Source organism: Nicotiana tabacum, chromosome 16, assembly GCF_000715075.1.
Source record: "Nicotiana tabacum cultivar K326 chromosome 16, ASM71507v2, whole genome shotgun sequence".
Classification (NCBI taxonomy): Eukaryota; Viridiplantae; Streptophyta; class Magnoliopsida; order Solanales; family Solanaceae; genus Nicotiana; species Nicotiana tabacum.
In genome coordinates this window covers 76,391,933-76,461,717 of record NC_134095.1, presented here as the reverse complement: position 1 = coordinate 76,461,717, position 69,785 = coordinate 76,391,933, and the positions used below count along the sequence as shown (strand labels likewise).

At 40.3% G+C, this 69,785-nt stretch overlaps 1 protein-coding gene across 1 annotated transcript; it reads right to left on the bottom strand.

Annotated features, from left to right (window-relative positions):
- Window positions 1–20,334: 20,334 nt before the first annotated feature.
- Window positions 20,335–34,936, bottom strand: LOC107770227 (putative inactive ATP-dependent zinc metalloprotease FTSHI 4, chloroplastic). The gene is made up of 17 exons (XM_075232962.1): window positions 34,550–34,936; window positions 34,188–34,443; window positions 33,289–33,664; window positions 31,786–32,044; window positions 28,307–28,438; window positions 26,746–26,820; window positions 26,538–26,663; window positions 26,325–26,434; window positions 26,173–26,251; window positions 25,949–26,086; window positions 25,739–25,850; window positions 23,218–23,381; window positions 23,034–23,139; window positions 22,827–22,903; window positions 22,233–22,376; window positions 21,989–22,152; window positions 20,335–20,916 (listed from the first exon to the last, which is right to left on the bottom strand). Exons 1-16 carry the CDS (start codon window positions 34,781–34,783, stop codon window positions 22,009–22,011), a joined length of 2,532 nt encoding a protein of 843 aa, XP_075089063.1. The 5' UTR covers window positions 34,784–34,936; the 3' UTR covers window positions 20,335–20,916; window positions 21,989–22,008.
- Between the last annotated feature and the right edge of the window lie 34,849 nt (window positions 34,937–69,785).

Sequence of the window (69,785 nt, the reverse complement as noted above, 5' to 3'; positions counted from 1 at the left end):
ATTATTTCATTGTGGTTGGAGATTCTTTTGATGAGTGTTTGAAAAATTTGGATAGAGTATTGGCCCGGTGTGAAGACACAAACCCCGTACTCAATTGGGAAAAATATCATTTCATGGTTGAAGAGGGTATAGTGTTGGGTCACATAATCTCAAAGCGAGGAATTGAGGTTGACAAAGAAAAGATAGAGGTGATTTCAAGGTTTCCTCCCCCTATTTCTGTAAAAGGGGTGAGGAGTTTTCTAGGGCACGCGGGTTTTTACCGGAGGTTCATAAAGGATTTTTCTAAAGTGGTACACCCTTTGTGCAAGTTGCTAGAGAAAGATGCAAAGTTCTTGTTCGACGAGAGTTGTAAGCAAGCATTTGAGCTTCTCAAGCTGACTTCTACCCCCATCATTACCGCACCAAATTTGAGCTTGCCTTTCGAGCTAATGTATGATGCTAGTGGCGTTGCGGTTGGGGCTGTTTTGGACCAAAGAATCAACAAGATATTTCATCCGGTGTACTAAACAAGCAAGACCATGAATGAGGCTCAAAGGAACTATACAGTCACCGAGAAAGAGTTGTTGGCTATTGTGTTTGCTATGAAAAATTTCGACCTTATCTTATGGGGGCCGAAGTTATAGTGCACACCGACCATGCCACCCTTAGGTATTTGATGACCAAGAAAGACTCCAAGGCCAAATTGATGATATGGGTGTTACTTCTTCAAGAGCTTGATCTAGAAATTATTGGCCGGAAGGGTAGTGAGAATCAAGTGGCGGACCACTTGTCCCATTTGGAGGAGGAGGAGAGGCCTTGTGATGGCCTTGAGATCAATGATTCATTTCCCTACGAACAACTCATTGCGGTGTCAATGAAGGATATGCCATAGTTTTCCGATGTTGTCAATTACCTTGTGACTAGAATAATCCCGTGTGAGCTCTCTTCTAACCAAAGGAAGAAGCTCAAGCGGGATAGTTTGAATTTATATTGGGATGAGCCATACTTGTTCAAGATTTGCACGTATGGTGTGATTCGTAGATGTGTCCCGGAGGAAGAACAATTGAGTATCTTAGAGGCTTGCCATTCTTCATCCTATGGTGGCCATCATGGGGGGTGAGGACCGCCTCAAAAGTTCTTAGTTGTGGATTCTATTGGCCCACCTTGTTCAATGATGCAGGCGATTTGGTGAAGAGATGTGATGATTGCCAAAGAGCGGGCGGAATTTCAAAAAGGGATGAGATGCCTCTCAATACGATTCTTGAAGTGGATTTCTTTGATGTTTGGGGCATCGATTTCATGGGTCCATTTGTTAGCTCTTGTGGGAATACTTACATTCTCGTGGTGGTTGATTATGTCTCAAAATGGGTTGAAGCCATGGCTTTGCCTTATAATGAAGCCCGGAGTGTTGTTGTGTTTCTTAGAAAGAGCATCTTCACAAGGTTTGGCACTCCTCGTGCGACTATTAGTGATAAGGGGTCTCACTTTTGCAACAAGGCTTTCGACACGTTGCTTTACAAGTACGGTGTCAATCATAAGGTTTCTAACCCCGATCATCCTCAAGCTAGTGGTCAAGTGGAGGTATCCAACAGAGAAATTAAGAGCATCTTGTCAAAAATTGTCAATGCTAATAGGACCGATTGGTCGAAAAAGTTGGATGACGCTCTATGGGCTTATTGGACGGCTTACAAAACTCCGATTGGTATGTCTCCATATCGGTTGGTATTTGGAAAAGCTTGTCATCTTCCAGTTGAGTTAGAGCACAAGGCCATGTGGGCTTTGAGGAAGTTGAATTTGGAATGGGATGTTGCAGCAAATCTTCGTGTTAAACAACTCAATAAGCTCGATGAGTTTAGATTCCATGCCTACTCAAGTTCATCCTTGTATAAGGACAAAATGAAGTACCTTCACGACAAATATGCTCGGGGTAATGAGTTCAATATTGGAGATATGGTTCTCCTGTTCAATTCCCGGTTACGTCTGTTTCCGGGTAAGCTCAAGTCAAAGTGGAGTGGGCCATTTGAAGTTGTGTTTGTGACCCCATTTGGTGCTCTTGATCTAAGGAACAAAAATGGTGAAGTTTTCAGAGTTAATAGGCACCGGGTCAAGCATTATCTTGGAAAATTTGATGACAGCCACGTGGTGGCACTTCTTCATCTAAAGTGATGTGATGGTAACATGTGTCGTGCGACGACGTTAAATCAGGCGCTTCTTGGGGGCAACCCATGTCTTTTTCTTCTTGTTTTCTCTAATTTTCTTTGTAGTTTAGGATTGATTTTTGAGCTAATTGTTTGTGAGATGTTTCAGGGATTGTGTTGATATAGTGCAAAACATTTTGGAAAAATTGAACAGTCTCTGAAGTTTGCCAGTGCAGCCGCATTGCACTTTGTGTGGTCCGCACTGATGAAGGCCAAGTGAGGTACTCTCTGAAGTTTGCCACCGCGGCCGCATTCCATTTAGTGCGGTCCGCGGTGCATCTCCGCGGCCGCGGTCTGGTTTTGTGCGAACCGCGGAGGTTGCCTTCGCAAGCTTCTTCTGAATAAACCCAGCGTAGTCCGCAGTCTATTTTGTGTGGCCGCGCTGGTAGGTAAGACTGGGTCCCACATCTTTTTCTATAAATAGAGCTCAGGGGTCACCATTTACACTTTTCGAAATTTTAACACTCGGAGACCTAAAAGCTATTGTTCATACTCTCTTGTGACCGTAATTCTTGCTTAGACTGACTAATTGCATTTCATCTTCACATCTGGTAATATTTCACTCATTCCTTGTTCGTTTAATTGATTAATTTTGTTTTTATTTTATTACTATTAGCCTGTAACTTCTTTTTCGTCCTGTTTTCTCTATTTTTGTTAGCTTAGGTTGGTTTAAGTGTTAGTTCTGGGGTGCTTAATGTGCATAATGACTGCGTAAATTGAGTAGGGACAAAGTAGGTGAAAACTTGAACAAAATGCAAAAATTGGAAACCCTAACTCAGTGCCTGAACTAAGCACCCTCCGCGGACCGCGGTAGCTTTTGTGCGGTCCGCGGTGCCCTGAGTACGGCCGCACTCCTTTTTGTAAGGGCCGCAGTACTCATGTGTCTGAAAGTTGACTTGTGCCCAGGGCGGCCGCATCTTAGTGCAGTCCGCGCAGGCCTACCGCGGCCACGATACCACTTTGTGCGGGCCGCGATGGTAGGATTCAAAGAGGTGGTGTTATAGACCTTGCCTCAGTGTGGACTGCGGTCGCATTTATGCGGTCCGCGGTGCCCCCAGTACGGTTGCACTCCTTTTTGTGCGGGCCACGGTGCACTGTTTCTGCAACATGTTCTGTAGCTTGTGGCTTCTATTAGGCAATTCATTTTCCACATCTCTTCCACTGTCTGTGTTGATACTAACAAAGCTAGATGTTTATGCTTACAGGCAATGGTCAAACAAAGAGGCAAAGGCTTGAAACAACCCGGCCGAGGTAATTTCTCTCGGGGAGGGAAGCAAAGGATGGTAAAACTCACTCCCCAGGCTAGACAAAACATAAAGGACATGAAGAAAGCAATCAAAGCGGCCAACAGAGCCATTGACAACTCGGGGAGTGAGTACGAGCCCTCCCGGGAGATCTCTTCAGATTCAGTCCCACTATACATCCCGTATCCAGAGAACGCCATACATAGAGACACTCCTCCCTCTTCCCCCGATGCTCAAGCTTCAATCAACATATCTTCTAGGTCATCTGAGGGCTCAGCGGCAGGTAGTAGGGATGAATACTCTACCTCTCCCACAGCGTCAATATCTGGAGAGGGTGCTAGAGGTGATGAGGGAGATGGGGAGTTACCTGGGGGTGGTGTGCCTCAAATTGGGGGTGTTGACCGGACTAGAAATCCCGCTATCTGGGAAGATAGATTCGTCAGCCAGGTGGCGTTCCACAAGTTTAGGGAATGGTGGCCGGCACGAAAGTTGATTCTTGAGAGGAGCTTCATTGATAGAGACCTTCTACCCCTACACCCCAATGTACAAAGACAGTTTCAAGCTCGAGTAGGTTGGGAGCACTTCAAAGATAATTGTGTGAAAGCGAATGAGCACATGGTCAAGGAGTTTTATAGCAATGTGGCCCACATCTTTAAGGGCACTAAAGTGACCAAAGTGAGAAACAAAAATGTGGTATTTACCGGAAGGCACTAAATGAATACCTGGGGTTCAACGAAGAAGATGAGTACCTTTACAATGAAAAGTTGGCAATGGCGAGGAGGTTTGTCCGTGGTTAGCCTCATACCTGGCAGTCTCGGGTACGGTTCCAGAGCGGTTGCAAGCAGGGGTCAAAATATTTCGGAGGACTTTTAACTTTGAGTCTAGGGGGTGGTTGACTTTTGTGTGCAGTCGGCTCGACCCCACTACCTATGATTAGACTATTCCGCTTGCCTAGGATATTCTTGTTGCATCTATTATGGCGGGATACCCTATCAACATGGGCAATGTGATGTCCCGCGTCATTTCTGTAGTGAGGGTTGAGCATGACTGAAACTACCCTTTTCCCAGCACCCTCACTATGTATTTCAGGGACCTGGAGGTGGAGAAGAGACCTTTTGACATCAAGGTCAAACTTGTGGCTCCGTTTTCATGGTATAGTCTGAACGGGTCAGACAACCCCAAGGACAAAAATTACAAGCCGCCTGCTTCTACCCCAACCGGCCAGTCTAAAGAGCCGGTTGCGGTAGAGCCCTCCACTGATCCTGCTTCCATAGTTGCTGACATGCCTCTCGGACCTTCCACTACTGTTGGTCCCTCTACTTCAGCTGGCCCGGGGATTCCATCTTCTCGGGCCCATCCTATCACTGCCCACCAGTTAAGCCAGACACTTCATAGCTTGAACAACTGGATATCAGCTGCGTCATCCAAGTTGTCCACCTTGACTTCTACCATTGCGGCTCAGTCGGCACCGCAGCCAGCATAGCTTCCATAGGCCATTGAGGATACATTGAAGAAGATCTTGGAGAACCAGGAAATGATCATCAGTACTCAGGGTGCCTTGGCCAAGGCAGTAGATTCACATGGTAAGGCCCTGAAGGAGCTTGCCAAGGAGCACAAGAAGCTGCACAAAACACGGGCTTCCAAGGAGTCTATGAAGGAGCTTAGAGCGGATGTGGACAAACTGAAGGCAGACCAGCTGCCTTTAGACTTGCTATTTGAGAATCCAGCTCCAGCAGCAGTATCAGCAGTAGAGCCACAGCAGGAGCAGACACAGAGGCTTCCAAAGAAGAAGAGGAAGCTTCCTAGTGCAGATGAGGCGATCATCCAGTTGGCGGACCCACCGGAGGATCCCTCCAGTCAGCCATAGGATGTTCCTGATATTCAGCCCGTCCAGGTCCAGGCCCCAGTCCTAGCAGTTGAACAGTACGAGACTGGGAACCAGTCTGAGGTTTCCACGCATACAGAGGACCTAGGGACCACTGATGATCCCATGCAGACAGACGCAGCTTAGGGAGTTCCCACATCCTTTCCTTATACGTTTTGGTGCTTATTTGTTTAGTTGGCATTGGGGACAATGCCAGCTTTTATTTGAGGGGGTGCGCCCTACATTTTTGGACAACTGTATATATTGTTACATTTTATATCTTTTTGATTTTCATCTTTGGTCTGTATATAATTTTACGTTTAGTTACCTTTATCGCACTTTTTATCTTTTATTTGGTCTGTATATAAAGTTACATTATTGTATATATTCATCCCCGTTGTATATTCAAATCCCCTATTGTACACATTCATGCTATTTTCTATTTTTGTAAAAAAAATTCATTTTTAGTTCCTTAGATAGGCTCGTAGCTTTTTGTTTTGTTTTTGGCGCTTTCAATAAGCCTTTGGTTTTCTTAATGCCACGGTTCTTTCCAAAGGTGGAGTATTGTGTAAACCGGGTGGCTCTTCCCGATGATGGATGGCGTGACAACGTTCTTAAGGGTTTGAGTCCATTTTTGTTTCTATTTTTGGTAGCTTGTTGTTAAGGTTTCCTCAAGCAAAGCTTCACTTGGGCCTAACACAGTTGCCTTTGATCCCATGGTCAAAGATAAGTCATTGTGTTTAGGATGGTGAAATTCGTGACCTTGAGACTTTTGTGTTGACCAAACAATCATCATGTGGTATTTCGGGACCATTGTGTGCTCAAATCGTGTCTAAGGTTGTTGTGGGTCCCCGACTCTATGTCTTTAACAATCCTTGAGCTTGTGTGGTGAGAAATTGAATTGTGAGTTCAAGTTCCGAGCCAATAGTCTAGAACTTGCCCTGAATGTCTGTTGGGGCGAAATCTTAAGTGAAATTTGGCTTGAGAAGTGATTATAGGCTCTCTTTGATCCAAATGATAGTTGAACAATTCCATAGCCCACCAATGATATACTCCCTAGTTAACCCTTTTGAGCCTGAAACCTTTTTCTTTCAAGAACCAATACTATCAGCCTATATCCATTCTAAAATATACCCTCTTTCGGCACCCGATTTTCCCTTGAGCAATGACAAAAGTTTAAGTTTGGGGGGAGAGACGAGAGAAGGAACAAGTGGTAAAAGGTACTAAAGCAAAGAAAAGGAAGGCAATGAAAAATAAAAGAAAAAGACAAATAGAAAGCCCAATGTGAAAAAGAATAAAAAGGGATTCAAGAAAAAAAAAGAGAAAAAGGTGTGGAAAAAAAGGAGAAATGCTTTGAAGTGCAATAAAAAGAGTGACATTACGTCTCTCTAACCCCTTAAAAAGAAGTGAGATACTCAAAGAGTCAAGAGAATTGTTCCAAATGAATCAAAAGAAGTGCTTAAGGGAAGATGGAACCCATTTAGACCAAACCTTTCCTACCCTGAACCAAAAGCTTTCACATTGATTCCTCAAAATCCCTATATGATCTTGAGTTGAAGGATGCTTACATTAGTGGATACTTACATGAGGGGCAAGCATATGGTACTTAGAGCCGGACTTGTGACCTTTCCTTGAGAAGAGATGAGTGAATTCCCATTAACCTCGGTTTGTGTGTTAATACTCTAAAAGGTGAGGTTTGCTTAAGGAGAGTTGAGGATGTGTGAGTTTGGGTTCCACAATGGCAAAAGTAAATTGAGAGAGTTCTTTGATGTAATAAGTCAACTCTTGATGCTCTTGTGTCACACTTGATCCATAGTTTTTCAAAGTTTAAATGTTGTTAATGATTCATTCGTATTGAGGGCAGTTGTTAGTCCCAATTGATGCTTATTGAGGTTATTTTAGGATAGTTGGAAATACTTGGATTTTCCCCTTAGGGGTGGGTCTTATTTTGTTTGCTTGAGGACAAGCAAAGGCTTAAGTTTGGGAGAGTTGATAAGTAGATATTTTAATGAGTTTCATGCTCCTTCTTGCCTATGCTTTGATTATAAATTGTTACAAAAAAGTCCCAAAAGGCTCATAAGTTGTGCTTGATTGCAGGTTTGATCGATAAAGTGACGAAATGTCAAAGATGGGCTCAAAAAGGAGTAAAACCTGCTCAAGTATCAAAGACACAGTAAACTGAGGGCAAACAAGCCTAGTGCGGACCGCACAAAGTCAAATGCGACTGCATTAGGTGATTCAGAGAGAAGGAAAAAACAGGTTTCAGGCAACGCAGCCGCGGTACACATTTCGCGATCCGCGGTGAAGGCTCCGCGACCGCGCTACCTTTTTGTGCGGTCCGCGGAAGGAGGTTCAGAGAGTTGGCAAAAATGGGCTTCAGGTAACGCGGCCGCGGTACACATTTCGCGGTCCGCGGTGAAGGCTCCGCAGCGCGCTACCTTTTTGTGTGGTCCGCGGAAGAGATATTCAAAGAGATGGGAAATACCAATGCGGTCCGCGGTCATGGATGTGCAGACCGCGACAGCTGCCTCCGCGGCCGTGGTCCATTCTACGTGGTCCGCGGAGCCCAAGTTCAGAGAGCCCAGATTGAAGTCCAAGAGCCTAGTGCGGCCACGGTCCATTTTATGCGGCCCGCACTGACCCCAAGAGGTAGTTTTGTCCAGTTTTTCCAGCCTAGTATAAATAGAACATTTTACCATTTTTTAGGTCATCAGATATATCAGAGCTGAGTTGCGCTCATGGGAACCTCATTTGTAGCCATTTTTGGCATCTTAGCTTCAAATTAACGATAGATTCTCTGTATTTACATTAGTATTTAATTAATATGTCTTGTTCTTCATCTATTTCTTTATTTTCTTCTTCAAGCATGAGTAGCTAAACCCATTAGCTAGGGTTGTGGCTCAACCCTAATGTGGGTAGTTTATGGGTGTTGCCATCTATTGTTAGATTGACTGTGGGTGTTTGTTATATGGGTCAATTTTATGGTTTAATCTATGAATTGGTGGTTGCAAACACTGTTTGTACTAAGTTGACTTGGCTTTTCTTGAGAAAGAGAGCTTAAGTCTCCAAAATTGACCCAACAGGAATTGGGATGGACTTAAGAGAATTGATAGTCCCAGTTAATGGATTAAACCTTGAGAGAGTAATCACCCTACTTGAACCCTAGTTGCTTGATCTAATTTGCCTACCCATTTGGTCTCGAGAGAGTCAATTGGACAAAATCACTCTCTCTACCGAGAGGTGTGAGAGCTGGTAAAATTGTGCAACGGTTATAGCATAAGCCCCAATTATGTCAATCGAACTTTAATAACTTCTACCCGTCAATTATCCATCTAGGTAATGTCACGACCCTAGTGTCCTTCTTCCCATTAGATACAACTTAAAAATTATCTCGTAGCATAATCTAGTTTCAATTAATAGCTTGGTAATAGTAGTTTATAATCTAAAAACCCAGAAATGTATGGAAGTGACATTTGGAATAAATACATACTTCTAGTCTAGATAGATACTTAACTCCATTCCTAGCTCCCTGTGGAAATCGATTCCGACCCTCATATCGGGTAAAAGCTATTGTGACCCTCTCTTCCTACTTTTTTGTAGTGTGGAGTTTGAAGCGATCAATTATAAGGACTTGAACAAAGCATGTCCAAAAGATTCTTTTCCCTTGCCAAACATCGATCGTATGATCGATGCCACGGCTGGCCACGGGACCCTAACTTTTCTTGATGCCTACTTCGGGTACAATCAGATTCAGACGAACCTGGAGGACCAGGAAAAGACTTCGTTTACTACTAAATTTGGAACTTATTGTTACAACGTAATGCCCTTCGGGCTAAAAAATACAGGAGCTACATACCAACGCCTAGTTAACAGAATGTTCAAAGAACCAATAGTTAAAACAATGGAAGTTTACATTGATGATATGTTGGTTAAGTCCCGACACACAGAGGACCATTTAGCTTATTTGTAGGAAACATTCAAGATCTTGAGAAAATACAACATGAAGCTTAACCTAGAGAAATGTGCCTCCAGAGTTGGCTCGAGTAAGTTTCTCGGCTTCATGGTGTCGAACCAGGGCATCAAAATTAACCCTGATAAGATCAAGGCCATCGAGGATATCACGATCATGGATAGTGTGAAGGCCGTGCAAAGGTTAACAGGTTGAATAGCTGCTTTGGGTCGATTCATTTTGAGGTCATCAGATCGGAGTCACCGATTCTTTTCCTTGCTCAAAAAGAAAAAGGACTTCTCATGGACCCCGGAATTTTAGCAGGCCTTAGAAGAATTAAAACGATGATTATCGAGCCCGCCTTTGCTTCACACCCCAAAGGTAGAAGAAAAACTTTACCTATACTTGGTAGTGTCCGAGATAGCGGTAAGTGGGGTACTAGTTCGAAAAGAGCAAGGTATGCAATTTCCTGTTTATCACATAAGCCGAACTTTAGGGGATGCTGAAACTAGGTACCCTTACTTAGAAAAATTAGCACTTGCATTTATAAGTGCATCTCGAAAGTTAAAACCATATTTTCAATGTCATCTTATATGTGTATTAACCACTTACCCCTTCGAAATGTTTTGCATAAGCCCGAGCTATCGGGCCGACTGGTCAAATGGGTCGTCGAACTTAGCGGGTACGATATCGAATATCAACCTCAAATGGCCATCAGTCTCAAATCCTAGATGACTTCGCCGCCGATTTTACGCAGACCCTCGTACCCGAAGTGGAGAAAGAACTCCTGCTAAGCTCGGGTACAACATCGGGGGAATGGACCCTTTTCACAGATGGTGCCTCGAATGTGAAGGGGTTCGAGCTTGGCATTGTCTTGAAGCCACCCACGGGTTATACCATTAGGCAATCTATCAAAACTCCAAGATTAACTAACAATGAGGTCGAGTATAAGGCCATGATTGCAGGTCTCGAGCTAGCTAAAAGCTTAGGAGCAGAAGTCATTGAGGCCAAGTGCGATTCCCTATTGGTGGTAAACCAAGTAAACAAAGTTTCGAGGTTCGAGAGGATAGAATGCAACGGTACTTGGACAAGCTACAGGTAACTTTGCACCGCTTCAAGGAGTGGACTCTGGATCATGTGCCTCGAGAACAAAACAGCGAGGTCGATGCACTTGCTAATCTGGGATCCTTGGTCGAAGAAGATGACATCGTCTCAGGGACTGTCATTCAATTATCGAGGTTTGTGGTTGAAGAGGGTCATGCCGAGATAAATTCAACAAGTTTAACATGGGACTGGAGGAATAAGTATATCGACTATTTAAAGAGTGGAAAACTCCCATCGGACCACAAAGAATCGAGCGTCTTACGAGCCAAGGCTGCTAGGTTTGCATTAGATGAAGATGGAACATTGTACCGAAGAACATTTAATGGATCATTGGCGGTATGCTTGGGGCCAGGGGACACCGATTATGTTCTACAAGAAATCCATGAAGGCACTTGTGGAAACTACTCCGGCGCCGAGTCTTTGGTTCGTAAAATTATTATAGCAGGATATTATTGGGATAGCATGGAAAAAGATACTAAGGAATTTGTCAAGAAATGTGATAAGTGCCAATGGTTTACACCGATGACCCATCAGCCTAGAGAACAACTCTATTTAGTCATATCCCCGTGGCCTTTCATGAAATGGGGAATGGATATAGTCGGCCCTCTACCAACGGCCCCAAGTAAAGCTAAATTTATTTTGTTTATGACTGATTATTTTTCTAAGTGGGTGGAAGCAGAGACCTTCAAGAAGGTCCGAGAAAAAGAAGTTATTGACTTTATCTGGGACCACATCATATACCTATTCGGGATACCTGCCGAGATTGTATGTGACAATGGAAAGCAATTCATCGGCAGCAAGGTAACGGAGTTCCTCGAGGCATACAAAATAAAGAGGATTTTATCGACACCATACCATCCAACTATAAATGGACAGGCCAAATCCACAAACAAAACTATAATTCAAAACTTGAAGAAAAGGTTAGATAATACAAAAGGAAAATGGAGAGAAGTTTCACCCGAGGTCCTTTGGGCATATCGGACAACATCGAAGTCTAGCACGGGGGCCAACCCCATTTTCTCTAGTATATGTCTTCGAGGCCCTCATCCCCGTTGAGGTCGGAGAACCCAACTCCAGGTTTGACATGCATCGGAGGAGACAAATCACGAGGCCATGAATGCTAGCCTCGAGTTATTAGATGAAAAGTGAGAAGCAGCACTTGTTCGGATGGCCGCACAGAAGAAAAGGATAGAAAGATACTACAATAGAAGGACCAACCTTCGACACTTTGGAATCGGGGACTTAGTTCTACGAAAGGTCACCCTCAATAATCGAGACCCGAATGAAGGGAAACTGGGCCTGAATTGGGAAGGACTGCACCGAGTCCTCGGAGTTGTTGGTAAGGGATCTTACAGACTTATTACAATGGAAGGAGAACAACTGCCAAACAATTGGAACATATCATTAGTCAAACGATACTACTGCTAAGGTATGACTTTATCCTTTTGTCCGTTTGAATTTAAAACTAACTTATTACAGATTTTCGATCGAAGCTATTGAAGGCATGCGATATCGAAGATACCCTTTTTACATGAAGGCCCTAGGTTTTAAAGCATGCGATGTACTCTTTTTTCCTTAGAACGAATTTTGTCCCAAATGGGTTTTATCAGCGAGGTTTTTAACAAGGCAACAACTATGTGCTACCTAAGGAGAACTCAACAGTATCCAAGGCTTCTTTTCAATCAACCTCAAATACTGGGGGGCATCACCCTCAGAGGTTATATTTTCAGGAAAATACTTTACATCATGCCAAAGAGGGCCTCGATAGGCGAACTTTGTAATGGGCCAAGCGGTCAGATGAACCATATCCATATAGAATTATCGAGCCCCGATGGAAAAACATGTACACATGTATCAATTGTTGGAAGAAGCAGTCTGTTTATATCAAAAACACTTTGTGTTTCAAAAGAAGTCTACTATTATGTGAAGCTCTCCACTTATAATCCTATGGTAAACGGCTCGAGCAGGAACGCAAATACACCCCCGAATACTCGGGGACTGTCATCGACAGTCAGCACATCTGAGTCATCGAAAACTTGGACTCATAAGACCTCAAAGAGGCATCCCCTCGAAACAAAAGCCAAGGACAATATACTCGAGGACTAACTTTTCAGACAAGTTCGAAAAGTTATCGGGAAACAAGTCCAAGTGACATACCTGAAGGCTACGGCCATATTAAAGACTCCGGTCATATAAAAAGGCTACGGCCCAAATGATGCGGCTCGAAGACGTTTGATTTTCGCCATAAATTAAAGGCCTTCAAACACTTTTAAAAAAACTATTAAATCAGGCTACCTCGGCAAAAGCAAAATATAAAGGGCTTCGATAAATTCAGCCCTCGAATAATTTAAAGGCTTCGATAACATCAGCCTTCGAAAAAACTTCAAGAGGTATTCCATTATGTTTACACAAACTAATTAATAATAAGGTTTTGATACGTCGAATCTTCAAAAAACCCAAACGGGTACAAAAAATACATGCTAAGGCATACAAAATTTTCACTAAGTCTTTTAGCCAAAAAAGAGGAAAAAATTATAGCCACTTTAGAGGCCGAATTGGCCCAACTTAAAGAGCCTAAGGGCCAACATAAAGAGCCTAAGGGCCGATGTATAAAAGCCTAAAGGCCAACTTAAAGATCCTAAGGGCCGATGTATAAGAGCCTAAGGGCCAACTTAAAGAGCCTAAGGGCCAACTTAAAAAGCCTAATGGCCAACTTAAAAAGGCTTAAGGGCCAAAACATATAGAGGTCGAGACCTCGTTCTCACTCAACTCGGACACAAGAGTTCCATTGTTACGAGCTTGCATCCAGTTTATTTAAGCTCGAGAATTACCTAAGACCTTAAGAGGCATTATATTGGTCAGTAAAAAACCTAATGGTCCATTATGTTCCGAGTTCAAACCAATACTCGGACTAATCATTTGTGTTGTACAAATTGAATTTTCCATAAATAAAGAAAAATTGGGATTCATCACAAGCCAAGGTTGAAACAAAGAGTTCCTTTGTATTTCCAAAAGATATTTACAAATACCCGCGAGAGGTCCTTACACAAAAACACAAAGGCAAAATAAATAAACCTAAAACTACTCCGCGGCCACATATTCGGCAGTTGCATCTCCTTCGGGAGCTGCGTCTTCGAGAGCCTCATCCTCAGGGTCTTCATCTTCGCCTCCCCCACTATTGGAGCCACTAGCTGAATCCTCGTCATTAGAAAGCAAAGCGGCGGCCTCTTTTTTCGAAGTCTTAGCCTTTTCAATATCGGCCGAGAGATTGAAGCCACGAGCATGCACCTCCTCGAGGGTTTCTCTCCGGGACTGTCGCCTGGCATGGTCAAGTGTACATGATAACCTGACTTCGACCGCAACGGAGATCTCCTTTGCATAGGTATTGGCCACTTCAGCGTCAGCTTGGTACGAAGATATAAATGCCTTAGCATCAAATTTGACCTTGGCAAGCTCAGCAACTGATTTAGCTTCAAGCTCTTCGATTTTACGGCCTCGAGCTAGGCTCTCCTCCTTCACGCTTTGAAGCTGGCGTTCGATTGAAGCCAGTTTCTCCCGAAGAGTATCTTTCTCCGAGGCAAGACTGTCCATGCCTTGCCTCCACCCCAAGGTCTCGACCTCTTTCATCTTGAGCTCCTCCCGAAGCTGCTCCACCAACTCGCCATTCTGCTGAAACTACGAAATTGAAGTATTAGTCATCAAAACAAACAAGTACGTAGGAGACCCTCAAAGGCTATATTACCTTTTCAACGAGCTCGGTCCGTTCTTGAAAATCCTTCATCAATTCAACTCGGAGATCTAATCTCCCCCTCTTTTTTGACATAAAGGATCTTAAGGTTGTCCCTCTCTTCCACGAGCTTCTTAAGTTCGACTTCACATCGGGCAAGCTTAGTCCGAGATTTAGCAAATGCTTGTTGGTGAAGCGACACGGCTTACTCACAATAAAAGGAGGTCAGACTCAAAAAGATGAAGATTAAACTCGAAATAATGAAAGACAAAACTTACTTGTTTGAGAAGTTTTTCGGCCTCCTCAAGAATAAACGAGGCATCGGGATTGGGACCTTCTTCGATTCCTGCAAGACACTTCTAAAAACAATCGCTCCCTTTATGAGTCGTTGCCACATCGGGAGTCCCCATGTCTTGGGCATCTCGGAATTGCCTTTTAGAGAACACTGGGCCCTGCGGCGAGTCATCTATGTTGATTACCCCAAGTGATTCACTTAGGGTGTTATCCTGTCTTTGAAGAGCCTCGGAGTTAGGATCTTTGAGCTCATCCACCGGGCATCCTCCGTGACAAGGTGCACTTTTTCTGCTTGATGGCTCGGGGACTTTGCTCGAGCTCCCCTCTGAAATTTCTTCGGTTCGAGAATGAACCGCCTCCGTCATCGTCGGTTTAGCGGTCTTCGGAGCGTCAGAGCTTCCTCTTTCCCAAGCTACCAGCAGGCAGTCATCATCCTCTTCCTCTTCCTCCTGATCATGAAGGCGTTGGGCCATTTCTGGAGATAGGGCCATGGTGTCAGCCTTGGTCTTCCGAGCTTTGCTTTTATTTGGCCTCGGGGAATTTCCAGGCGACCTCCTTTTTCTTTTCTTTTCCTTGAAAGGCTTTGGCGTCTCTTCTTTGCCAGGTGAGGGTGGCCACATAGCAATGGCGTCTCCGAGGCCTGCATATAAAACAAAGTACTTCTCTGATAAACACAAGTAAATAAACAAAGGGACTCACCATGGTTTTTAGCCTCCCATCGACCCTTGGCCAGATCACGCGAGCAGCGCTCCGCGTAAGAGGAAGTAGAGGCCAGTTTTCGCACCCAACCCTCGAGGTCTGGGATCACGCCAGGAAACCAAGCAACGGCTACACTATCGGAAATGAGTTAGATCGAGAAAAAATGAAGTTGAGAAAGAGAAGAGGAAACAGGATAGTAAGTTATTATCAAAAATCATGTACTTACGTTTCATGTTCCATTCCTCGGGGAATGGCATCCTCTCAGCAAGAATCAGGTCGGAGGTCCTGACTTAGACAAACCGGCTCATCCACTTTCGGTCTTTGTCCTCATCGATGCTGGAGAAGAGAGATTTCGAAGATCGACGTTGCAACTTTATCAAGCCACCTCGATAAAAGTGAGGGCTATACAGCCTAATCAAATGGTCGAGGGTAAAAGGCATCCCCTCTACTTGGATCAAGAAGTATATAATCAAATTGACAATTCGCCAGAATGAAGGGTAGACCTGGCCGAGATTCACTTGGTATCGTTGGAAGAAATAAAGGATAACTGGGTCTATGGGACCCAAGGCTGGAACTACGGAACCCAGCGTGAATGGGTAGGTGTACGCGCTTAAGTACCCCGCTTTATGGGTAGTAATATCCTCTTCTGGGGAAGGAAACACCACATCTTTGTCATCCTAGTTGCAATCCTTCTTTACCTGCTCAAGCTCATCCTTGGTTATCAAACAGATGTATCGAGACATGGGCTCACATCATCTTGGTATTGATATAGGTTTTTCAATTTTGAAATTGGATGTTATTTTACACGGCGGGGGAATGCACTCCTCGATGCGAGATGGAACCACAGGTTTACTTCTGGATGAACGTGATGACGAAGAGGTTTTTTCTTGTTGGGCAACGGCTTTGGATGTTTTAGCCATTGTGGTTCAAGTGAAGAAGAAAATGTTGATGATAGAGTAAAGAACAAATTGAGAGAAGTGTGGTTTCAGGGAAGTTGAAGGAGCTAACAAGATTTGGGAACGAATTGAAAAGTAAAGTTTGCAAAATTGTGAAGTTGGCCTATTTATAGAAGTCACTTAAGCGTATTGGGGAAGCCAAAAGGCCGACCGTCAGCCGCCTCTAATTAATGACCTTGGAAACTGTACAGACGCGACCTTTCAATCACTTCAGACGCTGATATCAACAGATCGGCATCATGATCGAGACATCGAGGAGATCGAGGTTCAAGTCGTTTCTATCATCCTATTCTAAGAAATGCGGGGACTATCTGTATATGGCCAAAATCATATGCCTCCAATCTATAGGCTCGAGGGATCATCTTGAGCCCGAGTTCAGGCAAGGTCGAGTTCGAGCTCGAAGGACCGATCTCGAAGTTCGAAGACAGAGCACGATACAACCGAGGTCGAGTATGCTCGACCCCGGAATAGTACCGTTATGGTCTTGTAACAGAATGTGCTAGATTCCTGTGACATCCCCAAAATTATGGCGCAAATCCCGGAATAAGATTGTACTATTTCGTACTAGGCGGTTAAACAGTTGTACCAAGAATATTCCTTACTGTAAACAAAAATATACCTTTTTAGGGTTCCCATATTATATAAAGGGGACCCTAATCATTTGTTACATCATCTAATCATTGAGAAAAGAATATACTCTCTACTTTTTCGCATACTGTTCATTAGAATTGTCCTTAGCTCTACTGCTCTTACTTTACTTTTCTTGCCTAATTGTTCTTATTGTTCTAAACCCACCTCGAGGTCACTACTGTTGAGTAACATTGGTTTGATTCACTTCTTTCTTTCATTTCTACTTCATATTTCTTGATTATTAATTGGTATTGAACTAAATCACAACAACAACAACAACAACAACAACAACAACCCAGTGTAATCCCACAAGTGGGGTCTGGGGAGGGTAATATGTACGCAGACCTTACCTCTACCCCGAGGGGCAGAGAATTGAACTAAATCACATATCTTTAAAATCACTAATCAAATTTAATTGTTAATCGTATTTTCGAGGTAAACAAAAATATTAATTTCTTTGTTCATGTGTATTAATTCTTAGGTTGTAAAATCTTATTGTAATTTGACTAATTGTATTTCTTGTTTCATGGGGTATTCAGTTGCACATGTAGGAATGAATCTGGTCTCTTGCTTATTTTGATGAGACCCTACAGTACTGCTACTGTCATAGTGTTTTATAACCTAGAATTGGCACATCTTTCTGCTTTTAATTACCAATATATATTAATTATCTCAATTCTGGATGATGATCGGTTGCTTGGCGACGATGCATGGGACTGTTTTAGGTTTTCAGAAGTCTGATCTGTCATCATCTTCGTCTCGGATCTAGGAAAATTTTACCTCCTATAGCAAACTATTATACCCTATTTATTATAAACCAAAACAATTTCAAAATATTATTACTTATAGCTACCTTTTCTATTTTATAGCAAAATAGATATTTATTTTATACCTACTATTGAGGCATAAAATACACCAATTATGTTCTTTAATTTCTCTCTCTATCATCAGCAAGATTCTCGATCCTCTCTCTTCTCCCTCAAATCAACAGAATCATCAGCGTCATCATCGTGGACGTCATCAGAATCGTCAGCGTCCTCATACACTATTGGCTCATCCTCTTAGGCGAACATATCTGGCCATGGCTACGCCGGAGAAGATTTGAGGGCCGGATTTTGTTCGTCTCCTTTTTCTTAGTTTTAATACAATGTATACAGTATTTTCCTTGGCCAAAAATCGCCATCTCTGGCGAACGTTCTTATCTTCTTTGCTATTTAGTCACATACAATGATACAAATACATTGTATTTTGTACAAATACACTCAAATATATTGTATTTTTGTATAAATACATTATTTTTTGCTTGTATTTATGTATTCTGACGATCTATATTTTTTAAATACAGTCGAATATCACTGTATTTTGATTTTTTGTGTTTGAATACAATAAAATTGAATACGGTGAATTGCATACAATGTATAATAGTGAATAACGAATATCTGTGAATTGAATACAATGTATACAATCGAATTGAATAGAACGACATACATCTTATTTCTTGATTTTTTGTTGTTTGAGTACAACTGAATTCAATATAGTGAAATTGAATACAATTTAATATTGCGCTTTCCCTTATTAAATATCCATAATCACTATTTTAGGCGGATTAACTCACTGTATTTGTAAATGCATTCGCGCGAATACATGGAATACAGAATTAAACACTTGTAATTCCTATTTTTTAGGCAGATTACCTCACTGTATTTATAAATACAGTTGCGTGAATACATGGAATACAGCACAGTAGCAGCGAAATGGACTCTCCTATTTTTTAGGCGGATTTCGATTAATGTATTCATGAATACAGTAGCGTGAATACATCGAATATAGCTGTGTAACAATAAAATAGTAGTTATAGGAAGTAATTACATAAATGGTAGCTATAGGAAGTTAATTGTCACTAAACAATAATGGTTTCTGAAAACTGGAGCATTTGCATCTATACTCGCTTTTTGGGTCACGTTTTAAATTGTGCCCGCTTTGCAAAAAAAATTACAAATGTACCCACTTTTTCGCGTAACGTCAGCATACGGGGCTGAAGTAGCAAAGGCAATCACGCAAAACTTCAGCATTCTAGTAGACGGGCCTGAAATAGCAAGTGTGTTGAACCAAGTGTGCTGAAGTTTTTGTTTGTAATTGCTGAACTTAAGCATAGTAGCTGAAGTTTTGTTCTCTATTTGCTGAAATTTTTGTTTGTAATTGTACTAAATAAGCTGAAGTTTTTTTGTCCTGGATTCATTAGTTTTGTCATTAAGCTTTTTCAAAAACTTCAGCAGAAGATGCTGAAGTTATTTAGTTTATTTATAAAAATTTCAGCACTAAATAAGCTGAAGTTTTTTTGTCCTGCATAAGCTTTTTCAAAACCTTCAGCAAAAGATGCTGAAGTTATTTAGTTCATTTGTAAAAACGTCAGCACTAAAAGCTGAATATTTTTGTCCTGGATTCATTAGTTTATCATAAAAGCTTTTTCAAAAACTTCAGTAGAAGATGCTGAAGTTATTTAATTCATTTATAAAAATTTCAGCACTATATAAGCTGAAGTTTTTGAAAAAGCTTTCTAACATACTAGATAAATAATCAGATTGCCAACAATATCTAAATCATAAATTTTGGAAATAATAAACGTGAAAAGAACAGAATTATCATTGTCTACTAACTTACGTACGTGGAAATATTCACAAATTATTGTCTACTAAGTTATGTAATTATTTATAATTTATTTTTAAATAATCTGATAAACATATTTATGGCAATCATCCCATGAACTGAAGTTTCATAGCAGCACCAACAGCAGCAGAAGAAAGAAGAAGAAGAAAAAGAAGAAAACGAAGGAGGAGAAGGAGGAGAAGGAGGAGGAGAAATGGGGTTGAAGTTGTTTAAAAAGTGAGTACAAGTTAAAACTTTAAAAAAAAATGAATATAGGTTAAATGGGGGTGAGCAAATAAGGCGGCCCGTGCAATTGTTACCTGAAAACTTGTTGGTGGAGGTCCAAATGGATCTACTAATTGGGATGAAAACGTTGACAAGGTATATATGTATAAATAGGGAAATGAAATCTACAGCCGCTCATCAAAACAATAGCCGGTAAATATATATTTTTGTATATTAATGTATAATATAGATATAAAGTACAAACTTTATACATAAATAGTGTATATTTTCGTATATTTGGCTAGTGGATGTAATTATTTTTTGCCGATTTGCAAAATGTATTCAGCGCCCGCATAAAAATGACTGACATTGCTTGATCAAGAGTAGAGCATGCTGATCTTTTAAAAAACGAAAAAAAGTTCAGTGGGAGTTATATATGCGTACGTTATAATTAGAATATAATTTCAATGTGGAGGTACTGAAGTTTTGATCTTTGCATTTACAGTATTCCAAAGGGTTAAGATTTGAGATTACTTAACCGGGTGGATGAGATTTTGTTTTTTAATCCATTTGCTTCAGAAATCAGAACAGCTACTCCACACGGTGCTTGAGTATGTCTAGGACTAAAAAAGGCAGCCCGGTGTACAGAGTCCGGGGAAGGGCCGGACCACAAGGGTCTATTGTACGCAGCCTTAGCCTGAGTATGTCTAGGACTCTGTTTTAAAATGGCATTGGCTTAGCATGATTAGAAAAAGAGGCCAACTTCGGAGAAAAAAGCTCAAGAATATAATCAAGATAGCTGAGGGGGAAAGCAATGAATTTGACTTCAGAATACAGCAAAACTAACACTGCACTAACTGATCTAAAATTAATTATGACAATGGTATCACCACTATAACCTCTGCAACACTATTTTGAAGCAGAGGAAGTTGAATCTCCAGTTATTACAAAATTTTCGATGGGACTTTTAAGGGACAGGGAAGGGGGTTGGAGTTGGTGTAGGAATAATTTACAAAATTTAACTAAAAGGCACCTTCCCAACCAGTTTGGGACCAAGCTGAGTTGATCGACTGATTGGACTAAAAGGGCCACCTTGTATCCCATCATCTGGAGTAATTTTCTTCGCCCCTCTTGAGTTTCTTTTCTTGTGCTACTGGGGATGTTTATTTTCAGCTTGGCATTCCTCCAAAACACTCCACAAGCGGCTAGCTGCTGGCCTCGTCGGAACAATTTATTATCTCACATGAAGATATGCATAGCATACCCCCGGACTATATCTAATCTTAAAAAACATGAATATGCTACAGATGTCAAGACACTTCTTCGAACAGTGCGAGTGGTTGGCCCCTTATATCTAAAACAAACAACAATTGAAGAGTACAGCAGCCTGCCTGCAACCAACTACGCAAATCAAGAGGAACATTGATTAATACCCCCTCCGTCCAGTTTGCTTGCCACACTTTGACTTTGCATAATAATTAAGAGAAGCTGAATATTTTAAGTTATCTGTTGAGAGACATGTTGTATCATATTGCAGAATGATATAATAAGGATAAATTTGTATTGACAATAATATAAGTAGGACCCACAAAACATTTTGCAGTATTTTAAGATGTACTAAAATTTCCACTTAAGGAAAGGGAACAACATTGTAGGACAACTCAAAAAGGAACGTAGTATGAGCATTTCTGGACAGAGGCAGGTAAAATATTCCTCAAAACTAATTTGTTTGTGCTATAATAATGACGAGTATGTTTCTAGCTTGCATCTCCAGGCACTAAGCCATTACTCCTGCTTAAAGTGAAGGTTGAGCGGTCACATGCTTCAACTCAGTTTAGCAAAAGTTCACAAGCTTTATGTTGATTATTAAGCTCACTGGGTTACTGAATCAAAGAAGGTTTTTATTTCCCCATGGTTTCAATTTGGGCTGCAGACTGCGAACTCTGGAAGGGAACTAAATTGACACTTTCTTGGAAGCATGCAAGACAGAACCGAGTCGATCGAGAAAAACTTAATTCTGTAGAATGTTACACTACATTTGTGAACTATATAGGGCTTCATGATGAAAATGGGGGCAAGTCCTCTGAGGCCATTCAAGTTCAATATTAGGCGTGCACTTAATATGCTTTGCTCAATTTTACGAACTGTAAAGGAGTGGGGATATCCTATATGCTTAGCTCAAATTTACGAACTGTAAAGGAGTGGGGATGTCCTTTCTTCGTTTATGAGAAGGTAAGGCGACAAACTCAACTTTGCTTTTACAGAACACGTCAGTGGTCTACACTACCCCCCCCCCCCCCAAAACCCAAAACAAAAACTTTTCCTGGTCCAATAATATGCATTTAATTTTTTTTTTTAAAAAGGGCCAAGCAATAATCTAACTCAGGAAATAATGTCAAATCTCACGGAATTAAAGCAAACAAAATAAAGTCATAGCTGCAAAACATATGCCACCCAGAACTAGTGTCAAAACCTGTATTTGGTATTTGGATGCTATAGGAAATGACTGGGCATCAGAAGCTGTGGTTTCTCCTTGTTTTCTTCAATTTCAACTGATGCTGCAGCTTTTATTTCCTCGACCCTTTTATCCCATATACCATCTATTAGCTTCCACGTTTCATCACTAATTATCTGGGTCTGCGTAAAAAAAAGAAATGCCATCAATACATAGAGTATTCATCATAAAGATCACTAAATACAGCATCCATTGTGCTTACCTCCATAGGTCGTGGTGCACCAAAAGTTGAAAATCCAACATTTCCAGGTGCAAATGTCACCCTCCCTGGAAGTGAAACCCCATGGACTCCCCACCTTCCAGCATATATAAGGGCTCCATATTCATCAATAGGACTCACAGTAGGCTGAAAAATGAAAGAAACTTTAGAACTACAAAAGATATTTTGCTACAATTCAAGTAGAAGAGTAATATTAAGCAAGCAGAGTGGCCAAGCACGAGAGGGGAAAAAAGCAAGGGGCAGTTGCTCGTATGCCACCGACAGCAAGCACAATGGCATTTTCCTAGTGAATAGGTGTTGTCGATCTCTAAATTATGCAACATGTAACCCAAGAGCTTGGACACAAGCCCAGTTTGCCTGTATGCCAAATCTACTCCAAAGAACACCGAACCAGTACAACCTCCTCGAAAATGTTTTATCAATGACATAAGTGTACTCTGGAAGGCTCCTTCTTAGTTGTTTTTATTTCTTTTTTCTTTTTTTGGGAGGAAAGAAAAGGAATAGAAAAGAAGAAAATTGCATAAGTCTTCCTCAATCATATCAGTAAAACTGCTGGCAAGAGAAGTAACGAATCACCTGAGGACTTTTAGGCGAGCTTTTGTATATGCTCCAAATTTCATCAGCTTTGATCTCTCCTTCCTCAAGCAACACATCTGATCAACAGTCAACACACAAGCATGAGCCAATCAACAGTAAGTATCCAAAGCCAGTTGCACAATTTTACAAATCTTAGATGGAGACAATCCTTAAAGTGGCTAGATAATCAAGGTTAAATAACTTTACCTGTAATTGTCTCTACAGCAGCGTGGTTTTCCTTTAGAATAGACAAACATTTCTCCACGGCATATCTCATGTACTCATCTCTAAGTGCTTCAATTTTAGAAGGGAGCTGCAAAACACAATAACAAGAATGGAAATTAGACATCTAACAAACCTATAGCTTATATAAAATCCAGTATATACTCACGTTTGGTACGAGATCTCTCTGGTATCTGTAATAAGCTTTTCCCAAGGCAGTCAACCCTGTCTGCAGTATCAAAAATTCTGCAAGCCTGGAAGCTTCTAAAGTTGCTTTTGCAGAGATCCAGCATAGATTGTCAACTCCAAACATTTCTTCCTCAATTACTCTGGCTACAGAGTCAATCTATCAGTGGTCCACATGAAGGAATCAAACCAAGCAAACAGAAAATAACAAAGAAACAAAAAATAGGCCTTTTAAGCAGGTTGATACTGTAACACGTGAGGTCTATTTATCTTTGATATTAGGGGTATTTCCATGGGTTTGCCATGTTATTGTGTTCATACAGTTGTATTGAATCTATCATGTTCTAAATTGTGCAACCTCTGTCAAACCAATGCCTTACAAACTTTGAAACTTTGAAAAAGATGTAATAGAGCACAAACTTAGAGACATTACGAGACCAACAGATTACCAGTTTGAATTATGATAGATCTACAAGACTACGATAAAGACTATACTTTTGCTAAGAATATTGATGGAAATTTATAAAAGAGGAAGAAGAATTTTGCAAATGACATTCATTGACCGAGAAAAAGCAGAGTGTAAAAGATTTGCTGATACAAAAGGAGTTTATATCAAGTATATAACGCTAAAAAAGATATATAGATGACAGTCATAAGTATGAAAAATAGCGGAAGAAGATACGCAGAAGTGTCCCGTAATCGTGAGTTTATACCAAGGATTTGCCTTGAGTCCTTGTTTGCCCCTGTTATGGATAATCTAACCAATAGTATTGAGAATAGCGTTCCATGGTGCATGTCATTTTTAGATGATATTATGTTAATCGACAAAACTAAGCAACGAATTAACCAAAAGCTCGAACTATGAAAAAGCACTATAGAGCATTCTTTTAGGGTAACTAAAATTAAGACAGAGTACATGCATGATAGATGGTCATGATGATGATGTAACACACAGTACAAAAAATTGGATTGTTGAGAGTGCTATGGGACAGGAATCTAACCAACAAAATGGAAAGCAAGCTTTATCAAAATGGTCGTGAGAATGAAGGGCCTTAGATAAGGGAGCGCTATGCGACAAGAAGACCAAAATCATTGAAGAAAGAATGTTGGGTATTAGATGAGTACCGTTGAAACGCAGATGTGCAGTCATATAATGTTACATACATTCGAAATAATCACGTTCTAGTAGCAAAATATCCACATAGACAATAACAATTAGTTGGGATTAAGGCTTTATTAGTGTGGTCGCACATAAATTAAGCTGGTGTTTGCCATGAACCCCTTTTTTGGTCTTTTTTAGCTTGGTCAGACACTTGTATGCCAATGCAGGAAGTAATGTTGAATTTTAGAGGACCCTTAGTCCAAAAAACTGTAATTAGACTTAAAACAAATTAATAACCTGTATTAAAGTGATTTACGCTCTAATTAAGCGAAACACACATAGAGAATTCATATATCTAACCCTAACTAGTCAGAAATAGAAGCGCAGAATATTGATTGATTGATTAATATGAGTAAGTATAGGCTTAAATTCCCAATATTTCTACCTAATGATTGTATCAACTTTTAATATATCTGAAATTATCTCATTTTTGGTTTAATTTTAATTCCTTTTTTGATAGAAATGCAAGGTAAGGCTGCATACAATAGACCCTTGTGGTCCGGCCCTTCCCCGGACCCCGCGCATAGCGGGAGCTTAGTGCACCGGGCTGCCCTTTATAATTGATAGTAAGGTTTAATTTGAATTCTTACAGCAGCAGTGACATAACCAAAAGGTTATGAAAAGCTTCCAATTTTAAAACTTTCCATATGAAATTACAGTCAAATATTTCAGTCACTGAGCTCCTGGAGTCGACATAGAAGGTTAAGGTCCTATCTAGCATACTCCTTGGCTTTGATGGGTAGCTTGTTCCGCAACTTAACTCTTGACAACCTCACAGCTGATATGCTTGAAACTCACTGGTGGGGGGAGATCACCATTTGGAGGGTTTATCAGGGATAGACATTATTCTTACGCTGTAAACTGAACAGGAGTTGAAACATAGATTCAGGAAAGCATCACCCAAGTAGAGATATACAGAAAGGTTCCTGAACTTTTTTTTAATTTTTTTTGGGTAAGGTAGAAAGGATCCTGCACATCAAGTTTACTTCCAACAATAGCTCTAATATTTTCCCCTAACTTTACTTAAGCTACTACATCAATTTAAGTATATCTCATACTCATTATATGGATCCAGCATTGTTTTACTTTAACGAACTTTCCCATTCTCAAGGACTTGCTTAGCAAATTCCTCTGTTATATTCTCCTTATCTAAATAATAAAGTAGCAGGAAGCTGCAGAGAACCTAAGAAAGTCACATAACGTGTTATAGCACAATACCATTGTTGGAGATGGGGACAGTGAGAAACCGATTTCAAACAAAAGATCCATAAAGAAGATTCACACAAGTGTTTATAGAACGACAATATTGAACACAGAAATATTATTTCATTTTCCAACTTACGAGCACATGCACGGACTATTGAGTTCACATAATCTGCTTTCCTTTTAAACACTCTGCCTCCAATTTCCATGAATTGCATATTGGGCTGACTACGGATGGATTTGATATCCGTCTGACATTATACCAAAGACCAAATATACAGGAATATGAGCACATTGCAAATTTAAGAAATACTAAGAATGAGTAGCATGATATCTGTATGAGTTAAACCTCAGTGAATGGTCGGTAGGGATCTGGAAGGTAACATGCAAGAACTGCAACAGCAGCTTCTCTGTAAGCTAGTCTTAGCGTTAGCTCCTCAGGGACCTCAGTACTATCCTCTTGACCCGTTTCAAATGTGCCCTTTTGCTGTAATATTAAATGATATAACATGAACATAATGAACTGATTCAAACATATAAAAGATGCTGCATATCTCAATTTTTAGCACCTACCCTCTTCAAGGCCTCAAGAAGTTCATCTCGTCCAATATAATCTAAGTCTTTCCTCGCAGTCAATATTCCAGCTTCATTCCTGCCCAGAAGAAGGTGTGAGCTAGTCCCTCCAAGTGCTGAATTAAAAGGAATTACAGTTGAGGATTATGTACAATATATTTTGAAGTTCAGCTCCAGTAAAATCTTCTGTGAGCTCTGCAATTTCCTGTAACAAAGTGTCCTTTTCCTCTTCTGACCGGAAAAATTTATTTCGAGCATGTACCTGAGATGTTTGAAATGAGGATCAAACATACTGACACAAGAAATCCAGACAATCTTCTAAAGATTAATAGATGTCAATCATTAGTGAGCAAGCAGCGACATACCATCAATATGGCCAGTCTACCATCTTTTGAGGGCAAACCGACCCTAATAATCTTGTCAAAACGGCCCTTTCTTAACAGCGCAGGATCAAGAATGTCCAATCTATTGGTTGCACCAATAACTAATACCTGACAAACCAGCATTTAACAGCAAACCTTAGAAGCTCTTATTACTTCTTTATGAGAAACCATCATCTTAACCATACTGTACCTGTGATGTTGACACTCTAAATCCATCCATTTCCGTCAATATCTGAAGAAGCCCCTGTTCCCTCTCTGCACCACCCTAAGAAAGCAAACACATGTCGTTTACTACATAAAATTATTTCAACGCAGTGCAGATGAATGTTAATTAACGAAATTAATGAGCGAACCAACTGAACGTAATAAGGAGAAGCAAGACGTTTAGTATTAGAAGTAATACAGAATATATGTATTGTAGATTTAGCTCCCCATAACAAGAATGAAGTTGAAGTGATATTAGACGGGACTGCAGCTCCTAGGGTAGACAACCCAGATATTTAAACTCAGGGTTCTAGACGAATGGTATGACAGATCAAGAGATAACAGATAAATTAGAATAGCTTAAATAGAAGGGTGCAGCAGGACAGCTCTGCAGTAGGAAGATATTTACCCCCCTGAAAGGCAAATTCTATAGGAGAATTGTGAGACCAAAAATATTATACAGGGTGATGTTGAGCCTATAAGGCCTAAGATATTCACAAGATGAGTGTCATAGAAATGTAGATGTTAGAATAGATATACGATTATACAAGATTAGACATGATCATAAAATGATTACAGTCACTAAAAGGTGCAAGTAGCACATATAGAGGCTAAAACAAGAGAAGGTAGTCCGGGATGGTTCGGCTATGTTATCTGTGGACTTCCAACTGCACCGGTCCATAACTTTGACACTACGATAATCAAAAGTATTAAGATCGAGAGGAGGCAGAACTAAAATCACGTGAAAAGAAGTTGTTTGCCAACAGTCTCTCGATATCTGTGAAAACTTAGAAAAACATAACATAATATAAGTCAAAAGATCCTTATAGGCAACACCAACTAGTTTGAATTAAGGCTTAGTCATGTTGATACACTTACATACCTTTGGTGTTCGCCAGGAGTCTTTTTAGATTGTTCAGAGTATTGTATGTCGGTAATGCAGAGAACCTCTAGTGTTAGAGAACTCCTAATTTATTTGTAAAGACAAATTATTGAAAGGAAACGGTCCACTGGAGCTGACCTATTTCCTATCCCATCTAGTTCAGGATTGAGGCGCAGTTATTGTGTTTCTGGTATTATTATTTAATACAAGTCTTCAATATATTATTTAATATTGCACTTGTGGATACCAAAAGGCTAAGCAATAGTCAAAGTAAAGATGACCACCAAATTGACAAAGGAGCACCTGAAAACAAACTATCCACTAGATGCGCTTTAGTTAATCTAAGTCCCTCTACTTAACCCCCTTCCGAAAAGAAAACCCACCCTTTATTGCTTTTTTTTTTTAGCAAGCACCTTTTTCTTGCTTTTTTGTACATTTGTTGTAAGTTTAGAAGTGAAAGACACAATAGCGTGTAGGCACAGCTCTTAGAGAACAAGGATATGGAAATATCTGCAGATGGGTTAAGAAGACATGCATCTAAGTTTCATATGAACTTAAACGTCATTTCATAATTACCAGCAAAGAGTGATATCTCAAAACCAAAAATTACTAACGGGAGATTATAAGTTATTTATTATGCAAAGAAAAAAATATTGTATCATACCCCACCAATATCTGGTCCACCACGTTTGCTGCCAATTGCATCTATCTCGTCAATGAAAATAATAGAAGGAGCAAATGATCTGGCACTGGAAAAAAGGTCCTTCACACGTGAAGCAGCCACACCAGCAAACATCTGCATAGATGTGAAAGGTTAGACGCTACGAGTTCTGCCAAAACAAAAGGAGAAATTTCTGAATCAAATATTGGAGTGCTAGTATAGATAGTACACACATATGGAAGCAAAGAAGCTTAGGCTAAGGGCCTTAGGGCACATGCTTCTAGTTTTGTCTACTTCCTCCTACTTATTTTTCCATATCTTGGGTTACATTCTGCTGAAGGTTTAAAGAATATTGCTGAAGTCACCAACTCGTTTGATAGGCAGGAAAAAAGATATCTGTTTTTTGGGATAATGGGTACATATTCGTAGGACATGCTGTCCCTCTATTACAGCAAGACAAAGAAGGAATGCTGACTAATAGAGCTAACCCAAACTCCATAGCATGAAGGAGAAACAACAAGGTATACATAGTGGCAAGGGATAAAAGGAACGTAGAAAATTTTATCACCATTTTCCGACCCACATGCACTTTGAAATAGGCAATTTAGAGCTCTGAAATAATTTTACCCTTTTCCTTGGACTCGATTTGTATGGGATAAAACCGTTCCTACAATAATTAGCATTTTTTTTTTTTGGAAACTCTTATTTGACTTTGTATGCGGGGATTTCAGAATCATTTAAGGAAATAAATTCAGCGGTTGTAGTTTCAGATGAAAAAGAAATTTGAACGGTCTATTTCCATTAACCATTATAGTAGTGAGAGCTTTTACTTCTCAGATCGGCAAGTACTTCCTCCGGACGGTGATGAAGCAGCATAAAATGTAACATCAAAGCCTGACTTCCACATGAATGAGCCAAAGTGCATTACAAAATAGAACGCAACACTCTCCTGGAGATAGAAAGGAACTTGTAACACAATATTCTAGTAAATAAGTTCTTCATAAATGGAAGACGATGCATCCACTTTTGGATGGATTAACTGTAGGTGCACTCAATCCCTCCACTTTAACTACCTTTGCTCTTCTTTATACCAAATAAGTGAAATGATCCTTCCCCTTCCACAATTACTTCCACTCTTCCAACCTTACTATTTACACCCAACGAAGTAATGAATTGTGAGACCATCTCATCTTAAGACTTAAGCTATCAGAGAGAGCACAAATTTAAATACTTAAGTATATTACGTGCCAACACAATTCCTTACTGGATTTTTTTTTTGAGTCGCAGTGATGTTTGCATCAGGGTAGGCTGCCTACATCACACCCCTTGGGGTGCGGCTTTCCCAGACACGCGTGAACGCGGGATGCTTCGTGCACCGGGCTGCCCTTTAAGTGAGATTTGAACCTAGGACTACTTGTCAGCTCTGATACCATGTTGAATTCTATGATCATCTTATCTAAAAGCTTAAACTATTAGAATAAGCACACGTTTAAGCAGTCTACTTATATTATGTAATTAAAAGAAAATGAATAACTTAAATTTTATAAAAGAACTCAGAAAGTAATTTAGAGTAACTTTTTTCATCCAAATCACTTGCAAAGTTTTAAGTCTTATTCACGGTGTCAGATCGAGGATTAAAACGGGTTCAAAGTGGGTTTAATTCTAACTATTGCAGCCAATTTAACAATAATGAAGTTTTTTTCAGAGAAATTTGTTCAGAGTGCTACCCCTACCCCTGGCGAAGGCAGAGACTTGCCGGGCGTGATTTGGATGTTCAACCCTTTGCGGTTATTGTGAAGGAAGATTCAACTTGTTGAAGATTATATTAAGAAGATTGGGCAAATTTATTTTGTCAAAAAATCAGGTCAAAGAGGAGATTTGTTAGTCGTTTGCCCTCATTTTCTTATGATGTTTGGGTTTAGGCAACACATTTACTCTAATTGGTTTTTTCATATATTTGTCACAAATGGCTTTTCCTTTCTTTTTTTTTTCTTTTCTTTTTTTTAGAAGGTAAGTTCCTAACTATAAGTTGTGTATAGAGTTCCCATTTTATTTGTATATATTTATTTTGTACCTTTTTCTTTTTATTATTTTTATTCTTTGAATAGGAGAGCTCAACCTAATTAGCTTATTTTACCGCTCGGGCTTTTCTCTCGACACTCGGCCCATGGAGCTACTTTTGGCTTCTTTATCTATCTCTGAATTCAGGCCATCGAGCCAACCGCTTTCTCTCTTCATATTGCTCGGGGCTTCTCTCTCTCAATTCAACCCATTGGCTACTCTGGGCTTCTACATACCTCTCTCTAATTCATCCTATCGCGCTCGTGACATAGATCTAACTCCACTCATTAGCTTGTTGAATCTAATTTGTCCCCCTCTACTTCATGCTCACTCTTGTCAAGCCTCTTCTCTTCTTAAAAAAAAAATAGTATCTGAAAAAAATTCTTTACCGTAAACCCTAGAACTGGGTTACACGTGCCGGAGGAAGTTAGGGAATACACTTGTCCCTTATTGGTTGTGTAGGCTTTCCAAAAGAGTCAATAATGCCCTGGGTCACTCCACCCATTATCTTAAGGTTTTGGGTTGGAGGCACAAATTCTTTCGCACCAAACATAGTCAGCTGTTAGATAAATTTTCCAAGACACTGATGTAAAAAGTTAGATAGTGCTCAGACATGAGATATCTTGCTTTTGCTAACCGATCATACCCAGGGATGATGTACTTCGGGCTATTAGTTTCTGAGGAGTTTCTGGACATTAACAATTGAAACATGCCCGTGGAGACCAAAACATAGGACAGGCCATCAAAGAATCATCTATAAGCTTTACCAGCATCCAAATTAAAGTTTATCCTGCTTCTGCGGGGAACTAAGACTGACAGTTGATGGTCCACGATCCAGCTTTGTAGCATAGCAAATATAGCACAAAAAGCAGGTAAGTGATTACAAAAGGTTTACTAGAAGGAAGGAATGACTGAAGACGTTCAGTTCAGTCGTGCTAATTTATAGCACCCAATAAGATATCCCGCAATGTTTTTGTTCAGATATAAAGAACTGAAAATAAGCTAAAGCAAAATTGGAAAGAGAAACAAGATTTATATGTTAAAAAACAAAAAGAAAGAAACGAATGAACAAACATGCAAGTGTTTACCAGAAATAAACAAAACAGGTTCAAGAAAGAGAAGCTAATGAAAATTTTGTTATCTTTAACAAGCAATTGTTAGAATACGGCAGGAAAATCAGGAATATACTTCATCGATAAGTTTGCGACTTAAAAGTATGGATTTGCCAACATAATTGGAATGCAGCTTTTATTTTTGGGTCCATTATAGATGATTGTCATAGATGCCGTGTTTAACCCTGTAAGTGCATGTTGTTACCCAAAACAAAAATCAATTAAAAAAACTTTCACAATCTTGCAACTGTCAGAATTTACTCATCCATTTTAGTGTATCTGAAAGTTGCAATCGTGAGCACTTCTCACCTCAACAAAATCAGTACCATTAGCAGCAAAAAAAGGTAATCCTGCTTCTCCAGCTATAGCTTTTGCCAGAAGTGTTTTACCAGTTCCAGGAGGACCATGGAGAAGCACACCTTTTGGACAATAAATCCCTTTGTTTTGAAACTCTTCTTCATTCTTCAGTATTCGAACAATCTCTTGAAGCTCTCTCTTAATATATTCTTGCCCAGCGAAATCATCAAAAGTTATACCAGTTTTTTCTTCTGCTGATATGAATTTCGCTCTGATAGCAGATGGTAAAAAGAAAATTACAATCTAATGTTGCATTAAGGGGCTGAACTTTAGTCCAGTTAAGAATACAGATATGTTTTGTTTTTTCTTTCTTAGGGGTCAAACTGTAGTCCAGTTAAGAATACAGATATGTTAATAACAGAAAAGGTTATTCTGCAGTGAGGTTGCTTTCCCCATTTTCCAATAGTCGATAAAACAGTAGCAGAAAAGATAAAAATACAGAAACAAGTTTTTTGCATCCCTATTTGCATTTATCACTTTTTTTTTAATTTGTAATTAGCATTTATCATTGTTACTCAAGAAACTCAAAATGTTCATCTCTTTTTTATTCCCTTCACCCCTTGCACATTTCACGTATATGCAAGTTGACAAGTGTGCATAAACATAACAAATACAGCAAGCCAATGACCAATATAACACTTGTATTGGCTGAAACGCAAATAGTAAAAAGAAACAAAAAGAACAAAACAACAATAACAACAAATAAGAAGGAATTCTTAGGAAATAAGCAAACATATTCATTGTGACCACTGGCGAAACCAAGAATTTCCCAAGGGTGTTCAAACTTGAAAGAAGTCAAAAAAATTCTCGATAAAAACTGTTCAATATATGTTATATACCTCTAAAACCTAATATTTTACCTATATACATAATGTAATTTTTTGACAAAGGGTGGTATTGACCACCCTTAGTACTGTGTAGCTTGGCCCATGATTGTGACAGCTATTTTCCAAGTAAAGCAAGAAGAATTTAGACCACAGGGTTCTAGAATAAAGTCCACAAAAAGGAAGGAAAAAAAGAAGTCGGAAAGATTTTGATGCTTAATCGCAAGACTAACATTTTCAACAGTTACTCAGAAAAGCACAATTCACAAACCAAGTGAAGACCTATTGGAGTTCTAAGACTTTAAGCTTTGCTCCAATGACTACATTTCCAGGCACTAGGCGTACATGTGAGCTTTGAAATTATGCAGCATTTTGGGCTTTTTCACTTCCATAGTCAAGTCAAAAGTTTAGAGAAATTGGTCCTAAAGGAGAGCTATTACCTATCAACAGCTCACAGTAAAACCATTCTAATTCACAACATATACAATTTCAAGCCTGGTTACAAAAGAAAGGCAATACTTTGACAAAGTGAGCAGAAAGATATAAAGTTAACTTCTCTACAGCATATATAATTGAAAAGGAAGTTCACAGCTAATAACCAGATAAACAAACAGCTAAAGTTTTCAATTACCGGCTTTTTCCTAATGAACCAAGGACACGCTGCTTTTGTGGCTCGCTTATCTTTTTGGGGGCGCTTCCCAAATCGCAAGGTATTAGTTTTGAATAAATTGGTCTCATCTTATTATCAATCCAAATGTATAAGACAACTGAAAAGGCCAGTCGCATAGACCACACAACTGCTGTTGCAACAGTAGAGTAGACTTCAGCAGGGATGTTATTCACATTATACACATCCACATTCACAAGCTGTTGATGCAACTTCCTCCAAACATCATTCCAGCAATCTATCGGCATCCGGTCAACAACATGACGCTTGAAAACAATATCCTTTCTATTTTCCCCTCCTGAGCCTTTTGTTTTTCCATCCTTGTAATATGGCAGAATCACTACAAAGAAACCAGAAATACCAAATAAACAAACTACGGAATAAACAAAGACAATTTAGACATCTAGACAGGAAGGATAGTGAAGATTAACTGCCCCAGTCATATTTCAGGCATTGCCCATTTATCTGAAATAGAACCAATAGAAAGCTGAAATGCTGTAAGATATTAGCTAGAATTAGATGTTGCATAAATGATTCAAAGTGGAAAACCATCTTGATAACTGATAACTAACTTATAAGGTTAGATGCTGACAGAAATCAACAATATAATAGTTAAAAATGACTCTGGACCTTTTAATACCTAGAATTATATTCTTTCAATTTGTGCACCTGCTGCCCAAACGCACGCATAATAGCTAAGCTGGGGAACTTGACGTGTGCGCCTGCTACCTTGAATCATATTCTTTTAATTTGTTATGATGCTCGATCGCAAAAAGGCCTTCTATTGCTTAGCGAGGTGTATGTGCAAAGAATTATCATAACAAAATAAAAAAGTAACCACGTAGATAATAATAATAATTAACCTGAAACAGTCTGGCCGTAGTTGGAATACTCCATAAACTGCACATTATTTGCATTGAGAAGGTTCTGGAATTGACTGTAATCTATCTTATGAGAATTTTCGGGGTCCCACTCAGTACCCTTCAACTTTCCCTGCATAGCCAGCAATTTCCTACTCCATTCTGAAGCCAGCAGAAGCTGCCTCTCTAATTGAACATTTGCCTTTCTTTCAAATTCCTCTAACTTATTTATCCGTTCACGCTCCGCCTCCTTCAGTTTCTGATATCCCACATTTAACAAAATCACATAGCATTAAGAATAATTTTACTACTGAAATAACTATTCATAATTAACAACTTTTTATCAGATTGTTTATAAAATTTACCTCAAACAGCTGCTGAGCTGACTCGGTTTTGTCAGTAACTGGGTTGGAATTGGAAGTAGAAGTGGAGGCGGAGTTACAGGCCTGGATATTGAGGGATTTGGAGCGAATACAGAGGCAATTTCTACTGCGACGTCGGAGCTGTAAATTGAAAGGGGTGAATGCAGATGGAGGGAATCTGGGTAGGGTTTTAGGAGGGAAGGAGGGTTTTAGTAAATGGGTGCAACTGGATGTCATTCTTAGTTTTTCTGTTGGATTAGCTCAGACGCACTCTTTTGCTGTACTCTTATCCATGAGTGACAAAACCTCGTTTTCTACAAGGCAGCGTTGAGTTGTGAGTCTAGTTTTCCATGTTGTTCCTATTTTTTTATTTTTACAACAAGGAGAGACATGTGTCCGAATGAGAAGAGACAATATTATCATTGTTCGAGTTTCCCAAGAGCAAGGTGGGTAAGTTCGTCTATTTGAAAGCAGTCTCTCTATCTCGGGGTAGGGATAAGGTCTGCGTACACACTATTCTCCCCAAACCCCACTAAATGGGATTAATCCTACTAAGTGAGATTATATTGGATTGTTGTTGTCGTATACCAATATTTATTTTGGCCTGAGTTATTATAAGTTACCATTTGAATGAAGTAAATGATAGTAAAAATCTTACTATGTATTTTATTTATGTTATATTTTTCTCATTTCTTGTTAAAATGATCTCTAACGATCCATAAAATTTATCCCAATATGGAATAAGAAAAAAAGACTTCATTCCATAGTACTTTTTATTCTTTCAAAATTTGTAATTTTTACTTAGTGTCACAACTATTGAGCCACACTATAAAAGTTTGGGACATGGTGGGTGGAAGCGAGGGTGGGAAAGTGTGTGTCTATTTCTGAAAATTAGTTCGGATTCATGTCTGGACGTTCGTCTACTAAAGCCATTTACCTTATAAGGAGGTTGGTGGAGTAGCATAGAAAAGGAAGAGGGACTTGCATATGGTGTTCATTGACCTAGAGAAAGCATACAACAAAGTCCTAAGGGAGGTTTTATAGAGATGCTTAAAGGCTAGAGGTGTTATTGTTGCTTACACTACGGTGATTAAGGACATATATGATGGAGCTAAAATCTAGGTGAGAACATAGGGGGAGGGGTGACTCGGACCATTTTCCAGTTATGATAAGGTTGCACTAAGGGCCAGTTCTTAACCCGCTTTTATTTTCCTTGGTGATGGATACACTCACGCGGCACATTCAAGGGGAGGTGCCTTGGTGTATGTTATTTGTAGATGGTATTGTATTGATTGCAAGACACGAGGCAGTGTAAATGCCAAATTGGAGGTTTGGAAACAAACTCTGGAGTCTAAAGGTTTCAAGTTGAGTAGGACCAAGACAGAATACTTGGAGTACAAGTTCAGTGACGGGACCAATGAAGAGGACGTGGACGTGAGGCTTGATACAGAAGTCATCCCGAAGAGAGATAGTTTCAAGTACCTTGGGTCTGTTATCCAAGGTGATTGGGAAATTGATGGGGATATTACACATCGTATCGGAGCAGGGTAGGTGAAATGGAGACTCGCATCTGATGTGTTATGTGATAAGAACGTGCCATATAAACTTAAAGGTGAGTTCTACAGAGTGGTTGTTAGAACGACTATGTTGTATAGAGCAGAGTATTAGCCAGTTAAGAACTCCCATGTCCAGAAGATGAGAGTAGCATAAATGAGGATGTTGAGATAAATGTACGGGCATACCATGATGAATAAGATTAAGAAGGAAGATATTCGGGCCTAAGTAGGAGTGTCTTCTGTGGAGGACAAGATGCGAGAAGCGAGACTTAGATTGTTTGGGCATGTGAAAAGATGGAGTGCAGATGCCCCAGCGAGGAGGTGCGAGAGGTTGGACCTGGTGGATTTGAGGAGAGGCAAAGTTAGGCTAAAGAAGTATCGCTAAGAGGTGATTAGGCAAGATATGGCGTTGCTTCAACTTACCGATGACATGACCCTTAATAGGAAGGTGTGGAGGTCGAGAATTAAGGTAGAAGGCTAGTATGCAGTCGAGAGTGTTTCTTTTACATACTAGTAGTATTAGTGTTAGTCTAATGATATATTATTGTTAAATTTATAGTTTTACGTGATGTCCGTTTGCTTTATTTTCCTGTTATCTTATTGTCATATTGCTTTATTTTCATCTTGCCTTGAGCCGAGGGTCTATTGGAAATAACCTTTCTAGATAGGGGTAAGGTCTACGGATACACTACTCTTCCCAAACCCCACTTGTGAAATTATACTAAGTGTATTGTTATTGTTGTATTTAATGTTACGGCTCAAAATTGAAAAAAATGGAATATTGTAAGTGGCATCAAACGAGTACAATGCCTCAAACCTGTTAGTTTAGTACTTCATTTATATACTAGAGGGGGGAGGGGGTGAATAGTATATCAAACAATTAAAATTTTCCAACATAAAGTTTATGTTATACCCCAAACAATGTTGTTGAAATGGCTCTTTTAACTCTTGTAACTAAAAATGCAAAAAATAACGAAAACATAAATTTTTACTTGGAAAACCTCCTTGCTCAAGGGAGTAAAAATTACAATCCAACTCTGGAATCTTTCTCATAACTTCACTAAAAATAACGAGCAGTTTTAGATTAAAAATACTTTTATAACCTAATAGACTAAATATAGTCACTCAATAAGCCTGCAACACAAATGATTATATTTACAGACTAAACTAATATCTTAGTCTACTATAGAAAATTTGTCACAAAATAATCCTTACAGAATGCTTCTAGAATAAGAAGCTTAAGATTACAAATCAAAACACTTATTAAAACATCAAGACAAACTAAACTGGACTTGATTCAAGTGCTGGGACTTGGTTCTTCAATTTTTCTTTCCCTTGTTCTTTCCATTTTGCTGCTCACACGAATGTTTTCTCAATATTACTAGTGTAGGTGTTCAAAAACCTCTGCAAAACAAACTCATTGTCACGACTCAAAATGCCATCCAAAGGGTTGTGACGGCGCTTAATGCACTTGCTAGGCAAGTCAACAATTTACAACAATAAAAGAATCAAAACTAAGTATTTACCAATATAATATAATAAATAAAAGGGTAAAGCTCCGAAATTGCATAACAAGTCTAAAATCAAGATAATCGTCTAAGCAACTCCTCAAGACTGGTATCACGGGTGGGCATAAAAATTGAAAAATCAAATTTCGAACCGGTCCAAATTAATTCGGTTTATTCGATATTTCGGTATAAATTTTTTGATTATTCGATATTTCGATATGGTCTTCGGTATTGAGGTTTCAATATTTCGGTATATACCGAAATATTGGGCCTACTAGTTAATCCTAATTCCCAAATAGACCAAGCCAGCTCAACACAAAGCTGATTCTGGTGAGCCCAATTATTTTCCTTCTAATTTCTCATTTCGTAGCCCAAATCTAACTGTTACCCTTAGGCCCAAGTCCAACCCCACTAACTCTCTTTCCCTTGTTTCTAACGATTGGAAATTAGGAATTAAGAGACCTAGGGCTGGATTGAATTTATCAATTTCTCACATTTCTCAAAAGCCAGCCGTTGTGAGTCTGTGACTTCGAGTTCGAGCCTTCGACCACCCGCCGATTGTGCGACAGAGACCTCGGAGATAACAACTTCTCTCCTCGGCGACTGACCTTCATTGTTCAATCTTCAATCTCCAAGTCTTCAATAGCCTTACAACTTCTGCCTTCTTCATTCTTCAACTTCTTTATTTTTTCTTGAAATTTATTAGCGATTTTACTGCCCTTGTAAAGAATACTGCAAAATTATATGTCTTGCAAGTAAATAATCATTTCTTAGTTTTATGTTAGCATTCTTAAGTAAAAAAGAAATTATAGGTTCGATTATTATGATATTATTGTTTAAATTCTTCGTAAGCAGTACTATAAGGCTACTTTCTCTTTAATGGACCAGACATTTTTGTTGCTACTTGATGCTTGTTGCAATGTCTTCTATCACCAGTTCCCAATTTCTCATACAATTTAAATAATTCTTGCTTTGGCTTAGCTGCAAGACTATCTTGCAAGCATGGAATTTCAGAACTAAAAATTGAGCTCTTGTTGTTGTTTTTTAATCAGAATAAGATAATAATCGTACAAATCTTCCTAAATTTTGCTGATCAATGTCATATGTTCAGCAGAGTCTATTTTGCCTAATTCTAATTTACCCACACATAAGAATTGCAAGATGGTCAGTTATCCCCAAAGAGAAAGCTAATTTAACAGAATCTATTTTTGCCCATGTGTTGATGTTTTGTTTTTTTGAACTATTTGCCCTTTTGTTGTTTCACAATTTTTTTCTTTTTGTGTATAGGATTAGGATCAATCCGCTAAAAGTTTATATTTGACTACTACTCTAGTATCAATTTGTGTTTGTATTTGTCTTAATTTTAAGATGGCGTATGAAAATAGAGTAAGTGATGCCGGTTCAACTAAAAGCTTGCCTAAGACTTAAGATAGCAACGCCAACACAATTGATACTCAAGATTCCAAGAAAAGAAAAGTCATAGAACCTAGATTTACTATTTGAAATCATTTTGATAAATTTGAGGTAAATGGGGTCGGAAGCGTGCTGCTAATTCATTTAGGAATGGAACAACAGGATTGAGAAATCATTTGACTATATGTAAAAATACTTACCTAACATTGATAAAGATAATACTCAAATAAAGATAAACTTTCAATCTTGCCAAAAGGATGGAGGATCGCTCTGAAAATTCAATCAAGAAGTGACTAGGAGGGCTTTAATTGAGATGATAGTTATTGATGAACTACCATTTAGCTTTATAGAAAAGGAAGGCTTTATGAAGTTTAAAAAATCGACGCGGGCTCTGCTCGTTGCTGCGATGATTCATGATAACTCGCCGGATTGCACGACCATCGTGCCGGCGATGCATCATTCAAATTTCTGCCCTATCAACTTTCGATGAGAATAGCTCAACCACTATTTCGTCTTTCTTCTTGCGGAACAATAACAAGGGATTGTTATTAAGTTTACGGTGAATTGAAGCAAAATCTAAGAACGTCTTTTAAAGAAGCACAACCAAAAATTTATCTCACAACAAACACATGAACTTTATTGCAAAGAATAAATTATATATTTGACAGCCCACTTTATTGATAGGGATTGGAAGTTGCAAAAAAGAATACTAAATTTTTTGCCATATCACTAGTTATAAGGGTGAAGACATGGCTAAAACAATTTGTATTGTTTGCTCGAATGGAAATTAGACAAGGTGTTCACCGTTAACGTGGACAATGCTTCTTCAAATGATGTCATAGTCAAAGAATTATCTAAAAAGTTAGATATGTAAGAAACCTAATATGATGAGTGGTAAGCATCTTCACATGAGATGCATAACTCATATACTTAATCTAATTGTGTAAGATGGTTTGAAAAAAATTGATGCTTTCGTCACACGTGTTAAAAATACTGTGAGGTATGTGAGATCATCGCCTGCAAGGACCTTAAAGTTTAAACAGTATTTTGCACATGTAAAGGTAGAATGTACCAAAACATTGTGTTTGGATATTCATACTAGGTGAAACTTCACCTATTTGATGTTGGATACGACGCAAAACTTTGAGAAGTCCTTTGACAAGTTTCATCTTTTTGATGATAGATTTTTTGCTTATCTTTGTTCTCATCTTTGTGAAATCGGTAGTAGTGCAGGTATTCTTGAATCTGATGATTGGGTGAATGCGAGGAACGTGATAAAGTTTATTGCAAGATGTTACGAGCTCACCAAAAAACTTTCACGTTCACATTATGTCACTTGTAATGCTCATTTTGAGGATGTATCTGAACTTTATTGTCATTTAAAAATGTGTTTAATTAATGAGGATGAGAATATAAGAAAAATGGCTCACGGATGCAAGAAAAGTTCAAGAAGTATTGGGGTGAGCCTGAAAAGATGAATAAAATAATTTTTATTGCTTCCGTATTGGATCTACATAACAAGTTTGAATATGTTATCCTTGCACTTGATGAACTTTTTTAACAATGGTATTTGTTGTGTTGTTGATTGCCTTGTTGGCTTGTTGATTGTCACCATTAAATTTATTTATTGTGCTGCTCTTTATTTGTTGGCAGTGGTATTTGCTAACTGGCAGTGGTATTAAGTTTTTATTTGGCATGTGATTGGTTGGACTGCTGTAGTTTACTATTTTTTGATGTTTGGTATTAAGTAGCCTCTGTTTGATAGGTTTTTGGTTGGACTGTTGTAGTTTACTAGTTGGTAAACTGATCTGATGTCACATTTCGTTTGGCCAGCTGGTTGGACTGTTTGTGTTGTACCATTTCAACCTTTACTCCTATCTTGATATATGTAGTGAGTGCTATTCTGATAGTAAGTCAACATATCTCAATGAACATCTCGTCATGATTGAATTTGTGAGTAGGGACTCAAGTTTGTAACAAGCCTCACTTATTTCTCTATGTGAGCCAAATGATTTCATAAATGGCATCTGATGTTCCTCGTTCATATTATCTATTTCATAAATTTCATCATCTCAAAAGTTTAGTCCAGTAAGTCCTAAGACAACATTCAATTTATCTTGGTTACTGGCCTTAGGTGAGACTTTGTTGCTCTTTATGGTGAAACACTGAAACTGCTCCTATTTGTGCCCTTCTTAGAGGCACCTGAGTTTACTATTTTGTGTTCCTTGTATTTTGTTTTCTCTGGCGATGGATTCTTTGACGCGTCACATCCAAGGGGAGGTTCCTTGATGCTTGTTATTTGCGGATGACATAGTCCTGATTGATGAGACGCGAGGTGGCATTAACGAAAGGCTGGAGGTCTGGAGACATACTCTAGAGTCTAAGGGTTTCAAGTTGAGCAGGACCAAGATAGAATACTTGGAGTGCAAGTTCAGTGGTGTTACCCAGGAGGCGGGCGGGGATGTGAGACTCGATACGCAAGTCATTCCCAAGAGAGAGAGTTTCAAATATTTGGGATCTATAATTCAAATGAATGGGGAGATAGATGAGGATGTTGCTCACCGTATCAGAGTAGGATGGACGAAGTGGAGGCTTGCTTCCGGTGTCTTGTGTGATAAGAATGTGCCGTTGAAACTTAAGGGTAAGCTCTACAAGGTAGTGGTCAGACCGACTATGTTGTATGGGGCAGAGTGTTGGCCAGTCAAAAAGTCACATGTCCAACATATGAAAGTAGCGGATATGAGGATGTTTAGATGGATGTGTGGGCATACTAGATTAAATAGAATTAGGAATGAAGTTATTTGGGACAAGGTGGGAGTGGCCCCTGTGGAGACAAAGATGCGTGGGGCAAAGTTGAGATGGTTTGGGCATGTTAAAAGGAGAAACACAAATGCCCCAGTCAGAAGATGTGAGAGGTTGGCCTTTGGAGGTGAGAGGAGGGGTAGAGGTAGACCTAAGAAGTCTTGGGGTGAAGTGATCAGGCAGGACATGGCGCAACTTGGGCTAACCGAGGACATGACCTTAGATAGAAGGGTGTAGAAGTGGAAGATTAGGGTGGAAGGTTAGTAGGTAGTTAGGCGTTTCCCTTTGTCTTCCCTATTTCGATAGTATTACTGCTAGTATGGTACCCCTTCTTCCTTAGTTTGCTATAGCCGCGTGTCTTGTTCTGTTAATACTTTCCTCTGGTAATTCCGTAGTTTGCTAGCAGGACTTCATCATATTCTTGTGTGCTACCTTGGACTTATCTATCTAAATATACTATCTTGATATTAGTACTTGTTATCGGTACTATCTTGCTATTCTTTGTTGTTATCTCCGATTTAGTTTTCTAACTATTTGTCATGCTATCACTTGCTATCAAGGCTTCCTTCACCTTCTTTAGCCGAGAGTCATTTGGAAACAGTCTCCCTACCCTTCCAAGGTAGGGGTATGACTGCGTACATCCTACCCTCCCCAGACCCCACTTGGTGGGATTATACTAGATTGTTGCTGTTGTATTTTATATGTGGATTGATTCCTTATTATTCAAATACTTACAAGCTAACAGATTGATTGCATAGTTTGCACAGTGTACTATGAATGGCTAATAGACTATTTTATTCCAAATTTAGAATTCTGCCTTTGGAGACAAAGTATTAACCTGTTACATCGAATAACCTTAGCTCCTGCTCTCATTCTCTTGGCTGGAACGATGGACTCAGCATAAGAGACATTAGGCATAATCTTGGTAGATTTGAAAGACTTGGTATGATACTGAAATTATACCGAACCAAATAAGAAAATACCGAACCGTACATCACTACTTTGGCACGGTATTTGATATGAAAAATTGATATACTGAATATCAAAGTACCGAACCATAGTTATTAAATACCGTACCAAAGTACCGAATGCCCATCCCTATCACTGAGTACATAAGCTCTAAAGAGTAATAAATACAAAGTCTGAAATAAAATATAATACTGTGTGATACAAATAAACAATAGCAAAGATAATAAAGGTGACTCCACAGTCTGAGATTGGATATGCAATACTACTTCATATATCCAAGTTAATCATCCCTCGGGGACTCCGCTAAGACCAACGTCTGAATCTGCACAATACGTGCTTAAGTGTTGTATGAGTACAACTAGCCGAATGTACTCAGTAAATGTCAAGTCTAACCCCGACAAGATAGTGCCGAGACTAAGAAAAGACACTTACTTTAAACCTATGTACTTAGTAAGCAAGAGAAGTAACACGAATACATAAGGGATAGTAAAATGATCAATTAAAAGAAATAACCAACATACTTTCTCAAATGTCACAACTAAACCTTTCTCAACAACTCAAATCTAAAAGAATAAAATGTTAACCACAAAATAATATAACCAAGTACGTAAATCTACAAGTTAAAAGGAATGAGTAAAAGATATCATATCAAATAACACGGAAACACCCTTCGTACATTTACCTCTCGTCCTCACCAGTACGGTAACACCCTTCATGCACTATATACATATCACTTTTCCTCACAAGCACGAAAATACTCTTCATCTGATAATAATATCAAGAAACACAGAAACACCTTTAGTGCATAATCACTCTTCTTTACAAGCACGGAATCACCCTCCGTGCAATTCACTCTTTCTCACTAAGCATATATAAAATATTACCAAGCAAGGTAGGAAGCATAAATAATATCAAGAAGGGTGAATAAGCATAATACAACACGTGAGAGATAATCATAACCTTTGCACCAATAGGTGAGCCAACATTTCAAGAACCAAAAACAACAACAACGACCCAGTAAAATCCTACTAGTGGGGACTGGGGAGGGTAGTGTGTACGCAGACCTTACCCCTACCACGGGGAGTAGAGAGGTTGTTTCTAAAAGACATTCGGCTCAAGAAGACAAAAAGAGTTAATATCAGTACCACCAACAGATACCAAAGGAATAATAATAACATCATAAAGATCATAAAATGGATGAAAACCAAAAACGATAGTTGGTAGATAGATCCGACACTATGAAAAATGAAAGATTAGTGAAAACACAATATTAACTACTAGCGGTCTAAGATACAAATTCTATTAGGCTAGCCTCACATAGGTACGAAGTACTAATAGACTCAACTACCTCCTAACCTACAACCCTAATACTCGACCTCTACAGCTTCCTATCAAGGGCCATGTCCTCGGAAATTTGAAGCCACACCATTTCATGCTTGATAACCGCTCCCCAATATTTCTTAGGCCGCCTCTACCTCTTCTCGTGCCTTCCAAAGCTAGCCACTCGTACCTCCTTACCGGAGCATCTAAGCTTCTCCTCTATACATGCCCAAACCATCTAAGTCTCGCTTCCCGTATCTTATCATCAATGGGAGCCACGCCCACCTTCTCCTGAATATCATAATTCCTAATCTTATCCATCCTAGTGTGCTCGCATATCCACCTCAACATCCTCATTTTTGCTACTTTAATCTTCTGGATATATGAGTTCTTAATTGGCCAACATTCAGTCCTATATATCATGGTCGGTCTAACCACCACTCTATAAAACTTACCTTTGAGTATTGGTGGAACTTTCTTGTCATACAGGACTCCATATGCTAACCTCCACTTCATCTACCCCACTCCAATACGGTGTGTAACATCCTCGTCGATCTCCCTACCCCCTTGGATAACTGACCCAAGGTACATGAAACTACCTTTACTTGGGATGACCTGTGATTCAAGACTCACGTCCATGCCCGCTTTCCTCGACTTGACTTGGTACTCTACTTGAACTCCAGGTATTATATCTTAGTCCTGCTCAGCTTAAAACCGTTAGACTCAAAGGCTTGTCTCCAAACCTCTAGCCTCTCATTAACACTGGCTCGCGTCTCATCAATCAGAACTATGCCGTCAGTGAATAACATACACCATGACACCTCTCGTTGAATATGGTGTGTTAGTGTGTCCATCATCAAAGAAAATAAGAATGGATTGAGCACAGATCCTTGGTGTAACCCCATAACCACCGGAAAATGCTCTGAGCATTTCAAGGACCATAATATCCAAATATCTCAATTAAGCTCAAATATAGATATTAACATATATTTTAATAATCAAGAAGTTTCACGAACTATTTAATGCATAGAAAAAAATACATAAAGCAAATAAGACATGATAAAAGGCAAATTCTACTGGCATGCTTAAACGGCGGCAAATGCATATGCACTCGTTATCATGCATATACGGCGCCACCAACATATTTAGCACATAGCAAATAGACCCAAGCACAACCTTATTCCCTCAAATCAAGGTTAACCAATTAAAACACTTACCTCTTTATCAGAACAAATCAACTCTCTACTATCTCTTCGTTTAGAACAAGCCTCCAAACAACTGAAATCTAGGAAAATAACACTTAAATAAGTCAAACAAGTTTTAGAAACCCTCCTAGTATCAAAAGGTTTGATCTTAACCTAATTTTGAAAGTCAACAAAAAGTCAACTTGGGCCCACATGGTGAAATTATGAAATTAAGACAAAATCCCAATTACCCATTCTTCCCCAAGTTCAAATATGTAATTTGTATTAAAATTGGACCTCAAATGGAGGTCCAAATTCCCAAAATTAGCTCTCTTAAGTTTTACCCAAAAATTCAAATTTTTACACTTTAAAACTCTATACTTAAGGGTGAAAATCTATGAAAAATTATAAAAATAAATCACAACTAAGTTAATATTACTAACCTTTGAAGTTGGGGTGAAAATCCTTTAAAATATCGCCTCAATTCGTGGTTTAGGTCTCAAAAATATTGAAATGTGGTTGAATCTCGATTTCTGCCCTATTTTAAATCACTGGACAAAAACATTCATTGCGTTCGCGGAAGGCCCCTAGCGTTCGAGAAGGTCAATGGTCATCAAACCATTGCGCTCGTGAAGGCAGTATCGCATTTGCGGAAGGCCAACACCTCCCCCCTCCCAAACCTTCACGTTCGCAGCCGCAATAGTTGCGTTTGTGATGTACAAACGTCCCATGGCCCCAACCTTCTTCTATGCGATTGCAACACCCACCATGCGATCATGAAGAGCAATTTTCACAGTGCCATAATACACTACACGATCACAAGACAAGCTCCGTGATAGCGAAGAATAATGTGCCCAATCCTCAAACCTCTTACTCGATCGTGAGTCAAGCTCCGCGATCGAAGCATTGGAAAACACCAGAACATTAGCTATTCCAACAATGTTCACCTCAACATCCTCATTTCTACTACTTTCATCTTTTGGATATGTGAGTCCTTAAATGGCCAACACTCAGTCCCATATATCTTGGTCGGTCTAACCACCACTCTATAAAACATATCCTTAAGTATCGGTGGCACTCTCTTGTCATACAGGACTCCGGATGCTAACCTCCACATAATCTACCTCACCCCAATACAGTGTGTGACATCCTCGTCAATCTCCCCACCCCCTTGGATAACCGACACAAGTTACTTGAAACTAGCTCTACTTGGGATGACCTGTGATTCAAGACTCACGTCCACTCCCGCTTCCCTCGGCTCAGTGCTGAACTTGCATTCCAGGTATTCTGTCTTAGTCCTGTTGTCACGACCCGAATTTTCCACCATCGGGAGTTGTGATGACGCCTACTAATGTGAGCTAGACAAGCCAAACCTTTAATCTAATTACTTCATTAACCAATTATTTCTTTTTAACAAATATAAGACGATAAAGTGGTAACAGCGGAAATTCAAATTTAAGCGGAAGACAAAAATAAAATTTATGAAAACTGCATCTATTACAAATACTTAAGCCTTAACCACCCCAAAACCTGGTATCACAGTGTCACAGACGGTCTAAGATTGCTACATACAAAGTCTGAAGAAATTACAGTACATTTTTTCTGAATAAAAGGAAAATGAAACAGGAAACAGGGATAGAGGGAGATGCCAGGGCCTGCAGATGCCTGCAGGTCTACCTTGGATCTCCACGTGGACTGAAGGTAGCCTCCAACTATGGTCTAAGAGCTGCTCCAGGATCTGCACATAGTGCAGAGTGTAGTATCAGCACAACCGACCCCATGTGCTGGTAAGTGTCCAGCCTAACCCCGACGAAGTAGTGACGAGGGCTAGGACTAGACTACTAAATAAACCTGTGCAGTTCAAATATATATACAGCGGAAAAGAAATACATAAATAAACAAATAAAGATAGGAGGGGGAAACATGCTTCGGGGTATAACAGGTAAAATAGAATATCAAGAGAATTATAAAGGAATCAAAATCAACCACTAACAAGAGTAAAGAAACAAAGGCAGATTTCACTTTCTTTTCACATCTGGTTGCAGGCGTGCAACCCGATCCCATTTCCTGTATATCGTGGCAGGCATGCCACCCGCTCCATTTCATTTACCTCATGGTAGGCGTACCACCCGCTCCCATTTCATTTATCTCGTAGCAGGCGTGCCACCCTTTCCTATTTCATTTATCTCGTGGTAGGCGTACCACCCGCTCCCATTTCATTTATCTTGTGGTAGGCGTACCACCCACTCCCATTTCATTATATCTTATGGTAGGCGTACCACCCACTCCCATTTCATTATATCTTGTGGTAGGTGTACCATCCGCTCCCAGTTACAAGCCAACAATAATCACAAGGAATCCCAACAAGGGAACAAGAGTAATATAACAACTTCCCGGCAAGGGAACAATGATATTTCAACAACATCCCGGCAAAGGAACAATAATATCAAAATAAATATCCCGACAAGGGATCATTAATACCAAACAAACATCCTGGCAAGGGAACAATGGTGATAATAACATATGAAGCGCAATAAACCACAATAGAGTCATAACAATTATAATACAAAACTCACGGGCATGCTTGACACCAGCGTATAAATACTCGTCACCATGCCTATACATCGTACTCCACATTTAGCATGTAGAAAATAAGACACAACTCCTAATCCCTCAAGCTAAGGTTAGACCAAACAATTACCTCGATGCCACGAATACAATTCACGATTCAACTATAGCCTTACCCCTTGATTCTACCACCAATTCACTCGAATCTAGCCATAAGTTGCTTATTTACATCAATAAACGCTAAATGAATCAACCCCAATGAATGAAAATGAATTTTCTAAAGTTTTACCCAAAAGTCAAAAATCGCCCCCGGGACCACATGGTCAAAACCCAAGGTTCAAACCAAAACCTGATTACCCATTTCCCCACAAACTCAAATATATAATTTGTTTTGAAATCAGACCTCAAATCAAGGTCCAAATCCCCAATTTTTGAAAAACCTAGGTTCTACCCAAAACACCCAATTCCCCCATGAAAATCATTGATTTTGAGTTGAAATCATGTGAAAAGATGTTAATGATTGAAGAAAACGAGTTAGAAATCACTTACCAATGTTTTGGAGAAGAAAGGTTATTTGAAAAATTGCCTCTTATGTTTTTGGGGTTTTGAAAAATAAAAAATAACTGAAAATCCCGTCTTAATATACCCCTCTCAGACCCCCTATGCGGACAGCACAAAATGAACTGCGGCCGCACAGTCCTTCCTAAGGATACTGCAGTCCAGTGCCCCTGTGCGGACCGCACAAAGTCGACTACAACCACACAACCCTCCACCGCACACCGCACAAGGTCGACCATGGACCGCACTGGCCCCTTCCGCGGTCGCACACATTTTCTTGCAGACCGCACTGGCGGGTTCAGAGACCTGCAATTTCTCTAAACCTGCAACATCTGGTTTTAAGCCTAAGACATCCCGGAACCTACCCGAAACTCACCCGAGCCCTCGGAACTCCAAACCAAGTATACACACAACCTCAAAAATATCCCACAGACTTATCCGTACGATCACATCATCAAACTAACATGTAACATCATGAATTAAACCTCAAACCTCAACATTTTCATCAAGAACTCTCAAAGTTCATAACTCTTCAATCGGAAGTGCAACTCACGTCAAATAAACTCCGTTTTTCACCAAACTTCACAGTTATCTTTCAAATACTATAACAAGTTTGTACCGGGCTCCAAAACCAAATATGGGCCCGATAACAATGGTTTCAAACATTAATCTTTTCATTACTTCTTAGATAATTCAGTAAAATAATTTCTTTCAAAAATTGATTTTTAAGTCTTGGGACCTTGGAATTCATTTTCGGGCATACGCCCAAGTCCCATATTTTACTGTGGACCTCTCGGGATCGTCGGAACACGGATCCGGATCTGTTTTCTCAAAATGTTGATCAAAGTCTACCATAATCAAATTTTAGCTCTAGAATTTCTATTTCTCTTATTTTCACATAGAAGGCTTTTTTGGATATAGGTTCGGACCATGCACGCAAATCAAGGTGGGGTAAAAGGGAGGTTTTTAGGCCTCGGAACACTGAATGCACTTGCAACACAAGTGATGACCTTTTGGGTCATCACATTTTCCACCTCTAAAACAACCGTTCGTCCTCGAACGGACATAAGAAGGAAGTACCTGAGTCGGGAAAAAGATGGGGATAACGGCTCCGCATATCGGACTCGGACTCCCAGGTCGATGCCTCAGCGGGATGACCTCTCCACTAAACATGAACAGAAGGAAAACTCTTTGATCTCAATTGACGAACCTGCCGGTCTAGAATAGCTACCGGCTCCTCCTCATAAGACAAGTCCTTGTCCAACTGGACAGTGCTGAAATCTAACACGTGGGATGGATCACCGTGATACTTCCGAAGCATGGACACATGAAACACTAGATGCACGGATGATAAGCTCGGTGGCAACACAAGTCTATAAGCCACTTCTCCCACTCAGTCAAGAATCTCAAACGGGCCAATGAACCTAGGGCTAAGCTTGTCTTTCTTCCCAAATCTCATCACGCCCTTCATAGGGGACACTCAAAGCAATACTCACTCACCGACCATGAATTCCAAATCTCGAACCTTGTGGTCGACATAACTCTTTTGCCTGGACTGAGCTGTACGAAAGCCTATCCTAAATAATCCTGACCTTGTCCAAGGCATCCTGAACCAGATCCGTACCCAACAACCGAGCCTCTCCCGGCTCAAATCATCCAACCGGAGATCGACACCGCCTACCATATAAAGCTTCATAGGGAGCCATCTAGATACTCGACTGGTAGCTGTTATTGTAGGCAAACTCTGCTAAGGGCAAAAAATGGTCCCACGAGCCTCCAAAGTCAATGACAAAAGCTCGGAGCATATCCTCCAAAATTTGAATAGCCTGCTCGGACTGCCCGTCCGTTTGAGCATGAAACGTTGTGCTTAACTCAACCCGCGTGCCCAACTCTCGCTGAATTGCTCTCTAGAAACGTGAGGTAAACTGCGTACCTCAATTCTAAATTATAGACTCAGGCACACCATGAAGACGAACAATCTCCCGAATATAGATCTCAGCTAACCTCTCGGAAGAATAGGAGACTGCCACAGGAATGAAATGCGCTGACTTGGTCAGCCTATTAACAATAACCCACACTGCATCGAACTTCCTCTGAGTCCATGGGAGTCCAACAACGAAGTCCATAGTGACCCTTTCCCACTTCCACTCAGTAATCTCAATCTTCTAGAACAAACCACCAGGCCTCTGATGCTCATACTTGACCTGCTGACAATTCAAACACCGAGCCACATATGCAATGATGTCCTTCTTCATTCTTCTCCACCAATAATGCTGCCACAAATCCTGATACATCTTAGCGGCGCCCGAATGAATAGAGTACCGGGAGTTATGGGCCTCCTCTAAAATCAACTCTCGGAGCCTATCCACATTAGGCACACAAACTCGACCCTGCAATCTCAAAACTCCATCATCACCTAAGGTAACCTTCTTGGCACCTCCGTGCTGCACCGTGTCTCTAAGGACACCTAAATAGGGATCATCATACTGCCGATCACGAATACGCTCCAATAAAGAAGAACGAGCGACCTTGCAAGCTAACACCCGACTGGGCTCAGAAACATCCAACCTCATGAACTGACTGGCCAAAGCTCGAACATCCAAAGCAAGCGGTCTCTCACCGACCGGAATATAAGCAAGACTGCCCATACTGGTTGACTTCCTACTCAAAGCATCGACCACCACATTGGCCTTTCCCGGATGATATAAGATGGTGATATCATAATCTTTTAACAACTCCAACCACCTCCTCTGCCTCAAATTCAACTCCTTTTGTTTGAACAAATACTGAAGACTCTTGTGATCCGTGAACACCTCACATGCCATGCCATACAAATAATGCCTCCAAATCTTCAATGCGTGAACAATGGCTGCCAACTCCAAATCATGAACCAGATAGTTCTTCTCATGAATCTTCAACTGCCGCGAAGCATAGGCAATGACCTTGCCATCCTGCATCAACACTGCACCGAGTCCAATACGAGATGCATCACAATAAATTGTGTAAGGCCCTGAACCTGTGGGCAAAACCAACACAAGTGCCGTAGTCAAAGTTGTCTTGAGCTTCTGAAAGCTCGTCGCACACTCATCGGACCATCTGAACTGGGTACCCTTCTGGGTTAACCTGGTCATCGGGGTTGCAATATATGAAAACCCCTCCACGAACCGATGATAGTAACCTGCCAATCCCAAGAAACTTCGAATCTCTGTAGCTGATGCTGGTCTAGGCGAGTTCTTGACTGCCTCAATCTTCTTCGGATCAACTTGAATACCATCCGCTGATACCACATGACCCAAGAATGCAACTGAACTCAACCAGAACTCACACTTCGAGAACTTAGCATATAATTGACTATCCCTCAAGGTCTGAAGAACCACTCTAAGATGTTGCTCGTGCCCCTCCCGGCTATGGGAATATATCAAAATATCATCAATGAAGATTATCACGAATGAATCCAAATAAGGCCTGAACACTCGATTCATCAAATCCATAAAAGCTGCTGGGGCATTTGTCAACCCGAATGACATAACCAAGAACTTATAATGCCTGTACCGAGTACGGAAAGCTGTCTTAGGGATATCAGATGCCCTAATCCTCAACTGATGGTAGCCAGATCTTAAATCAATCTTTGAAAATACCTTGGCACCCTGAAGTTGATCAAACGAATCATCAATCCTTGGCAATGGATACTTGTTCTTGATTGTAACCTTGTTCAACTATCGGTAATCAATATACATTCTCATCGATCCGTCCTTCTTCTTAACAAACAACACCGGCACATCCAAGGAGAAACACTCGGCCTAATAAAACCTTTCTCAAACAAGTCTTACAACTGCTCCTTCAACTCTTTCAACTCAGGCGGGGCCATACGATACGGCGGGATAGAAATGGGCTGAGTGCCCGGAGCCAAATCAATACAAAAGTCAATATCCTTGTCGGGTGGCATACCCGGCAGGTCTGAAGGGAAAACCTTAGGAAACTCACGAATAACGGGCATAGAATCAATAGAAGGAACCTCCGTACTAGAATTACGAACATATGCCAAATAGGCAAAACACCCCTTCTCGACCATACGTCGAGCCTTCACATAAGAGATAACACTACGGGTAGAATGACTAGGAGTCCCTCTCCACTCTAAATGAGGTCAACCCGGCAAGGCTAAGGTCACAGTCTTGGCATGACAGTCCAAGATAGCATGGTAAGGTGATAACCAGTCCATCCCTAATATGACATCAAAATCGACCATGTCCAAAAGAAGCAAATCTACACGAGTCTCAAGACTTTCAATCACAACTATACATGAACGATGGACTTGATCTACCACAATAGAATCACCCACCGGTGTAGACATATAAACAGGATCACTCATAGAATCACTAGGCATGAGCAGATACGGGGCAAAATAAGAGGAGACATATGAGTACGTAAACCCTGGATCAAATAACACTGAAACATCTCTATCACAAACCAGAACTATACCTATGATAACTACATCGGAAGCCTCATCCTCGGGTCTGGTTGGAAGAGCATAACATCGGGGCTGGCCTCCACCTCTAGCGGCCTGAGCTCCACCTCTGGTACCTCTACCTCCACCTCTAGCTCCTCTACCCCTACCTCTAGCACCTCTACCCCCACCTCTAGCTGGCTGGGAAGGCTGTGGAACAACTTGTGCATGAACAATGGCACGGGAACCCTGCTGCTAAGAATTGTGTGATGCTCGAGGGCAATACCTAGTAATGTGCCTCGTGTCGCCACAAGTAAAACAAGCCCTTGGCTGCTGAGGCTGACGACCCTGGAAACTCTGAAGCGATGGTGCACCGATAGGAGCTGGTGGTGCACTACTGCTGATCAGAATACTGCATCTGAGAACCACGGCCACTTGAAGCACCGTGAGAAACCTGAAGTTCTGACTGAAAAGGCCTAAGAGGATGACCTCTAGCATACGAATCTCTACCTCCAGATGAGGTACCACTAAATCTACCTGAATGATGAGGCCTCTTGTCCGACCCATGACCACCTCCCTGTGACAAAACCATCTCAACTCTCTAGGCCGCATTGGCCGCCTCCTGGAAAGATATCTCACTCCTAGTCTCCCTAGCCATCTGAAGACGAATCGGCTGAATAAGACCATCAATAAACCTCCTCACCCTCTCTCTCTCTTGGTGGGATGTATGACAAGAGCATAACGAGCTAAGTCGATGAATCTGGTCTCATACTGGGTAACAGTCATAGAACCCTGTTAGAGACGCTCAAATTGCCTCCGATAGGCCTCTCTCTGAGTGATGGGGAGAATTCTCCAGAAATAGCTGAGTAAACTACTCCCAAGTCAAAGATGGCGATCCGGCTGGTTTAGCCAAACATAAATCCCTCCACTAAGTCTTGGCGGATCCAGACAAGCAAAAAGTGGCAAAATAGACCCCATTGGTCTCAACTGTCCCCATGTTCTTGAGAACCTCATGGCTGCTGTCTAGATAGTCCTGGGGATCCTTGGTAGATGCACCACTGAAAGTGGTAGTGAAGAGCTTGGTGAACCTATCCAGCCTCCACAAAGCATCGACAGATATAGCTGCTCCATCACCGGTATGAGCTACCACACCCGGCTGAACTGCTCCAATAGGCTGAACCGCTGGAGTCTGTATTTGGGGAGCTACTTGCTCCGGAGTGCGAGTAGCAGGAGTCTGGGATCCTCCTCCAGCCTGAGAGATGGCTGGTGCTACAGGAAGCAAGCCTGCTCGGGTGACACTCTCCATGAGGCCCACTAAATGGACCAGAGCATCCTGAAGAACTGGGGTAGAAATAAACCCCTCTGGGACTGAGCGGGGCCTACCGAAACTGCTGGGGCCAGAACCTCATCATCAAAGTCAGCCTAAGGCTCCGCCGTTGGTGCTGCTGCTCGGGGCTGAGCTCTACCCCTACCTCGGCCTCTAGTACGGCCTCGCCCTCGCCCTCTGCCCCTTGTGGAAGCTGCTGTTGGGGGCTCGGGCTGCTGGTTAGTGGATGAGGAAGCGCGTGTTCTCGCCATCTGTGAAAGAACATAGTAGAAGTTCAATTAGCATTGAGAAACCAAACCGCACGATAGGAGAGAATAAATGTGAAGTTGTTCCTAACTCTATAGCCTCTGGGAGATAAATACAAACGTCCCCGTACCGATCCTTCAGACTCTACTAAGCTTGTCTGTGAAGTGTGAGATCCATGTAACCTAGAGCTCTGATACCAACTTGTCACGACCCAGATTTTCCACCCTCCATCGGGAGTCGTGATGGCGCCTACTAATATGAGCTAGGCAAGCCAAACCTTTAATCTAATTAATTCATTAACCAATTATTTCTTTTTAACAAATATAAGACAATAACGTGGTAACAGTAGAAATTCAAATTTAAGCGGAAGACAACAATAAGATTTATGAAAACTGCATCTATTACAAATACTTAAGCCTTAACCACCCCAAAACCTGGTGTCACAGTGTCACAGACGGTCTAAGATTGCTACATACAAAGTCTGAAGAAATAACAATATATTGTTTCTGAATAAAAGGAAAATGAAATAGGAAACAGGGATAGAGGGAGATGCCAGGGCCTGCGGACGCCTGCATGTCTACCTTGGATCTCCACGTGGACTGAAAGTAGCCTCCAACTACGGTCCAAGAGCTGCTCCGGGATTTGTACATAGTGCAGAGTGTAGTATCAGCACAACCGACCCCATTTGCTGGTAAGTGTCCAGCCTAACCTCGGTAAAGTTGTGACGAGGCTAGGACCAGACTACCAAATAAACTTGTGTAGTTTAAATATATATATATATATATATAAAGACAGGAGGGGGAAACATGCTTCGGGGAATAACAGGTAAAATAGAATATCAAGAGAATTATAAAGGAATCAAAATCAACCACTAACAAGAGTAAGGAAACAAAGGCAAATTTCACTTTCTTTTCACATCTTGTTACACGCATGCAACCCGATCCCATTTCCTGTATCTCGTGGTAGGCGTGCCACCCGCTTCCATTTCATTTACCTCATGATAGGTGTACCACCCGCTCCCATTTTATTTATCTCGTGGCAGGCATGCCACCCTCTCCCATTTCATTTATCTCGTGGTAGGCGTACCACCCGCTCCCATTTCATTTATCTCGTGGCAGGCGTGCCACCCTCTCCCATTTCATTTATCTCGTGGTAGGCGTACCACTTGCTCCCATTTCATTTATCTTGTCCGCTCCCATTTCATTATATCTTGTGGTGGGCGTACCACCTGCTCCCATTTCATTATATCTTGTGGTAGGCGTACCACCCGCTCCCATTTCATTATATCTTGTGGTAAGCGTACCACCCGCTCCCAGTTAGAAGCCAACAATAATCACAAGGAATCTCGGCAAGGGAACAAGAGTAATATAACAACTTTCCGGCAAGGGAATAATGATATTTCAACAACATCCCGACAAGGGAACAATACTATCAAAACAAACATCCCGGCTAGGGATCATTAATATCAAACAAACATCCCGGCAAGGGAACAATGATGATAATAACATATGAAGCGCAATAAACCACAACAGAGTCATAACAATTATAATACAAGATTCACGGGCATGCTTGACACCAACATATAGATACTCGTCACCATGCCTATACGTCGTACTCCACATTTAACATGTAGCAAATAAGACACAACTCCTAATCTCTCAAGCTAAGGTTAGACCAAACACTTACCTCGATGCCACAAACACAATTCACGATTCAACTATAGCTTTACCCTTTGATACCACTACCAATTCGGTCGAATCTAGCCACAAGTTACTTATTTACATCAATAAACGCTAAATGAATCAACCCCAATGCATGAAAATGAATTTTCTAAAGTTTTACCCAAAAGTCAAAAATTGCTCCCAGGCTCACATAGTCAAAACCCGATTACCCATTCCCCCATGAACTCAAATATATAATTTGTTTTGAAATCGGACCTCAAATCGAGGTCCAAATCCCCAATTTTTGAAAAACCTAGATTCTACCCAAAACACCCAATTCCCCCATGAAAATCATTGATTTTGAGTTGAAATCATGTGAAAAGATATTAATGATTGAAGAAACGAGTTAGAAATCACTTATCAATGTTTTGGATAAGAAAGGTTATTTGAAAAATCACCTCTTATGTTTTTGGGGTTTTGAAAAATGAAAAATAACTGAAAATCCCATCTTAATATACCCCTCTCAGACCCCCTGTGCGGACCGCACAAAATGGACTGCGGCTGCATAGTCCTTCCTGAGGATACTGCAGTCCAGTGCCCCTGTGCGAACCACACAAAGTTGACTGCGGCCGCACAGCCCTCCACCGCGCACCGCACAAGGTCGACCGCAGACCGCACTGGCCCCTTCCATGGTCGCACACGGTGTCTTGCGGACTGCACTGGCGGGTTCAGAGACCTGCAATGTCTCTGAACCTGCAACATCTGATTTTAAGCCTAAGACATCCCGGAACCTACCCGAAACTCACCCGAGCCCTCGGAACTCCAAATCAAGTATACACACAACCTCAAAAATATCCCACAGACTTATTCGTTCGATCACATCATCAAACTAACATGTAACATCATGAATTAAACCTCAAAACTCATCATTTTCATCAAGAACTCTCAAAGTTCATAACTCTTCAATCGGAAGTCCAACTCACGTCAAATAAACTCCGTTTTTCACCAAACTTTGCAGTTATCTTTCAAATACTATAATAAGTTTGTACCGGGCTCCGGAACCAAATACGGTCCCAATAACAATAGTTTCAAACATTAATTCTTTTCTTTATTTCTTAGATAATTCAGTAAAATAATTTCTTTCAAAAATTGATTTCTAAGGCTTGGGACCTCGGAATTCATTTCCGGGCATACGCCCAAGTCCCATATTTTACTTCGGACCTCCCGGGATCGTCAGAACATGGATCCGGGTCTGTTTGCTCAAAATATTGACCAAAGTCAACCATAATCAAATTTTAACTCTAGAATTTCTATTTCTCTTATTTTCACATAGAAGGCTTTTTTCAGATATAGGTCCAGACCATGCACGCAAATCAAGGTGGGGTAAAAGGGAGGTTTTTAGGGCTCGGAACACTGAATGTACTTGCAACACAAGTGATGACCTTTTGGGTCATCACACCTGCTCAGCTTGAAACCATTAGACTCAATGGCCTGTCTCCAAACCTACAACCTCTCATTAACATCGGCTCGCGTCTCATCAATCAGAACTATGTTGTCAGTGAATAACATATACCATGGCACCTCCCCTTAAATATGGCGTAGTAGTGTGTCCATCACCAGGAAAAATAAAAATGGGTTGAGCACAGATCCTTGGTGTAACTCCATAACAACCGGAAAATGCTCTGAGCATTTCAAGAACCATAATATCCAAATATCTTAATTAAGTTCAAATATAGATATTAACATGTATGTTAATAATCAAGAAGTTTCAAGAACTATTTAATGCATAGAAAAAAATACATAAAACAAATAAGACATGATAAAAGGCGAATTCTACCCGCATGCTTAAACCGTGGAAAATGCATATACACTCGCCATCATGCATATACGATGCTTCCAACATATTTATCACATAGCAAATAGACCCAAGCACAACCTAATTCCCTCAAATCAAGGTTAACCAATTAAGACACTTACCTCTTTATCGGAACAAATCAACTCTCTACTATCTCTTTCGTTTAGAACAAGACTCCAAACACCTCGAATCTAAAAAAATAATACTTAAATAAGTCAAACAAGTTTTAGAAACTCTCCTAGTATCAAAAGGTTTTATCTTTACCTAATTCAGAAAGTCAACAAGAAGTCAACTTGGTCCCACATGGTGAAAATATGAAATTAAGACTAAATACCAATTACCCATTCTTCCCTGAGTTCAAATATGTAATTTTTATTAAAATCGGACCTCAAATAGAGGTCCAAATTCTCAAAATTAGCTCTCTTAAGTTTTACCCCAAAATTCAAACTTTTACACTTTAAAACTCTATATTTAAGGGTGAAAATCTATGAAAAATTATGAAAATAAATCACAACTAAGTTAATATTACTAACCTTTGAAGTTATGGTGAAAATCTCTAAAACATTGCCTCAATTTGTGGTTTAGGTCTCAAAAATAGTGAAATGTGACTGAATCTCGATTTCTACCCTATGTTAAATCACTTGACAAAAACCTTCACCGCATTCGCGAAAGGCCCCTATCATTCGAGAAGGTCAATGGTCAACAGACCATTGCGCTCATGAAGGCAGTATCTCATTTGCGAAAGGCCAGCAACTCCCCCCCAAAGCCTTCGCATTCGCAACCCCAACAGTTGTGTTTGTGATGTACAAACGTCCCATGGCCCCTAACTTCTTCTATGCAATTGCAATACCCACCATGCGATCGCGAAGAGCAATTTTCATAGTGCCAGAAGACACTATACGATCGCAAGACAAGCTCCATAATCGCAAAGAATAACATGCCTAGTCCCCAAACCTCTTACACGATCGCGAGACAAGCTCCGCAGTCGAAGCACTGGAAAACACCAGAACATCAACTATTCCAACAAGGTTCAAAATGGTTCGAAGCCATCTTGAAACTCACCCGAGCCCCCAGGTCCTAGTTCAAACATCCTTAAAAGTCTATAAACCTAACATGAACTTACTCATAAGCTCAAAACATCAAAAATAATATCAAATCTAAGAATCAAGCATCACTTAAAGATTTCAAATGTTCATAAACTAAAATTTCCAACTTTCAACTATTAGTGCTGAAATAGCCTCGGGTCACCAGGATCCAAACCAAATATATTTTTTCAAGTCCAAAATCATCATACGAACCTATCAGAATCGGCAAAACACCGGTCCGATGTTATTTACCAAGAATATTGACCGTGGTCAACTCCAACCTTGTTATGGCTCTATTATTAGAATTTTTCTTCCAAAGCACATCTGAACTTTTCGAAGATCGAAACGAACCATGCCCACAAGTCATAAACATCAAATGAAACTGTTTAAGGTCACAAATAATGAAACAAAAAGCTATAACTCAAAATGACCTATCAGATCATTATAATCTCCACCTCTAAAAGAAGCATTCGTCCTCGAACGGACATAAAAATATACCTGAACTGGAAAAGAGATGAGGATATCTACTTCTCATATCGGAATCAGGCTCCCAAGTAGACTCCTCATTCAGATGCCCTTTCCAAAGCACTTTCATGGAAGAAATATCCTTATATCTCAACTTTCGATCTTGCCTATTTACAATAGCCACCGACTCTTCTTCATAAGTCAAATTCTCATCAAGTTGCACCGTGCTAAAGTTTAGAACATGCGACTTATCTTCATGATACTTCCTACACATTGAAACATGAAATACTGAATGTACCCCTGCTAGGCTAGAAGGCAACACAAGCCTATAAGCAACCTCTTAACTCTCTCTAGCAGCTTAAATGGACTAGTGAACCTCGGGCTCAACTTGCACTTCTTCCAAAAATCATCACACCCTTTATAGGCGAAACTTTCAAAATTCCCTTCTCACCCTCCATGAAAGCCACATAAAGGACTTTTTTGTCCGTATAACTCTTCTGCCTACTCTGTGCTTTCCAAAGACGATCATGAATCAACTTCACCTTATCTAAGGCATCACGAACCAAATTTGTGCCTAACATCCTAGCCTTATCCGGCTCGAACCTCAAGGATCTGAATAATACCAATGGCCTCCAAAAATCAATAACACTGGCCCTTAACATATCCTCGGGAATATGAATAGTCCACTCGGACGAGCATCTGTTTGCGGGTGAAATGTCGTGCTAAGATCCACTTATGTGCCCAACTCTTGCTGAACAGCTCTCCAAAAGTTCAATGTGAACTGAGTGCCATGATCTAAAATGATTAGAAATGGGCACACCGTGGAAAAGAACAATCTCTCAGAGTTGATTTGAGCCAACGTCTTTGATGTGTAAGAAGCCATCACTAAAATGAAATACGCAGATTTGGTTAATCTATCCATATGATGTCACGCTCCAAACTCGGGGAGCGTGACCGGTGCTCAACCAAGTGAACCCAACCAAGCAAGCCTATTGAATACTTTCTACCCAAACTCACTCATGATTAAAAAGAATACATTTTTTCGTAAATTAAACAATAGGGAGATCATATAGACAATACCAATTTTTTACCATTAGTCACTCCGTTTAATAAACCTCAAAATACACGTTTTTTCATGGCTTGAAGTGGAACACTTGATCAAAGCACAATATAACTTGTTTTACTTTTCCAGCACCCATATACAACGCACACTATGTCTACAGAGCCTCTAATAGATACAAGAGATTACAATGATAGTGCCAGAAACAAGGCCCCGGCTATACCTTAAATACAATACACGAGGAACAAAAGATACATGACCCCGAAAGGAAGTAGGGCTCACTAAGTCTGCTGGGAAGAGAGTGTACCACTACTGCTGATCAATGCCACCTGCTATGGAACCACCTACATCCATGTAAAGATGCAGCGCCCCCGGCAAAAGGGACATTAGTACTGTTGAATAGTACTAGTATATATGACTAAACACTCTCTCAAAGAAACGAGCAATAATGCAAGTAAGGACAATTATAATATCAGTTAAAGCCTCAAACAATTACCAAATATCAAATTAGAGATAAGATAAGTTTAAAATAAATTTCCAAATTTTAAGTTAGGAAATCTTTGGTACCGGTATACCACTATTCACAATTTCGATTATGATTTCCAACACAGTCACCACCATGTGTGCAGCATGGCATCCGATCATGATCCGATCGGCTAGGCCATCTCATGTGAGAAATCAACCGCTATCACAATTCAATTACAATTTCCAATACCGTCACCACCATGTGTGTGGCATGGTGTCTGATCACGACCCGATTGGCTACGCCGTCTCATGTGAGAAATAAATTACAATCACAATCACTATTTCGATTTAAATTATAATTTTCAGCACAATCACCACCATGTGTGTGGCATGACGTCCGATCATGACCCGATTGGCTAGGTCGTCTCATGTAAGACATCATCCTTTTTCTATCAATCATTCTATTTCATACTTCTTGCACATCTCTTAATTTTATTGGCACTAGTGGTCACAATTATATTATTTCACTTGGCACGTTGACCGTGTTTTATATTTCACATTTCATGTTTCATATTTCGTATTTCGTATTTCATATTTCATGTTTTGTATTTCATGCACACCCTTGTTTCTTACTTTGAACTATCATCATGGACTTTCCAACAACAAGGCATTTCTATTCAAGACATTTAAGCACACGTATGAACAAATAAGAGTCTTAGGCGCATTAAGATTTCTTATAACAATTGTCATTATCTTTCATTTGAAACACAACCTGAAGTCAAGACATTTAGATATACAATCCATACTTTGAACACATTCTCAAAAAATAGTACAACATAACAAGAACATTTAAATTACATATTGAACATGGATGTCTTTTGATACAAGTTTATTCGGAATAATCAATTCACAATGAGCAACTCGGGACTTACATAGATATTGTGGGGTTCAATTCTAAGAGAAGAGTTTAGCCAACATAACTCACTTGAGCTTCCTTAAACTCTAAAATGTTTCAGAATTCTTAGCAACTTTGATCTATTTTAGAAATGTAACAAATGAACCAAAATTAGGAAGATGACCATGGTTCTAGCTCATTTGAGCATTTTATCAATCACTAGGTGTGCATTAAGGTTCCAAGGTCCTTTTATGGAGGATTCCATCATCCCACAACTCATTCTTTACCATTTTTAGCTCAATAATCTACCTACACCCCTTGATAACACATGCATACAAAATAAGCAACTCTCGTACCCAAGAATTATCTTACTACTTACCTATTTCTAGTTAAATTTTGAAATTGAGGGTAGGGTATAGAATCTTACCTCTAGGATGAAGACATAGTGAGTTTTCCTTGTTAATCTTCCAATATTTAAGCAAGAACTGAAGAACAACTTGTTGAAGGACACTCTCCCACTCTAGGGCACTCTCTCACTCTCAAAATTTCAGATTTTAGCTCAAAAATGATCCATTGCATCTATTTAACGAAATAGGGTCGGGTTATAAAAACAAAAAAATGAAGATCCGATATTATGTGACCGCATAATTCTTCTGTGGACCGCAAAATGGGTGGCGAAATGGTCCTCCGAAATGGGGCAGCTCTGCCTGGATATGCGGCCGTTCTGCTGTCCGCATATCAATTCTGCGGTCGCACAATGGACCGCAAAATCTTCTTCCGGAATTCCTCATGTCGATCCTGCGATTGAATCTACGGTTCGCAAAACAATTCTGCGGCCTCGAAATGGACCGCATAATGGCCCACAATTTTTGCTCAAGTTTCTACTTCACTCTGTGGCCATTCTGCGGCCCGTAGAGTGATTCTGCGGCCGCATAGTGGGCCGTAAAATGTCTTTTTCTACCACTATTTATCCTTTAACTCCCTAGCCCATTGTTCAACCCAAAAAGTCCGTACCGCAGCGAGCAAGCTCGCCACAAAGAATATCTACAATCATGAACACGTAAGTCTACCTCAACACCACGAAATTCTTGGTTTTAGGTGAAACACATGTCCCAAATAATAACAAACTTCCTCAAAGTCCGTAGTAATCCTACCACAAAGCATATAGTAATAAGCTCCCAATTCCACTCCAGTATAACTAACCTCTGAGTTAAACTACATGGTTCTGATGTTCATACTTCACCTGCTAGTAATTCAAACACCATGAAATATGCCTAACAATATCCTTTTTCATCTTCTGCCATGAGTAATGTTGCTTCGAATCACGATGTATCTTCATGATACTTTGATGAATAGAATACCTCGATCTGTGAGCCTCATCAAGAATCAACTCTCTCAAACCATCAATATTAGGAACACAAATCCGACCATAAAGTCGCAATACACCATCATCTCTAATACCATCTTTTTGGCACCACCATGTTGCACCATGTCCTGAAGAACCAACAAATGTGGATTATCATATTGGAGAGTCTTAATATGCCCAAACAAAAATGCTCCGAGATATCCAATCTCACAAATCTGTTGGACAAGGCTTGAATATCCATAACCAAAGGCCTCTCCTCAACTAGAATAAATGCTAAACTACCCATAAGCTCTACCTTTCTACACAAGGCATCGACTACTATATTTGCTTTCTTAGGATGGTACAAGATAGTCATATCATAGTATTTCAAAAACTCCAACAACCTTCGCTATTTCAAATTCAAATCCTTTTACTTGAACAAGTGTTGGAGACTCCGATGATAAGTGTAAACCTCATATGACATGTCGTACAAGTAGTGCCTCTTGATCTTAAGTGCGTGCACAATAGCTACCAACTCCAAATCATGAACTGGATAATTCTTCTCATGGGTATTCAGCTGACGAGATGCAAAGGCAATCACTCTACCATCCTGCATTAAAATCACATAAAGCCCAATACACGAAGCATTACAATACATGATATAAGGCCCTGAACTTGTGGGCAAAGGCAACACCAAGACTCAGGTTGTAGTCGGAGAAACCTTGAGCTTCCGATAGCTCCCCTCACACTCATCAGACTACCTAAAAGGAATACCTTTTTGTGTCAACTTGGTCAACAGAGCTGCAATAGATAAGAACCCCTTAACAAAGCGACAATAATAGATTGCCAAACCCAAGAAACTCCGAATCTATGTAGCTAAAGCAGGTCTAGGAAAATTATAAACCACCTCAATCTTCTTAGGAGCAACCTTGATACCATCTCTAGACACAATATGACCCCAGAAACACACTTCAAAAACTTGGCATAAAGCTGACTATCCTTCAAAATTTGAAGTGCAATCTGCAGGTGGTTCTTATGCTCCTCTCTAATACGAGAGTAAACCAAAATATCATCAATGGATATAATCACAAAGGAATCAAAATATAGCTTGAACACTTGTGTATGCGGCAAAATCAAAGGGTCCAATTTCTTGCTACTAATTTGTTTCAGAAGAACACCTCGAGACCTCGAGGACGTGAAGCTATGACCGAGTTCCCTCCCTTGAAGCTCGCCAGGGACCGACCTAAAGGAAATGTTGCTCGAAGCTAGAGCAAAAATGGGGAGTTCCTAGGGCACGCGACTGAGTCTGATAAAGCCGGCCTGCCTAGTATCTGTATCAGGGTGTCGCGTCTAGCCATCCCATATCCATATCTTTGTAATTAATGCCTTTTGTACTGTCTTGGAACTCCCCTCCTATATAAAGGGGATCCTTACCATTTTGTAGCAGGCGACGGTTGCTCCAACTATTCTACACGAAATATACAAGAACTCTTTCTTTTCTCTCTAACATATTCTCTCGTTATTATTATTCATAGTTATTGCCTGCATACTTGTTCTTCATCTATTGCTTGTCATTTCCATAAAGAGCCTCCCTCAATTATATCCTAACTGTTAGCCCTTCCCCGAATACCCCCGATATCTCGAACCCGAGCCCAGGCATCGACGTCGAGGCCCCTCATCGGTCAGTTAGAGGTCAGAATAGCTAAACCCCTCGGTTCGATTATAATTCCATTTTAGCTCGCATTTCATCTTTTATCTTCAGATACCTAGCATCAATTGCTTAACAACTAGCATAAAAATAGATCACGTATTTTTAGAGCCCCATCAACAAATTTAATTGTTATTACCATTTTCACGGTAAACAACTTGGTTCATCAAATCCATAAAAGTCGTTGGAACATTAGTCAAACAAAATAACATCACCAAAAAGATATGCACGAGCGTCGTAACCCAACTACAACTTAACATATAGAGGAGATATGCATTTGAATATCAAAAAAGCTATCACCAATTGCATATGCATGAATGTTAAGTCAAGTTACACGGATTAACACATAGAGATGATATGTACCATGATTCATTTCATCAAGTAAAGCAACATATAGAGAAGATATGTATAAAAGGCATGTACACATTCTGGAGCAAGTATATAGAGAAGATATGCAGAAAAAATAATATATACACACAAAAAGTTTTGAAATTGAGAAGAGATGCAGAGTCCAACCACTGATCAGTTTTCCATAATCCACGTCAACCAAAAACTCATCGGTTTCTCATAACCCATGTGTACGCCATCAAGAGAGAAACATAAGGGGTGACCCTAGGGGGATGGATTCTTATCCACATGCTACACGGACAACTCACGTGATAATAATCATAACAACTACACAGACAACTTACGTGATGCACGGACAACTTCCATGCGAATAATAATAATAAATACACGGACAACTTACGTGCTGCACAGATAACTCATATGCCAACAATAATAACAACTACACAGACAACTCCCGTGCTGCACATATAACTCATGCCATAATAATAACAATCGCATAGAAAACTCACGTATTGTCAAACCAGTTCATATCACATAAAGACATATATGAATAACGGATATCAAATCACATACTTATGGAGGATGGCTAATAGCATGCAAAAGTGTATGCATGTGCGAAGTGTACAACTACAACTCTGATTAGCAGGTACGCCATAAAATAACAAGTCTCATGCTCAACCAAGATATCAACCCTATACATGGTCTCTAATATGATTCAAGGAATTCAGACAGTCACACAAATGAATGAAACAGGAATCAAAGGAAGCACGTGTCATGACCCTAAACCCAGACCCGGTCGTGATGGCGCCTCTCGTGAAGACAAGGCCAGCCGACACAACACCCAATTAAATTAACAGATAATAATTCATATTAAGTCATCAATAATGATAAATCCCATAATAGTGCGAAATACATCAACTGCGGAAAACCAAACACAACCGACATCGGGGTGTCACCAGTCATGAGCATCTAACATAAGTCTAGGAATACGGAAAATGGACTACACAATCTATTACAAAATCCAGTACAAGGGAAAGAAATAATGATAAGAGGGAGAAACACTGGGCTACAAAGGCCGAGCAACTACCTAGTGGACTCCGAAAATCTGCTGGAAGCTATCAACCTTCGCTAGCAGGACCTGAAGCTCCTGAATCTGCACACAGGGTGCAGGGAGTAAAGTGAGTACTCTAACTCACTGAGTAATAACAATAAATGAAGTTTGAGCGATAAGAAATCGCGTAAAAACACAATAACATGCTATAAAAAAGCAGTGTAAAACCAAAAAAGGCAATGAAGCAGTGAAATCTTATAAAAACACCTTAGTTCAGAATAAGCTTCTTTAAAACACCTTTTTAATAGTTAAACAAGTAAATAAAAAGCAAATAGAAAAAATAAACACATAAAATCCGCCCCTCGGGCACAATGTCAATAGAATCAGCCCCTCGGGCAATAACATGGAACAACACCAACCCCTCGGGCTATATCTCATATCACAATGGGTACCCGTACTCACAGGGGGTGTACAGACTCCGGGAGGGGCCCTTACGGCCCAAGCGCAATATCAAGCCATCTCGTGGCATAATCAATATGCTCTCGGCCTCATATCAAGCCCCCTTGTGGCGTACAACTCAGACTCTCGGCCTCATAATCATAATTAGTACAACACTGCTACGGCGTGCAGCCCGATCCCATAATACTCCTCACAACACAGGCCCTCAACCCTATTTAGTCAGAAATATCTAAAAGCCACTCGTCACAGTAAAACATGATGCTTAGCCTAAAATATCATTTAAAGTGTGAAGACAGAGTAAACATGGCTGGGTATGAAAACAGTAGAATATAGCATGACTAAGTAAATATAGCATGACTAAGTACATATATAAAATCAAAATATTGAGGAAATAGTAGTAAAAATTCCCTAAGGGTCCAAAACAGTTGGCATGAGGCCCAAATATGGAATTCAGCCCAAAAACATGATGATAGCAAATAGTGTTCAATCCAATACGCGGTAAAACTGTTATTCGGAATGGACTAAGTCATAATCTCCAACGGTGCACGACCCTATGCTCGTCATCTAGCGTGTGCGTCACCTCAATATAGCATAACAATGTGAAATTCGAGGTTTCATACCCTCAGGACAATATTTACAATCATTACTCACCTCAATCCGGTCTAAACTCTAGCCCGTGATGCCCTTGCCTCTCGAATCGGCCTCCGAATGCTCCAAATCAAACCAAAATCAGTGCAAAACCATCAAAATATGCTAAGGGAATAAAGCCCACTCGAAAGAAATCAAATTACAACACAAATCCCAAAATTGGCCAAACCCGACCCCCAAGCCCACGTCTCGAATTCCGATAAAAATTACATCAATGGACTCCTTATCACTCCCCAAGTTCATTCATATCAAAATCACCAATATCCAACCACAAACGACCCCTCAAATCCCAAATTCTAGGTCTCTAATTACAAGCCCTAGTTCTTCAATATTAGGCTTAAATTCCATGATTAATTAGGTAGAAAACACATTAGGATTGAGTATTTAGTCCATAAATCTTACCTCCAATTGTTCCCCATTGATTCCCTCTTCAATTCCCTTTAAAAAGCTTCAAAATCGCCCAATAATGGAGGAACTTAGGTTCAAAATTGCGGAAATGGCCTTTTTAAACATTCTGCCCAGCTATTAAATTTCCTTCACGGCGATCGCGGAAATAGCCTCACGATCGCGAAGCACAAGTGCTGACTGACACCACTTAACCCTTACGTGATCGCACCAAGCTCCACGCGATCGCGAAGCAACACCTCACAGACTCACGCGATCGCAACCAACACTACGCGATCGCGAAGCTACACCATACAGACTCACGCGATCGCAGCACGCCTCATGCGATCGCGTAGGGCAACTCTGCCTCAGCCCCTAACTAAGCCTACGTGATCGCAACCCCTTATATGCGATCGCGAAGAACAAAAGGTCTACAACAGACATGAAGCAAAATTTACAACTTCTCAACATGAAATTTCATTTGTTTAACCACCCGAAACTCACCCGAGACCCTCGGGACCTCAACCAAACATGCCAACATATCCCATAACGTCATTCAAACTTGTTCCAACATTTGGAACACTCAAAACAACATCAAAACACCAAATTTGCATCGGATTCAAGCCTAAGAAATCCAAAATCTTCTAAATTCCGTTTTTGATCAAAAAGTCTATCAAACCACGTCCGAATGACCTGAAATTTTGCACACACATCCCAAATGACACAGCGGACCTACTACAACTTTCGGAATGCCATTCCGACCCCTGTATCCAAATCTCACCGATCAACCGGAAAATGTCAAAATTTTAATTTCGCCAATTCAAGCCTAAATCTACTCCGAACCTCAAAAACACATTCCGATCACACTCCTAAGTCCCAAATCACCTCCCAAAGCTATCCAAACCATCAGAACTCACATCCGAGCGCTTTAACGCATAAGTTAACATCTGGTTGACTTTTCCAACTTAAGCTTACTCAAAAGAGACTAAGTGTCTCAAACCTTACCAAAACCTTTCCGAACCCGAGCCAACCAACCCGATCACACATAGTACCAATAAACAAAGCAATTAGAAGCACAATTGAGGGAAACATAGCGGTAAATCATGAAACGACCGGCCGGGTCGTTACATCCCCCCTCTTAAACAAACATTCGTCCTCGAACGAGTCAAGAAACATACCTGAAGCCTCAAACAGGTGAGGATATCTGTTCCGCATCTCCCGCTCGGTCTCTTGGGTAGCCTCCTCCATGGGATGACCTCTCCACTGTACTTTTACTGAAGCTATATTCTTTGATCTCAACTTTCGAACCTGACGCTCCAAAATAGCTGCTGGCTCCACATCATAAGTTAAATCACAGTCTAACTGAACCGTGCTGAAATCCAGAACATGAGATGGATCCCCAATACACTTTCGGAGCATAGAAACATGAAATACCGGATTCACACTCGACAAACTGGGTGGCAAAGCAAGCTTATAAGCCACCTCCCCAATCCTCTGAAGCACCTCAAAAGGACCAATGAACCAAGGACTCAATTTACCTTTCTTCCCAAATCTCATAACACCCTTTATGGGTGAAACCTTTAACAGAACCTTCTCACCAACCATGTAGGACACATCCCTAACCTTCCTGTCAGCATAACTCTTTTGTCTCGACTGCGCTGTATGAAGCCTCTCCTGAATTACCTTCTCCTTTTCTAAATCATCTTGCACCAAGTCTGTCCCTAATAGCCTAGCCTTACCCGGCTCAAACTAACCAACTAGAAATCTACACCGCCTCCCATACAAAGCCTCATATGGAGCCATCTGAATACTCGACTGGTAGCTGTTGTTATAGGCAAACTCTGCGAGCGGTAGAAACTGATCCCATGACCCTCTAAAATCAATGACACAAGCACGCAACATGTCCTCCAATATA

Excerpts from the sequence above, each read along its gene's own strand:
- LOC107770227 (XM_075232962.1), bottom strand. The coding sequence starts at position 34,783 with ATGACATCCAGTTGCACCCATTTACTAAAACCCTCCTTCCCTCCTAAA. Across the intron at positions 33,665-34,187 it reads CTACGGCCAGACTGTTTCAG|TGATTCTGCCATATTACAAG; the intron begins GTTAATTATTAT and ends GTTTCTTTGTAG. Across the intron at positions 22,153-22,232 it reads GTGCACCACGACCTATGGAG|ACCCAGATAATTAGTGATGA; the intron begins GTAAGCACAATG and ends TTTTTTACGCAG.